Here is a 72089-nt window from a genome sequence, read left to right on the forward strand (position 1 = left end):
AACAATTATATATATTATTGTTTTATATATTTTATATATATATTTTTAAAAAATATATATATAGCTATTAAGAAGATGCTGGTGATGACAATGATTTGAAGGACAGAGTATCCTATAATTAGAGTATCATGGCAGAATACGAGTAGGGGCAAGTTAAAGGTCTTGATTGGTATTTGAATACCATTGTTTTAGAATTAGCCATCAAAGGGAGGCAGGCGTGGTTGTGAGTGCAGTTGTGGTATCATGGTGGCTGTGCTTCCAAACAAAAGCTGTCAGTGAGCCAAGCAGTATACTCTGGAATGAGGAGACCCGGAAGCAAGCCCCCAAGAAACAGCAGCAGCAGCCTGGACTACAGTGGTGGTAACAGAGGGGTAGGGGAAGATACCTGCAGAAAATACTGCCGTTGCAGGACTTACAGACTCTGTGCTCTGCATGTGGAAAGGAAAGAAGAGAAGGGCCCAAGATGACTCTGTGGTTTCAAGCCTGGGGGATTGAGAGAAATAAGGCACCATTCACAGAAATAAAATGTGAGGAGACAGTTTTGTGCCTGTATCATTAGCATTATTTGCATCTCACCTTCATCCAGAAGGCCTCTGCACACACACAAACACACACACCCCTGCATGCAGAAACACCCCAAATGCAATGCAATGCAATGAAATAATCCCTTGTCAGACCCAGTGATAGCCAGAAACAATCAATGAATCTACTTCCCTCTCTTTAAAAATAAATACGGTAATTGTCCATCTTTTAGCACTCATTTTTTAAATCAGTAACTCCCCCTTGCTTGGAGGGAAGCACTTGCTTGCAAGCATTCTGGAAAGCAACATAAACCAATATATTTTCAGCAGCCTACCAAATAACTTTCTATATACCCATCCAGAGGTTAGGTAGCTTCAAAGGTAATAAAAACCCAAAGTGGCTCCCAAACCCTACTCAATCTTTAAACCTCCTATAAACAAAAGGCTCCCAAAGTTACTAATTAGGAGCCAGTACTGGGAACACCATTAAGAGCTGAGACGCCCAGAAGAAGAGAAGGAACAATAAGGTTTAATGGAAGGAAAACTGAACTGGGACTTTTATTTCAAGCTCTCTAATTAACTTGCTAGGTGACCTTGGGCAAATATCTTAATCTCTCCTCACTTGTGTTCTTCCCGCTGTAAAAAGGAGTGACAATGGTATTTACCAACGATGTACCTCCTGTGGGTATTGCAAAGATTAACAAGATACAATTTATAAAGCACCATGAGCCCTACTCTGAAATGGGCTATAGAAATCCAACTTTACCCATGTTAAATCTATGCACACTCAAAATGCATTTCCTATTATATAGTTTACATAATGTTACCTATATCTGACTACGTGAACTGTCCATGCACATGCATGAGTAGTTTGTCCATTAATTCCCTTCTTGCCTCATTGTGATTTCCCTGCCCTGCTTAATTAGCTAAACCCTCATGAATGCTGCTCAGGCCCTTTTCTTTATTAACCATGTTAAAATAAATGGTTTCTCCACCAGTTTTTTAAAGACTTTAAATAAATTTTTAAAAACCATAAAGAATGGAATCAAAAGCTGCTTGAAGTAGAATGCTTTTCTTCCATTGCTCAATATTTCATGTATCTAAGACGCATATTTGACTTCATGTAATTGGCAAATGCTCGCTTCAATTCTTTTGGATTAGACAGAATCCCTAGCTTCCAGCTTCCCACAGCTGTTTTTTGTCTTTTTACTTTTAATACACTATGCTACAGACAAAGATTTGTATAGCAGAAAGGAGCCGCTTTTTCCTCAATTTTTCTCAACAACAAAAAATGTCACCTAATAGCAAGAATAGTAACTTACAAAAGACAGTGTGCAATTGAGATCCTCCACAGCTAAACTGTTCTTAATGAAAAGCAAATTCCAGTGAAAGATAAAGAGAGAAAAAAGCAGGCAGGCAGGCAAAAAAGAAGGAAGGAAGGAAGGAAGGAAAGTTTATCTGATTCACACACACATTCAGGCCTATGGTTTATCCCAGGTGTAAATGCCAGTTCAGATGTTAAACCTCAGCAGTTGGCACAAACTTCCCTTTGCCTATAGGGTACCTAGATGAGACCTCAAAATTGTTGCTATCAATTAAACTAGAATCCACTGGCCAGATCTTACTGAGCCAAGCTCATGTGGGCTTGAGAACTGTCCAGCTGCCACTGACTGTTCTCATTGAAGTGATTAGAACCACCTGCAAGTCTGTCATCATTGTCCTTTGTCCAGGCCACTGTGTGGAGTGGGCCATACATAAACACTCCCTGCTGAACCAGGAAATTGGGTCCACAGGATAGATTGTGACAAGGAGTTGAAAGAAGACTGATCAGGCCAATTTAAATGACCCCCCTTTCATCAGAAAATTAGATTACCATAGAAAATGAATGTCTTGAAGATGACTGTTTAATGAGTTCACTTCATTTGCAAAATGCCATTCATTTTATGTGCAGGCCTGTGGTCCCAAACCAATACACCTCTCCCTGTGGCTCAACATGAATACCTATCACTGGCTGAGAGGAAAAAGGCAAAGAAGGAAAAGAAAGAGAGAAAAAAAAGGTGTACCTTAGAATGCTCAGCTTTGTACATTTTCTAAGCACTTCAAGATGACTTGCTCATACGCCTCTCAATATATCTGTGTAAATTAGGATTAAAACTAAAGGAAAATGCACTTGCAGCTTCAATTTGGAGATCAAAGTTCAAATCAAGATTGGAGAAGAAAGTAAATTAAGGTTTCTTTTATCAAAAATCCCTGGTGATTATTTTTTCACAGCTGAAAGAAGCTAGGATTAGTATGTGCTGATGGATGTAAGAAATTCCTGTAGCTCATCAGCACATGAGTTCAACCCTTCCCTCAGCATGTACATTCTAGGATTCACGACATTCACAGGGCTCGAGGCAGCTAAACATAGAAGTGTCCCCTTTGTCAAGAAAAAAATGTTATATAGTTAATGACAGAATTAGAAGATGCCAGATAAAATGGACTGTAAAATTATTATATCATGTTTTTCTTTTCTATATAGTAATTTTTCACTGAACTTTTTCCTAACTATACTATTCTAACTAAAACACCCATACCAATATACTTTTTTAAAGATGGAGTGAAAGGATCAGAAAATCTTCTCCCCCAAAAAACAAATATTGAATGGAAAAAATATCAAAACACCTATTTTAAAGTCTCCAAAATGGAGAAATATTTATATATGAACAACCACTGAATTTTAGATAACAGCACTGGGAGTCCATAGTCTTCTTACCTGGGGCTGCTTTCATCTCCCCTGCCAGCTCAGTGAATGTGGCAGTGCTTCCAGGACAGCACAGGAAGGACACAGCAGAAAAAGACATCTAGCATACTTTAGAACTCCCTTAACAATGAATATGCTCAGATCCATCAGCAGAGTAGAAACTTCACTGGCATAGAGTTTGGGCATAAACTTTAAACAACTGCCAGCTAAAAAAACAAGTAATGCAGATTCCGGAGAAATCTTAAGGAAGCTAGACTCAAAAATGATCATTTAAACAAACACCAGCAAAGACATCATCAGCTCCACATTATAGAGGAAACAAATACTGGAGATTAAGTCCAGGTGAGTTACAATTAAAAACAAAAATAGCAATAGCAGTAGTAACCCTCAAGAAAAAAATTCACTAATATCTTGTCTAAAATGTCTAAAATGTCAAGATCTTCATAAAAATATTATGAGACTGGCAAAAATCAGGAAGTCTGACCCACATTTAGGGAAATAAAGTAGTCACTAGAAATTGACTGTGAGTTGGCCCAGATACAGAATTTAGCAAACAAATATTAACTGCAAAGCAACTAACATGATGCTTAAAAATTCCAGAAACTATGTATATTCAAAGAATTAAATTAAAATATGATTAAAATGACTCTACAAATAGGTATTCTCGATAAAGATATAGAAACTATTAAAAAAAAAGTATAAATCCTGGAGTTATAAAATACAATAACTGAAATGAAAACTTTACTGGATGAGTTTAATCACTGAATGTGGAATGGTAAAGGAAAGAATCAGTGAATGTAAAGAAAGATTAACAGAAATAATTCAGTGTAAACAAGAGAGCAAAAAAATTAAAGAAAATGAATAAAAATGGATTAAAGAAAGACAGCTGTAGAACAGCAACAAGCATATCAGCATATATGTGATAGGAGTTCCAGACACAGAGAAGAGTGAGAAAGGGGAAGAAAAATAATGGAAGAGTGGCCAGTAGCTTCCCAAATTTGATTTTTTTAAAAAAACCCACTAATAAACAGATCCAAGAGGTTCATAACTCACCACATATTATCACATATATAGAAGTATTGATACAATTAATGTCTAGTTATCCAACTGAAACAATGGAGGCCAGAATGCAATGGAATGAAATTTTCAAAGCACTAAAAAAAAATCAGACAAGAATTCTATATCCAGTGAAACTGTCCTTTAAAGACAAAAGTGAAATAAAGACATTCCCAGACAAAGATTGGGAGAACATGTTGATAGCAGATACGTCTTATGACAAAGACTAAAGGAAGGCCATTAAACTGAAAGGAGATGGCATCAGATGGTAACTTGGATCCATAGGAAGAAATGAAGAGAACTGCAAATGTTTAATAGGAACCTTCATATCAAAGACTTTATAAAGTCTTTCTCTTCTTAACTTTTTTAAAAAGATATGATCAACTAAAGTAATAATTATAACTGTGTATTAGGAGGTTTATAAAAAATATGTATATCACAGTCATAACAAAAAGGAAGGGGCAGGGAATGGGGATATATTAGAGCAAAAGTTTAAGGTGATATTAATCTGAAGTAAATTGTTCTACTACATGATGAATATTGTAATACATAGAGAAATAATTAGAAAAGTACCTAAAAATATAGCAAAAAATTAAAATGATATACTAAAAATATGTTGTTTAACACAAAGTAAGACAATGAAGATCAGAGGCAAAAAATAAGATATAAAACATACAGAATACAAGCAACATATGGCAGATGTAACTATAACTATATCATAGTTACATTAAATGTTAATGGATTAAATATCCTAACCAAGAGGCAGAGATTGGCATATTGGTTTAAAAGGCAAGATTCAACTATACGCTGTCTACAAGAGACAAATTTATGATTCAAATACAAAAACATATTGAAAATAAATGAATGGAAAAAGATATTCCATGTAAAACTTAACCATAAGACATGCATTGATTTAGACAAAATATAATTTAAAACAAGAAATATCTCTAGAAAAAGGAAGGGGATATCTTAATAAAAAGACTCAGTACTTCAAAATATTTTAAGATTACAAATATATGTCCCTAACAACAAAACCCCTAAATACATTAAACCAAAATAGACAATTGAATAAAAAACTAAGTGATTCAACATTTGTAGTTGGAGTCCATACCTACTTCTAAATAATTGATGAAACAGATATACAGAAAATCACCAAAGATATAGATAACTTACACTAGCAACCAACATGACCAAACTGACCATGATAGAACACTCTACCCATACAGAATACATACATATTTTTCAAGAACATAAAGATTATTCTCCAGAACAGGCCATATGATAATCTAATAAGAAGTTGCAAATTGAAAAGGATTTAAAAATTTAATCTGACTTATCAGATTATAGCAAAGTTAAATTAGAAGTCTATAATAGAAAGAAATTAGGGGCATCTCAAATACTTGAAAATTTTAAAAATGTATTTTTAAAAGGCTTTTAAAAATATTTTAAGCTGAATTAAAAAAGTATCAAAATTTATGATTCAAAAGCAATAAAGAGAAATTCATGCCTTTAAATGCTTATTTAGAAAATGAGGTCTCAAACCAGTAATCTAAGCTTTGACCTTGAGAAACTGGCAAAATAAGAGAAAATTAAACCCATATCAAAAATACAACAAATAAAAATATATCAGAGTGAAAAACACAATAGTAAAGAGAAAACAGCAAGTATAATTAATGGAAAGGAAAGTTAGTTATCAGAAAAAATCAAAACATTGATAAAACTTTAGCTAAACTAACCAAGAAGAAAAAAACAAAAAGACTGGATTCACACATTACTAAAGTCAATATAAAAGTGTGAACATTTTTAATAATGCTATAAAATTTAAAAGATTATAAGGGAATCTCATGAAAATTATACATTTTTATAGCGTCATCTAAAAATTACGCTACCTAGGTAAAACACAAATTTCCAGAAAGCCACAAATATCAAAATAGACTATAAAATAAAGTAAAAGTTTTGCATTGACCTATAACATGAAAAGAAATTAAACTAGTAATTAAAAAATCTTTCCAAATGAACACACAGGCCTAGATAGCTTCATGGGTAAATTCTGTAAGATGTCAAAGATGCACTAATACTAATTTTACTATAAACTTTTTGTGAAAATAAAGGAGAATGCCAAAGTCATTCTCTGAGATTATTATGTCCCCAAAAGCAAAATCAGATAAAAATATTACAAGAATATAAAACTGCCAAGAAAGTTATTCATAAACATAGTTGAAAAAATATTTAATAGAATATTAATAATGAAAACAATATTTCCAAAAGAATTACACACCATAACCAAGTGGTATTAGTCTCAGGAATTCAAGGTTAAGTTGGCATGGAAAAACAGTGTAATCACAATATTAATATTTAGGTTGGTGCAAAAGTAATTGCAGTTTTTGCCATTAATGGCAAAAGTAATTACTTTTGTAATGCCGTTAGCTTTGTAATGCCAGTAATGGCATTAATTTTAATGGCAAAAACCGCAATTACTTTTGCACCAACCTAATAGAACAAGGGAAAAAAATTCGTAATGATTTCAATAGATGCAGAAAGGCATTTTGATAAAATCCAATACCTATTCATAATAAAACCCCATTGGCTAAGTGGGAATAAAAAGGGAACTTTATTAAACCTTATAAAAAAAATCTGCAAAGAACCTACAGCTAACATATTACTTAATGATGAAAGACAGAATGCTTTAAGATCAGAAAGAAGATAAAAATCTCTGCTCTCACCACTGCCGTTCAACATTGTACTGGAGGTTCTAGACAGTGCAACAAGGCAACAAAATTTAAAGATCTGCAGATTGAAAAGGAAAAAGTAAAAGCTGTCCTTAGGTGCTGATGACATAATCTTATATGTAGAAAACTATAAGAAATCCTCAAAAAACCTACTAGAAAGAATAAACAATTTTACCAATATTGTAGAACACAAGATCAATATACAAATCCAATTTCTATACATCAACAATGAACATTCAGAGATAAAATTAAGGAAATCATTCCATTCATAAAAGCATAAAAATTAAATACTTCAGAATAAATTTAACAAATGAAGTACAAACCCTATACGATAAAAAACTATAAAATGTTGCTGAGGAAAATTAAAGACATTATAAACCAATGGAGACACATTCCATGTACACGAATTAGAAGATTCAAAATTGTTAAAATGACAATTCTGTCCTAAGTGAACTATATGTCCAGTAAAAAAAGAAAAAGAACAAAAGAAAACAAAGAAGAATCTTTTACATAAATTCGCGAGCTGGTCTTAAAATGGATAGGAAAATACAAGGAACCTAGATTTGCCAGAACAATTTTGAAAAATAAATTAGGAAGACTTACATTAATGTATTTAATAAATCACTATAAAGATATACTATATTCTATATTGGCATAAGAATAGACAAATAGATCAATGAAACTGAATGGTAAGTCCAATAACAAAACCCTTACACTTATGGTTAATAGATTTTCAACAAAAGTGCCAAAGCAATTCGATGAAAAAAGCATAGTCTTTTCAATAAGCAGTAATGGTGCTGGGATAATTGGATATCCAAATGTAAATATATAAAGATTTCTTAGCTATGACATCAAAAGTACAAGCCATAAAAATAATTGATAAATTGGATTTTACCAATATTTAAAACTTGGCTCTTCATAAGATGCAAATTTAAAAATTAAAAGGCATGCCACAGACTGAGACAATATTCTTATGTTGTATCTGATAAGGATTTGTATCTAGAGTATATCAAGAATGCTTATAACTTAATAAGAAAACCATGCAGTTTAGAAATGGGAAAAATATTTAAATAAACACTATACCCAAAAGGATTTTTTAAATGGCCAATAAGCACATAAAAAGATGATCAACATTATTTTTCAGTCAATAGGAAAATTAAAACCATAATAACCACTACATTCCTACTAAAATGGCTATAGTCAAAAAGATGGAATACAAAATGGTCCAGCGAATTTAGAAGACAGTTTACCAATTTCTTTGAAAAGTCAACATAAATGTATCATAAGACACAACAATTTCACTCCTAGGTATTTACCCAAGCAAAAGGAAACTGTCCACACAAATACATGTATACCGATGCTCATAGCAGCTGGACCATATAGCCAAATACTGGAATCAAACCAAATATCCATCAACTTATAAGTGATGAATAAATGTAGCGTGACAAGTATTCAGCAATTAAAAGCAATGAACAGCTACAATACAGATGAGCCTCAAAAATATAATGCTATGTGAAGGATACCAGACAGACATTAAATACTACATATTGTATGATTTCATTTACATGAATTTTTTTTGAAAAGCAAGTCTACAGACACAGAGAGAAGACGAAAGATTGCCTGGGGTGGGGCTTGGGATTGATCATGAGAGGGATTTACTAAAAATTACTGAATTGTACACATAGTGGGTAAAATTGTGGTATGTAAATTATACCTAAATAAAACTGTTAAAAATGAGTAAAAAATCATGTGGCACATATACACCATGGAATACTATGCAGCCATAAAAAATGATGAGTTCATGTCCTTTGTAGGGACATGGATGAAGCTGGAAACCATCATTCGCAGCAAACTATCGCAAGGTCAAAAATCAAACACCGCATGTTCTCACTCATAGGTGGGAATTGAACAATGAGAACACATGGACACGGGAAGGGGAACATCACACACTGAGGCCTGTTGTGGGGTTGGGGGAGGGGGGAGGGATAGCATTAGGAGATATACCAAATGTTAAATGATGAGTTAATGGGTGCAGCACATCAACATGGCACATGTATATATATGTAACAAACCTGCACATTGTGCACATGTACCCTAAAACTTAAAGTATAATAATAAAAAAAAAACATCATTACCAGAGAAATCATTCATGTGTGAATCTCACAGTGGCACCAGTCTATAATACACTTATTCAGAAAGCATTGAACAAGGAACTAGAAGGCTTTCCACCCCCTGGAATGTATCCTCAAGAAAGTAATTTGATATTTTAGAGCCTCATTTTCTCCACTTGTAAATCAAGTGCAACACCAACCACTGTGCCCTACTGGACTTTTTCATTCACTAAAGTCAGCCCTTCATTCATTCAGCAACTACCCATTGGCTGTCAATCACCCTGCAAGGAGTTAGAGGTGCAACCCTGGGAACATAGGGCATAATAGCTTCCTATAAAGGAAGCTTCCTTGGAAGAACACACAAGATATGTGAATAACCACAGGCAGCTGTAGAGTCTCATACAAATGGAAGTGAATATTATTATGAAAATGGCTCGCATTGGAAATGGAGCACTTTTATGACAATATGAAAATGATGTTTGCCCTCAAACCCAGAAATACCCAAACCATGCCTGAAAAGGACAATGTAAGAGCCCTCTACCTACGACCCCAAGGAAAGGAAATATCCCTGAGAGACAGTGCAAACTAGAGCATCATTACTGGGTGGGATTTTTGACAGAAAGTCCAGCGTAGACTTAGGTGAGCTGGAGCCCATGGAGTGATTGGGAGCCTGAGGGTGTCTTTAGTCTTGGGCCCAAGGTTGCATCTTACTGTAACTTTTGCTGGTATCCTAGTAGAAAGAGACCAAAAGTGGAAGAATGCCAGAAAACTTAGCAACTAAGCCACATATGGAAAATAACTGAATGCACCCTCAACTACATGACTTTTTAATGCATGCAGTCTACACCAAGTGCGGGGGTGGCTGGCACCTGCCTTCACACTGATGTGCTCTCTTCTCTGAGGAGAGGCCACATGGGTCAGAGTGGTTCCTCCATCCAAAGCTGAGAATGTGTGGTCCAGTTCTAGGTCCTAGGGTGAGCTCTGTCAGGAAAGTACACCTCGAAGAAGTTATTCACCCGCTCTGTGCTTTATGTTGGCATCTTCATCAAACTTCAAAATGTAAATAATTACACGTGGACTACTTCATTATCTCACAGAATGCATATGTGTATGGAACCCAATGTAAAGAAAGTCTTAAGTAGGTGAAAAACATTCTCTTCTTCTATAGATGAATGCATGCATGGATCCTCAATGTATTTATTCAACAAATATTTAGTGGGTATCTGCAGTTTTCTAAGCACTAAGCACAGTTATATTCACTCTCATGGAAGAAACAAAAAATGGTGGGGAACACAGTCATTCATCAAATAATCACAGTAGTGGAGACATAATTACAAAACAAGTTGAATATTCCAAAAGAAAGGGAACCCAGGTCTCCAGGAGTGCATAGGAGAGGAAGCAGGCTGAGGCCGGGAAGTAAATGAAGGTGTCCCAGAGAAGGGCACCCTTGAGCTGAGCTCTGATGGATGAGTAGGGTGACTGAATTGCGGTCCCTGAAGATGGAACAACCAGGGGTGCAGTGAGGGGAATGGAGGGCAGCCAGGCACAGGGAACAGAATGAGTGAATGCGTCCATCCAAGCTGGGGAGAGTAGGACTCTGCCAAGGAACTGGATAGGGGAATATGCACAACAGAGGAGAGAATGGGTAGAGAGTGGTAGGAATGGAAGATGGACAAGGAGGCAGAGACCTGGTTCGCCCTGGCTCAGGGCTTGGAAAGGGTTTTTGATCTTCATCTGGCAGCAACAGGGTGCAATGAGAGTACATGTCAAATGCACTCACTGCCTTTATACTTGCATTCAATGAGTACAAATCATCATTATTTATTCATATTGCTCAGAATCATATATAAGGAAAAGATGTAACAAAACATTCAGTGCAAATAACTCACTGCACAGATGAGGTAATTAAGCAATGAACCACATTATCTCAGCTGCTGGCGGAATCCAGGCTTTCTGGGTTCTGGTCAAATGCTCTGACTTGTAGGCACCTTTTCTCTTACAATTTCACATGACATTATGGGGATTAAACCTTATTTATATGACAAATCTCATTTTTAATTCAATTATTCATCTATTTAATAAATATTTATTGTGCATGTACGTGCCAGTCTCTGTGCTTAATAAATTATTAAATTTTAATTATGGTGTGCACGGACAAGTGCCATGGATATGAAAGAGCCTAATACTCCTACTTACTCTCTCATTTATGACTGGAGTTGATACTAGACCGTCAAAAAATTACTGATTATGGCCCAGTTCTTCCAATTATTGCAGGGCCATGGAATTATCGCTAAAGAAGGAATATATTTTATAAAATCCAGGCCTAAAGAATACTTAAACATCTTTTGAAAAGTAATTTCCCTTACCTCATTATAAAAATACTTGTTCATTATTAAAAATATTAATATAAAAATACAAAGAATAAAAAAACCCTCAATTCCACCATTGAAAAGGTAAGCATTAACTATATATTAGTATATTATTCCAGTTTTTGTCTCCTATGGGTCAGTTTCTTCAGATGATACCTTGAGGTTTCTCTGGCTTTTTAAATTTAATATTTTTACAATAGCATTTCCTAATATCATTAAAAATTCACGGTAAACATCAATTGATTTCCCAAATATAAATTAAATAAAATGATCAAATTTCTCTAGTTTTTTTTTTTTTACCTTTTTTGCCATTATAAATTGTACAGCAAAAAGTGCTTTGTTGATAAAACGTTTTGCCAAATGTGACAGCCACTCGCATTTATTTTGTGTTCACTACATGCTTTGCACACATAATCTTAATTCATCTCCACAGTGATCCTTTTAGTTAAAAGCTGTTATTATCTATATTCTATAAATAAGGAAACTAAAGCTAGGGGAGATGGCCAGGAGGATTATCTAACTTTTATTGAGAACCTGTTATATGCACGGCTGTGTGCTACAAGCTTTGTGTGCTCTCATCTGTTCCATCAGGTCACCTTTACTGTCATTCTCGTTTTACGGATGCAGTGACTAAGGCAAGAGCTCAGTAGGAAACTTTCCCAGGTTACACATGCCACATATGTTTGTACTGTGATTTGAATGGCAGGCTGGCTTTGCAGCCTGACTCTTTAGCAGTCCTAGGCGTGCACAGCTAGTAAATTGGAGGAATTTACAATTATCCCCTCAGGATGTATTCCCAGAAGTCAAATTACTGCTCTGGAAACATTCCTCTAAGCTGCTTTACAAGCGTTTACCAAGTTACACTCCTATAAGGAAAGTGAGAAAGTGCCTATTGATGCAGGGCCTGTCCGTTTGTTTTTAATCTTGCAATCATGAAAGAGGTATATTCTTAAAAGTTTAAAGCTGGGCAAAATAAGCCTTCTGGCAACATATAGCTCTTGATTCCTATGTTTTACATTTAACTATGGCATATTCTGTTTCTGTAACAGTCACTGTCACTAAGCCTCCGCTCCTCCCCATGACAAGGTTCCTGGTGACCTCACAGATGCGGCCCTCAGATATACAGGCACCTGTGTCAGGGCTCCCACTTGGCAAGGGAGGAAAATAAAAGGAGAATCAAGTGAAGGGAAAGGAGAAAGGAGGCAGAAGAGAACACAAGAAGTTCCCTTTAACAGGAGGAAAAGTAAGTAAACCTCAAGGCTGAATGTCTGAAATAGACACTAGGCATTTCTAATTGGAAATCATGAATTAGTGTGCTGTGGGAGTGCCTGCTGCTGAGCTGCTGAGCATAGCCTCATGCCTGCCGGGGCAGCCACATGTGTCACCTTCCCAGCTCCCAGGGAAGGGAGCTGGGAGAGGTGAGCTAAGTTACAGGCTAATCAGAAGGCACAGCTCCGTAGCTCCCTACAGATGCCCTGAGTCAGTGTGGAATTTATTTGCCTTTGGGAAAAGGTGACATGGAATATTTAAGTAAAGAAAAAGTGAGAAAAGAGGTTCACAAATAAGCTCACTTCACATTTTAAGGACATCAAATAGAACTCACCAAACAACACCTGAATGATTTCAGTGTGAGTGAATCAGAAGCAGATAGATCAAATTTCTCCTAAACTGCATATGCAGTTTAAAAAATCAAAGTGAAAACTGCTTTGGCCATAGTCATTTATTTTTATTGTGAATTTAAAAATCAATGTGTTCTTCATGGCAGCCTCTGGGTAAAGATACAACAACAAAAATATAATTAATGACCAATCAGCAGCAGAACCCCACTAGACTCAAACTTCATCTCCCTCATTGTTGCGATTTATTTTTCAAAATATCAACTTCCCATAAAGATGGAACAGCCTTAAACTCCAGCTCACTGGTTTAGAAATAGCACTAACCTGACAGGCATGTGGTGAAACCAGAGCTAATATTTGCAGAACACTTTGACCACCTAATATGCTATACTGGCAGCAAATATAATTGTGAACTTTCTCTCTCAGATCATTTAAACCAGTGTTTGCATAATACCAAGATCTAAAAATGCAATGAATAATTTTAAAAAATAAAATAAAAGTGAAAGACTTTAAGAGATTAAACTGATAATAATTCTGTCAACTGGGCATATGGCATTGTTTCTAGGCACTGTGTAGAAGTTTGCTGGAAATAACACTGACATAGTAACTGTATAAAGGTATCATACACTTCAGTTGCATCTTCCCATAGCTGAGGATGGTCAATGGTTGGAACACTTGTGAGGTGTGCGAGATTCCCCAAGTGCTCCAGGGCAGTGGATCTCACACTTGAGCAGGCACCAGCATCCACTGGAGGGCTGTTCAAACTCAGAGACCCATGTCCAGGGTTCTGGTTGAGTAGGTCTGGGGTAGAACTTGAGAATGTAAGTTTCTAGCCAATTTTAAGGTCATGCAGATGCTGTTGTCCTACATACTATACTTTGTTGTTATTGTTGTTGTTGTTTTTGAGACAGAGTCTCACTCTGTTGCCCAGGCCAGCATGCAGTGATGTGATCTTGGCTCACTGCAGCCTCCACCTCCCAGGTTCAAGTGATTCTCCTGCCTCAGCCTCCAGAGTAGCTGGGATTACAGCCACTCACCACTACGTCCCACTAATTTTTGTATTTTTAGTAGAGACAGAGTTTCACCATGCTGGTCAGGCTGGGTTTTTTTTTTTTTTTTTTGAGATGGAGTCTCGCTCTGTCACCCAGGCTGGAGTGCAGTGGCGCGTTCTCGGCTCACTGCAAGCTCCGCCTCCCAGGTTCACGCCATTCTCCTGCCTCAGCCTCCCAAGTAGCTGGGACTACAGGTGCCTGCCACCACGCCTGGTCCTAACCTCAGGTGATCCACTTGCCTCAGCCTCCCAGAGTGCTGGGATTACAGGCACAAGCCACCACACCCAGCCCCTAGGTACTATATTTGAAATTCACTCTTCTACGAAATGCACATTCTTAAAGATGTTGTCTAAGTCCATTAGGGCTACCATAACAAAATACCTTAGACCAGGTGACTTATAAACAACAGAGATTTTTTTCTTCTTGTTCTGGAGGCTGAGAAGTTCAGGATCAAGCCACCAGCAAAGTAAATGTCTGGTGAGGATCCAGTTTCTGGTTAACAGATGACACCCTCTCACTACGTCTTCTCATGGTAGGAGGACAAACAGGCTCCCCTGGGCCTCTTATGTAAGGGCACTAACCCCAGTCAGGAAGGCCCCAACCTAAAGGTTCTACTTCTTAATACTAATGCATTGGAAATTAGGTTTCAACATATGAGTCTAGGGAGACACAGACATTCATATCATAGCAGATACGAATAGATCCTATTTCCACTTCTCTTTATGATCAATCAATAAAATGTTGCTTCCTCTAACAGAAGCCATTTAGAGAAGCCCTAAGGCCAGAGAAAGGAAGCACACATGGCCAAAGGTGGGCATTAGGTATGGGGGCACATGACTTGGCCAACAGGTCCCTTCATCTGTCAGCTGATAGCACTCTCTACTTTGGGGCTTTTAACTTTAGAGTCAGAATTAATGCTTTTATTCCTTGTCTTAATTTTATATCGCTTATTCCTTGTTTCTCACACAAGCCCCACAAAGTTGAGATTATTAACCCATCTGACAGATATGGTGCCTGAGTTTTAAGCTGCTTAAGCAATTTAACTATGTTTACCCAGCTAGTATCAGACACTAAGTGTCAGAGCTGGGATTTAGACTTGCAACTGCATCAGTCTGACCCCAGTGAATCTGTCCATACCCTTGTACTTTATAGTACTATACATATAGTATTATATATACTATATATTATGTACATATAAATATAGTAGTACTATATATATGCAAAACTGTATATATGTATAGGTATACATATATTATTTAGATTTATATGTTTATTTGATGCCCCTACTACTGTAGGGAGCCTGAAGGTCATACCTCTATTCTGTATTGCTAGCTCCTTGCTCAATGCTAGGTACATAACAGGTGCTTCTTCATTCAGTATTTCTGAATTCCTTCTACGTGCCAGATACTGCCTTAATAAAACCAGAGAAGGAAAGAAACTCAGGTCACTACTTGGGGAAAGACTGACAATAGCCATAATAGCAAAGTCACACATCATGTTACCAGATGAAAAGTGCTGTGTGCAAAAATTAGAGCAGGGTCAGAGGGGCCTGAATGGACAAATTAATGGATGAATTATTATTAATTCCTAGAAAATTCACCTTCCAAATAGGAATATCCCTTTTATATTTCTACGGACATATGAAAGACACTCAGATTAGGTTACAAATTGAGTTTCCCTTCTCCCTATGAAAACACAGCTTGAGACTTTTTCTCAAGTCACTTTCAGTAATTACTTTCATATTTTCAATTCTGCTCTATCTCTATCTTATTTTTGTTATATGCCAAGTGTTATTTTTTAAATTTTTTTATACTTATACTAACTTCCTCTTTCATATGTCCAAGATTTCAGCAAACATTTCATTTTCCCCTACCTTGCCTTCCAACTCCTTTTATCCAAAACAATCTCACTGTTTCTTCTAGAATGCCTAAAGTCTCAATACAGGTTTACTAAATCAATCACTGTTTCCATTGTACCTCTGGGAATACGGCATGTTATTGCTAATGGTACATGTGACAATTTCTCTCATATGAACAGTGGCTTTTTAGGAAACAGCGATGATCTAAAGGACAAAGAAGTTGATTCTACAGAAAACCATGAGAACCTACAAATTCCATGGTTTAACCAGGTCAGCTTCACCTGTTATGATTAGAGTTAACAGAGAAACAGATATCAACAGGTAAGCAGTCTCTTCTCTTCTCTTCTCTTCCGTTTGACATTCTCCTCTGTGGTTTTCCAACATGTGAACTAGCTCCTTTCATTTATTCAAATTTTAATACACATTCTCTTTACATCTTTCCATCAGGTTTCCAGAAAATAAGTCTGATGATGCAATCACAAAAGATGATACCTCACTTTAAATCTGATGACTTCAAATTAGGCCTGAGATGACTACCCTCAAATAGGTTGATTTTGGCATCAGTAACACTACAGGTAAAAGCGTGCATTAAAACTGAAGGTACAGCCTGCACATTTGCTTCTGTAGTCCAGTGTTTAGCTTGTCTGGTGAAGAACGGTTTTAAAAATATCCCAGAGAAGATGACACCACTTATACTCTTTGACAAATGACTTTGGAGATGAACAGACATTGAAAAGAATATAGGAGATGTATCACATTGTTTAAAAATAAAGTCAAAAACATCCTTTAGAAGCTTCAGAAACAAAAGCAGTAGTGTATTTTTAAAAAAAAGTCCTCATTCTCATTCAGCAAATATGACCGAGCGCGCACTCTGCGCAATGAGATCTGTGAAGCATTCAGTCATCCGAGTTACCAGCGTGCGACGCCCAAGCAACATCTTCCACCTGTCCCCTGCTGCAGCATCCTCAGCCTCGGCCCTCTCCTCTGCCTGTGCGGTCCCTGTCATCAGCATCGTCTGCTCCATCGTCGCTCTCCTAGTTCACACCCTTCACTTCTAACCAGCACTCTGGCTGTAGCCTGTTCTAAATTCTGCCCACCTCTGACACGCTGGGTCATGCAAAAACATTCAGGAGTAGGTCATTTCTAGTCCAACTAATGTCCGACTAATTCATCGTCGTATGCAGGAACCTCCTCCGCTTTTGTGGGGTAAACAGTCCCGGTGCCTTTACTCAAACTCCTTTACAGTGTATTCTCAGCGTTTTCTTCTTTTGAATTTTTAGGAAGTGAACATAATTATGCGACCAGAATGGACAGCTAGATGTACACCTGGAGTTTTTATGTTAAATTTTGAATTGTTGCTCTCAAAATGGGCGGCCTTGATGTCACTGCTCCAGTGAGAACCGAAGCAGGGGCGGCAGCAGCAAAGTGTCTGTTCCCTGAAAAGCAGACCTCAGAACAGGAGGAACGCAGCCGGAGCGTGCAGGTGGGGATGTGGGTAAGGAAGCCACTGACGCCGCCGCAGCGCTCTGCAAAGGAAGAGCTTAACAGGCCAGTCGGGAGGGGTGTGTGCCAGGGGGTAGATGCTGCCGGGAGGGAGAGCAGGAAACTCAGGGTAGGCTGAGTGCCCTAACTAACAGGAATAAGTTCAGAGTTCAGAGAAACTTTCTTACCGAGTTTGGGCCCAGGCATGACATTCCATTCTCCTCTATCACCATCTCAAAACAAGAGATCACCTCTCCCTCTCCCTCCACGGGGATTTCAGATGTATCTGAGAGAGAGGCTACACTCAGATAAATGAAGTACAATAAAATAAAGCCTCCCACTGTAGCTCTGAGAATGTGGCATGTTGTTATTAATGGTATATGTGACCATTTCTCATATGAACAGCAACATTTTAGGAAACAGTGATAATCTAAAGGACAAAGAAGTTGATTCTACAGAAAACCACGAGAATCTACAAATTCCATCGTTTAAGCAGGTCAGCTTCACCTGTTATGATTAGAGTTAACAGAGACACGGATATCAACAGGTGAGCAAGCTCAAAGCCCAACAGGGAAGTCACTGTTGTGACTCATTATGGTTGGCCACGTCAAATCAGTGTGTCACTTCCCACCCTTGAGGGTGTTTTTCCTAATCAGGAAGCTCCTTTCCGGAGGTGGGGGAGCTCTTGAATATAAAATCTTTCTCCTTTCCACATGTCATGTATTTTTCTAATACACTGGGTGCAGCTCAGATGACATGTGTGGGATCCTGGGCTGTGAAAACTGGTTTTCAGAGGCCCATGAACTCCAAAGGCTCTGAGTTAAGGGTAAAATCCAACTACAGAGGAGTGACATTTTCTTGACAAGAAAGGAGTTGGATGGGCCAGTCTCTGCCTCTTGTCAGCCACAGATCACATGGGGCTGAGTGGGAAGAACCGGCTTCCCAAGCCCAAACCCAAAATGCCAATTAAGGAAGCACCTCTGCACAAGAGACTCTTTTTACCAACGGAAGCAAATCCAGACTAGCAACTTAGACCTCAGTGGGGAGCAGCAGGGAAGATGATCTGAAAGACCAAGGCACAGAGAAACCCTTATTTATTTTATTTATTTATTTTTGTTTTAGAAAAACACCCAGGAGAGAGGTGAATACTCTTTGACAACAGCTGCCAAGAATTACAAGACTCAGAAGAAATTAGGAGGCAGCAGCTATAAATGTACAGCATAAGAGGAAATGCATCCCACAATTTTAAGGGGAAATGGGGCCTACTGCACTCAAAGACCAACAGTAAAATTCATTTAAAGGCATGGGGCATCCCATTGGAGGACTGAGGGGAGCTGGGAGCTTCACAGGCTTATCTTTCACGTCAATCAGAGAAAAATATATACTTGATAAAATATTTTCCTCAAGTTAGTTAAAAAGTGACTGTCATTAGTATCAACTTTGGGGGCACCAAAAATTGCTTTATGACTCATGCATTAATTTAATAAATTATCAGTAAGAGTATACTATGTAATGTGCCAGTTGCTAGACATTGAACAGCCAATAAGAAATGGCTTTCATTCTTGTACTGTAAGAGCTCACAGCCTCATAAAGATCAAAGTATTTAAATTATTCCATCATGTATCTCTTGAGTTTCCCAACTAATCAGTTAAAACAGTGAGACCAAGTTTCTTGGTCAGTGATAATGAGCCTTTTTGGAGAGAGACATTATATAGTAGTAATTCCATGGATTTGAATTCCCTCTGTGCCGTGCAGTGGTTGAATGACCTTTAACAGAGTTTCTCGACCTCAGTACTGTTGACATTTGGGGCTAGATAGGGAGACACGGGACTTCCCTGTCAAAGGGGCCGTCCTGTGCACTATAGGGTTCAGCAGCATCCCTGGTCTCCACCTCCCAGTTGCCTGGAGTACCTCCCACTTTTGACAACAAAAAATGTCCCCCGTTAACTGCACTAGTGCACAAAATTTTTTTAAAAATCAAGAAACTAACGTTGCTTCCTTTTACTTTCCGTGGCCCTCTGTAAAAAGAGGAGTTGAACTGAATTATTACAGTATTCCACGATTTTGAACCCTTTAATGTAGTGTGTTGTAGGAGAAAAATCATGGCTTTAGATTCCATTCCAATTCCATCAATTTCTGGTTGTTAGCTTTGGGTGAATTCCTTCATCTTATTGAGGCCTGGACTCCCGTGCAAACGTAGGAATAGCAGGGGGACTTAAAGGGTGTGTGCTAGAGTGCCCAGCATACAGGAGGTGCTCCACAATTCAGGGCTAAGCTATTGCAGCAACTCTCAAAAGCTAGTCTTTCTGATCTAATCTGATGATTGCATATTCCTATTGTTGAATGTATCCATGAGAAAGATAAAACAGCTGCTCTAACAGTCTGAAAATGTCAAAATGAACAACAAAATTAAAGTTTTCTCTTGCTATATGAAGTCTGGTATAGATGTTCCTCACAGGCTCTGCTCCAAAAAGTGTGAGGAATCCAGGCTCCCTCCATTGCCAATATGGCCATTCATGGTCTCTAAGCCACCACATGTGGGCCAGATGCACAGATATCCCACTGTGGCCTGAAGGGGACACATTCTGTGCTCTCATGTCCCAGCATCCGGGAGAGCCACATGATGCCACCTGCACACAGGAAACTTGTGGGGGGCAAATAGTCCTCTCTGCGAATTAGGCACTAAAAATAAAAATAAAATTATAATTCTGGCTTTGTTACAAACAGTTGATAGTATAAGGATAAGGGGAAACATAAGGAGAAAAAACATAAGATATAAATATTAAGTGATGTATAAGCTTCCACTTAGGTTGTCAAATAAGATTGAATTATAAGCCCCTTAAGAGATAATTGAAAATGCACTACCAGCAACTCTAGAGCAGGCAGGCGAGTGCTCTGAGCGTTTTCCAAGAAAGCCGAAGATAACATCTAAGGAAGCTTCCTCTGCCCTCCAGTAAAGCTTCTCAAGACAGCTAACCTCATCTTCAATCACTCTAGAAATTCACAATGGGGTAATCTTTAATAAGAAACTGATCTGAATACAAAATTAGAAATAATAAAAATACATAAGTGATAAATTGCTTTAGGGATATGTATAAATGATTAGATCTATTATATGCCATTTTTAGAAATGAAGGTTATAAAATGCCACTGATAAAATAATTTTGGTGACTGTATCAGTTTTCTATCACTGCCATAACCAAATGCCACAAAATTAGTAGCTTCAAACAATACAAATGTATTATCTTACAGTTTGGGAGATCAGAAGTCTGAGGTGGGTTTCCTACACTAAAAGTAAAGTATCAGCACAGCTGCATTCTTTCCAGAGGCTCCAGGAGGGAATCCACTTCTGTGCCTTTTCCAGCTTCCAGAGGCTGCCCTCACTGCCTCGCTCATGGTCTCTTCCTCCATTGCCAAAGCCAGAAGGAGTACCTTTTCTTTCTGACTCAGCCTCTCTCTGCTTCTGCTGTCACCTAGCCTTCTCCTCACACTGACCTTCTGCGTCCTCTTAGAGGGACCCTCGGACTACGTTGGTCCCCTACAGAAAGTGCAGCAGCATCCCTTATCTTAACATCCTAAACTGAGTCCCATCTGGAAAGGCTCTTTTACCATGTAAGATAACATATTCACGGGTTCTAGGACTTAGATGTGGGCATCTTTGCAGGCCCACTACACAGCCTGCATCAGTGAGTGATGTACAGAATATTATTATTGCTGCAGCTCATCTGTATATTAAACAGACACATTGCACAATTTCCTCAAGTTTAATTAAACAGTAAATGATGGCAATGTTTATGATGATGCTGACCTTTGTACCTTTAGAATAGTGGAATATGAAGAACTTAATCTTCACAATCTTTCAGAAGGGCCCAGCTGCAAGTAGTCAAGATGAGTGGGTTGGTGGCAGAGACAATCATCAAACCTAGACAAAATATTTAAAAGGCAGGCAGGCAATAACTGGAGGATTTTTTCAAGACATCCAAAGATGGCATGTAAAAGATACTAACCCACGCCTGAAACATGGGAAAGCAATGGAAAGGTTTATGAATTTGCAGCCTTTTGCTAAAGGGCATTCTGCCATCCACATGTGACTCTGGACAGAGCATCAAGAAAGTTAGGGTAAAATCCTGAAAGAGAGGGAGCCACCGAAGAGGAAGCACTAAAACACGCACATAAATTCTGCCCAACTCATTGGTGGACTGCTAAATACACAGGTGCAGTGGGAGATGCCCCATGGAGCCCAACAAAATGAAGAGCAAGAAAGTGAAGAACGGAGGGTTAATTTCAGCTGCTGCCAACTGCAGAAGAGCCAGAGGGTGGAGTCTGAGTTCAGAGGAGCTCACTGCCTCCTAAAACAAGCTCAGCACACTTCAAGGGGACAAAAACCCAGAGTCTCCACAATGTGTCACATGTGTTCAAATTACAACCCCAAATCACTAGGCATAGGAAGAAACAAGAAAATAGGACCAAAAATCAAGCAAAATAAGTCAATAGAAATTAAACCCAGAAGGATGCAGATGTTGAGCAAAATCTCTAGAGCAGGTGTTATAAATATGTTTAAGGAGTTATAGGAAAATATTTGAGAATGAATGAACGAGGAAACCAAATGGAAACTCTAAAATGAAAAGCACAATATCTGATAGGAGATTTTTAGTCAGGTGGCTTAACAACAGACTGAGTGACAGAAAAAATAAGTGAACTTGAAGATTGAACAACAGTAATAACACATTCTGAAGAACAGAGAGAATCAGGGCTATATTAACAATGACAAAAAATAAGCATAGTCTTAGTAAACTGTGGGAAAATGTCAAGCACCCTAACATATGTGCTGTTGCCACCCGAGAAAGAGAAGAAAGATACAATGGGTAAGAAAATAAAATATTCAAAGAAACAATGGCTAAAAAAACTCCCAATATAGTGATAAGCATAATCCGATAAGTCAAAAAACTCATTGAAACCTAAGCAAGTAAGAAGAAAAACACAACTGTCCCCATCATAATTATTGCTGAACTATAAATTTGCTAAAGCCAAAGTTAAAAAGAAAATCTTGTGTTTACCTACAGAGAAACAACACTTTTCACTTAGAGAAAAGAATGAGAGGAGTATCAGATGACTTCTCATCATAAATGATGTAGGGCAGAAGACAATGGAACACAGTTTTAAGGACTAAAATGAATCTATAGCTAATGGAAAATATCCCGGAAAATGAGGTTGAAAACAACACATCAGATTTTTTAAAAATGAGATTATTCACCAATAAACCTGAACTTAGAAATTGCTAAAAGGAAGTTCTTCGGGCCTAAAATAAATGACATCAGGAAGATGGTAACATGGATCTACATAAAGGAATAAAGAGCACCAGAATTGGAAAATATTTCAGCAAATATAAAAGATTGCAAATAGGCTTTCTTTTTTCCATAATTTATTTAGAAGACATATTACTACTTAAAGCAATACTTATAACAGTGTATATGGGGTTAATAATGTTTGTACAGATTATATGTAGATACACAATACCAACACAAAAGCTGCATTGGAGATGCCTGACCAGTGCAATTCAAGAAAAGGAAGTAGCATATGGAAAGAGAAAAGTCCAACAGTCTTTATTTACTGCTATTGTAATTGTCTATATAGAAAAACTTTAACATTTTTTTTCTACTCAGTATGGTATTTAAAAGGAATTAATGTTCAAAATTTCAGAAACCACTCCATATCACTAAAGATATTCTACATTTTTCTGGCCCTAGTCCATGGAGATGAAGCTTTATTGTCAGGCCATGTCTTTCCCAGATGACTTTATAAAATCTGCTCACAAGGAGAAGAGGTTGCAGCAATTAGCCATTTGCTCTGCTTAATCTAAAGCAAAGCTCCTCTCAACTACCGGAAGACAGGGTTGCTGTTACCATAATCTGCTAGTAACTATTTGACATGACAGCTTGCAACATGTAGGTTAATGGGCTCAGTAAAGAAAGAAAATGTAATGAACCTTTCTTACAGTTCTGGCTGATTAAAGAGATGTCAGAAGACATGAAGGAGTAAAAGTTCCCCTCTCTCAGCAAAGCTGTTTGTGTACATCATTCATTCAGATAGGCTCTAGGCCATCTGATGACCCAGGCCATCACTGAGGAGTGCTCACAACAAAAGTCATCCTTCAAGAGAGACATAGATAGTGGCCTCAGATTTCCAGCTCACGTACTTATGCCATCACTAAAAAAATCCATAAGGACCATGGATTGGAATTCTGGTAAAACCAGAAGCCACTGTCAGGTCACATTCAGGCGATGGCTGTGTGACCTTAACAATGACCACTAAGGTTTGGCCCGATCTATTCAGTCTGAAGAACTATAGTCTTCATTAGAAAATACATTGAGTCGCTAAGCTGGCTTATTTTTCTTTATTTACTGCTATTGTAATTGTCCATGTAGAAAAACTTAAAGTATCTTCAAATATGAGGTCATACACAAAATGAAATTGTATTTCTTATTCCAGCAAAATAAAGAAAATAAAATTGTTTAATATTAATGTACAGTAGACTCAAAATAATAAACTATTTAGATATAAATTTAACAAAAATGGACAAGTTTTTTTATTTAAAGTAGCTTAATATCAAATCTAAGTAGACAGTAATAAAGATGTATAGTGTAATACATGAAACAAACACTTTAAAAAGTACAAAAAGAAAATAAAATATGTTTAAACAGAATGAAAAACATATTTGATTCATCCAAAAGCTTGTGAGGAAAAAACAATTTGGAAAACAAAAATTAGATGAGACCCTCCATAGAAAAATGTAAGTAGCAATATGATAGACCTTAATGAAATCATATCAATGATCGCATTAGATGAAAACTGATAACACACCAAATAGAATAAAGGAGGATGAAATGGATACAGCTAAGTGTGCAATTCATTCAGGGCTCAACATTAACCCGTTCTGTAAAAATGCATCAACACAGAGTTGCATGCGTTGAGATTGTTTTATGTAGCATCAACTCTGTTTAAAGGATTTCATTAAATAATGTAACATTCAGAAGTTTTTAGTCTTTATTGTGGGTTCAGTCTATTATTTAATAGACAGCACAATATTAGAAAAGAGTAGAAGTTCTCCCACTTCTATTCGCAATTTTAAATCCAAAGTGTGAGCGGAACAAGAGCAAAAAGAAGCCTCCAGAAAGCACCGAACTGATGTAACCGCAGTAGAGAAGAGCCAGCTGCACCGCTCCCTCACAGAGTCACTGGCCTCTCATTAAAGTCGAAAGTTTATTATCCATCTTTGGAAATGAACACTAGAGCCAGAAAATGGCATAAGTGCCATTATACAACATGTGGATAACAGAAATGTTTAAAATGATAAATGTGGAGAAGACGACAAACTTTTGGGTCCTGATAATATGCATCAGAATGTTAGAGAAGGGAAAAAGTTAACCACTGGCTCCCTCAATGACATTTTGAAAAGTTCAGTAGATTCATGAGGGATTAAAGGGAGGAAAACATGACTCCATTATTTTTAAAAGGGCAAAACTATAAAGCAAAGGTCTCTAGGCCAGCAAGTGTAACAACAGCCACCAAATGAACTTGGCAAAGTCTGTGAAAGACACAGTTAGAAGAACCCCAGGCAAAACAAAGTTGAAGATGACTGGGCAGGAGATGCCATGCTGAGATAACCTGGAGGAACTTTTGAAGTCATTATCACTGCAAAGAATAATAACACTGCATTTTCAAAGTAGCATTTGACAATGTTCAACTTCACGGATTCCAAGGTGAGCAAAGGAAAGCATCAGGTACAGGATCAGACAGCTGATTTGTAAAGTCTAAAGGGTAACTGCATAGCAGCACACTTCAACTCCCCATAACTTGAATTCTGGGACACTTAGGACATTTTTAAGCTTCCCGTGATGCCAGAAACACAAGTTGAGAACCAGAAACATTTCCTGGTAACCTAATATTACTTGTTCAAAATAAGCAACACTTAATGAGGAGAGAAGGCAACTATCACAACCAAGCGCTACTTGTGAATTCAAAATAAAACTCTACTTAACCACAGAAGGTAATTGAAACACTGTTAATCCATGGAAGGCTGCCAGGAGTCTCTTAAGCTGATAGGCAAAGAGACTGGGATAAAGACCAATACCCCATCACCACCACAACCATACACAGCATTTCATTATCCACATGAGAGCCCTGCAATTTCTATCACACCCCACACTGATAAACTCTCCTTTTCTCCAATTCAGCAATACAGCAAGATTTAAGGGCACAGGCTAGTAGACTATACATCATTTGAGACCTTTTTCACATCAGTCTAATTTTTAATTGCATCTAAGGAAAAAATAATATCTGCATGCTAAACAATGTTACTACCCTTAGGAACTTCTGGACACCCCTCCTTAAGTTGCAGAACTTATTGCCATAGCTCAGTTCTCCACTTTGCATTATAATGATTGCAGCATTCACTGAGCATTTACTATGTATCAGGACACAGTCATTCACTTACCAGTTTATGCAGTCCTGCAGAGATGGTGTTATTACTGCCTTATACAATGAGAAAACTAAGCCACTCAGCAATTAAAACCTTCACACAAAATATTACCATATTTTGTTCTAATTTATTCCGCAGTACTCCCCAACTGCGGTCTGTATTGAACAGTGTGTTCAATTTTGAATCTACCAAAACAAAAAACCTAAATAAGGTAGTTGAGCTCCCAAAACTTGTAATCTAGAAAAGCTTATAAAAGGCAAACAAACACTAGCTATATGGCCAAGGACAACTTTTAAGATATTGACAAATATTATAATTGTGTATATTCATGGAGTACATAGTGATATTTCGATACATATAATATATGGTGATCAGATGAGGATAATTAGCATATCTATCATCATCATTGAGCATGTTGGGAATGGTCAATATCCTCCTTCTAGCTTTTGAAACTGTATATTATTAACTGTAGTCATCATGCAGTGCTATAGAACACTAAGACTTGTCCTCCTATCTGGCTGTAATTGTGTATCCTTCAACAAATCTCTCCCTTTTCCACCTTTCCAACTTCCCTTCCCAGTCTACGGTTTCCTCTGTTCTTCTTTTTACTTTTATGAGATCACCTTTTTTTTTTTTTTTTTTTTAACCTCTGGGACAACTTTTTAACTTTTCTGAGCCTCCTTTCTTCATCTTTAAAAATAACATAATGACAATAACATTATCTGTGCCTTCTTTATTCATTTCTAAAAAGAAGATAATAACTACCTCATCAACTTGAAAAGAAGATTAAATAAGCTAATGTATAAACACTAAAATATCACCTGTTTTTTAGTGCTCAATAAATATTAGATGGTAGTAATAATAGTAATAGCAGCAAGATTACAGTAGCAACAAAAGCATCAATAGTAGTAGAAGCTGTAGCATCAGCTATAATAGTAGTAGTAGCAGTAATAATAAAAGTACTACTAGTAGTAGAAGCTGCTAGCAGCAGCAGTAACAGTAGTACTAGTAATAGTAGTAATAGCTGTAGTAGTAGAAGTACAAGCTTCAGCAGCAGTAGTAACTGTAGTAATAGTAACAGAAGCTGCAGCATAAGGATAAGCATCAAATGCAATGAAAATCCATAAGGAAAACACCTCAAGCCCAGAGTTAGGAAGGTTAGAGAAGACGTCTCAGACCAAGTGAAATGTAAGGTGATGGCTGAAAGGTGAGTAGGATTTGCCAGGAGATGAAGGGGCATCGATGGGAGGGGAGGGGAAGTGCACACCACATAGAGAAGCTGGCAAATGTCCAGAGTGGCCCCCAAGTGAAGGGTGCAAAGGAGAGTCAGAGGCCAGGCCAGAAAGGTCTTGGTGTCCAAGTCAGAGGTGGTCCTCTTTCAAGGGTAGCTGCTGTCATAATGAGAATTACCAAAGTGAAGCAGAAAGGGTTCTTATTATTTTAAAGCTCCTAGAGGACACCAAATAACACACTTTGCGTTGCATTATTTCATTTAAGCAGCTTGCCTAGTTTTACCTACTCTGTCATATAATCCCCTAACTGCGAAAGTGAAAACCAGGGTAGCAGGCAGTCCCTAAGATGTCCCCCATGATCTACACCTCCTGATACCTGCAACTTTGTAAAATCCCCCTGGGGTTACTACTTCTCACCAACAAAATGTGACAAACTTGAGGGAACCTCTGTTCCTTAATTTGGTTACAAAAGATTGTGACTTCCATCTTGCTGGCTGATGTGCTGTCTTTTGAGCTTTGATGAGGCAGCTTCCCACTTTGAAGAATCCTGCATGACAATGAACTGAGGGTGCCTTCTGGTCAACAGCCAGGGACAAACTAAGGCCCGTGGTCCAACAGCTCTAGGGGAACCAAGGCCTTGGAACTGAGCATGGAAGCAGCTCTTTCCCTAATCGAGCATTCAGATGAAACCACAGCCCTGCCTAACAGCTCACTGCAGCATCGTGGAAGAGCATGAAGCAGAGGCCTTGTTATGCCACTTCCAGACTTTTGAGACACAGATCATGAGATTGTCAATGCGTGCTGTTTTAGGCCACTGTGTTTTGGAGTAATTTATTACACAGCAATAGAGAACCAACATAAGTGACCTACCTAAGTCACATACCTTAAAATCTTATCTGAACTGAGATTAAATGAAGATAATGAAAGGATTAAAAATGACTGAATCTACCAATCTAATCTAAGACATACCCTCAGCAAATTTAAACATAATTACATGCAACAAATGACAAAAGGTGTCCAGTAGGCTTTTGATATTGACTTTCAATTCCATCCCAAACAAAGAATTTTTAAAAATTATTTGCATATAAGAGTCTTTGTTCTGGTCCTCTCTGAATTCCTCCTTTCCATGTTGCTCAGATTCTGCGTGGCTACCACCACCACGACAGGGTTTTCTTAAACCTGTTTCCTGTGTCTGAACCTATTTCTATTTTGGAAAGAAAAAAGTCTCATTTTACGTACTAACTCTTTGCTAATAGAATTCCTAAGAAGGATTTGCTTTTCTCTCATAATGCTTGCAAAATGCCTGCCACTATTCATTGGTCCTCTGGGACTGCTCCGCCCTGTGTTTGCTACTATGGTCCTACTCACTAATGGAAACACTCAGACCTCCATGCCATCAGTCTTCATCCTTTCACGTTCTGAGCTGCCTGGCAAATTCTAGCAAAGGCTGATGAATGGGTTGGACTTTTTCCTGCTCACTCCTCACAAGACTGACAGAGTTCTGAAGTTTTAAAGATGTCCCTTTCTCTATCTATATCCTAACTATTCCCCAGCACTCCCTCATCCATTTCTCTTCCACACACACACACACACACATATCCACACAGACACACACGCACACAGGAGAAAGACATGGATGTTCCTGTGAACTGCCATTAACTATTCTCAGTGGGTATAATAGTTCAAGACTGGTACTGCTTAACCCAATACTACGTTGGCTAACTATTATTATGCTAGAACCTTGCAAACAGGTTGCTAAGACCAGAGGTTTTACTGAAAACATTGGAAAACAACCAAAAATTACATGCGTGCAGGTTAAATTGGGTGATGTAGCTCATAAGATCATTTTATTTGGGGGAAAAGAATCAGATATTATTGCCCTTGGTATTTCTTAACTTTCTTTACATTAATTTTACAAATAAAAGCATAATTGTTATTAAATAAAACATGGTTCAAGTTTAAGTCAGCAAAACAAAAGCAATATCAAGGGCTTTATTGTTGTCACTAAAAGTCTATCCCTGGTCCATCTTATTGCCAGGAATGTACAATAGTTTGATAGTCACTTTGTGCTTCTGAATAATATCAAAACTATGGATGTCCAGACTTAAATTTCAAATACTTATTAGATTTCCAGTCAATACAGATTGATACATTTCTAATTTGAAGCAAATAAAAAGAGCCAAGTGAATTTTCTGCAGTTTTCAAACTTACAATGAACACCTGCAAGCTGTTTTTGCTCTGAAGGATCAAGAAATGTTATCCAGTAAGCTTCATAATGTAGTGAATGACACTTTACTGGAATATTTTGTAAAATTGGTAATAAAAATAGCAAGCATCCTGCTAGCACTTACTATGTGTTATGTAGTGCTCTAAGGGCTTTAGATATTTTAATTTGCTTAATCTTAGCAATAACACTATAAGAGTAAGGGCTATCCTTAACATCTCCACTTTGCAGGTGAAGAAATGGAAGCAGGGAGAGGTTAAGTAACCTGCCCAAGGTTAATAATCGGTAGGGCTTGGCTTTGAACTCAGGCAAGCTGGTTTAAAAATTGATGTGTTTAACAATGCTACTATAGTTTTTCTCAAGAGCTTACTAAGTCTTTTAACTATATTATTCATTTTAGAGAAAGAGAAATGGAGGGAGGGAGGGAGGAAGAATGAGAGGAAGGGAGGGAGGGAATTCCTAGGAATTATAATTTAAGAGATGCCAATTCCATCTGCTGGCTCAATTGCTAGATTCTGTGAGGACATTCTTGTAGAAGGACCAAAGGCAGTAAATAAACCTACACCTAAGGATAAAGTCAGTAAAATTTCAGGAGGCAGGAGGATAATATATTACTTGAGATAAACTGGGACCTAAAGGGAAAAAGAAAAGGAATCAAAATTTACAAAAGGAACCACATTGGCTTCAGTTATAGCCAATGGCCCAGGGTTCTATTGACATGACACTCATGGCTGAAAATGAGTGTCCCAAATCCCCAGTCACATGGAGGTAGTTCAAGATCTCCACATGCCCCAGATACCATCAACCAAGTTTCCAAATAGGCTAACCTAAAAACCAAGGGCCATCCTCTAAGGATGCTTCTTTTTGAGATGATGCAACTGCAACAAGCTGTAAGAATAAACTAAAAAAGATTTTGGCACAGTGAAATACCTGGTAGCCAAAGGCCATGCTAAAGTGGTATTCTTACACCATGTTCTGGAATAAATCAATATTATAACTCTACACCACAATCAGCAAAACAGTTACTATGTTCTCAAAGTAGAAGGCTTAATACAATAGCCATTTAGTGGGAACTTTACCAAAGTCAACATAGGAAAAACAAAACAAAACAAAAGCAAGCAAGAAAATAACAGTCTATGGCTCTGACAGAAAGACAAAAAAAGCTGTGTCAGTAAAGGAAAAATAAAGTAAACTAAAATCACTCAGTAAATAATATGGTTTATGTACACCAGTAAAATGTTTACAAGAATCGATATCTGCTTGGCTTTGGCTCAAGTCAGAAGAAGGAACTTAAAGAAACGTGTAATTATAACCAGAAGATTTCATCAGAAAAAGGTATTTTAATTGACTTGGCCAAAAGAAACAACTTTTATTTTAAAATTAACAATTATTTCTCATGAGATGTAAAATAATTACTCTTCAGCCATTCGTAAAGAGCCTTTTTCTTGGTATCTCTTGGTATGTTTTCACTTACTTTATCTTACTTTTTACTTAACCACTTCACAGAAAAAAAGGAAGATGAGATTCAGCTTTATCATCAATAAAATGTAAATAATTTTCTGTTTTATAAAACCATTGTAGAAAGGAAACAGAACAATGTTAATGAAAACCTTGGGCATTTATTTATGTGATACTCAGCAGCTATTCATGCCCTCGGCTGTTCATCCATTCATTCCTAGATTACAAATGAAGCAACTAAAGACGAAAGAGATTGAATAACTTATTGAAGTTCTCATATGTATTTTTAAATTCATCTTTCTCTTTATGTGCATGGTGACTCTTTGACCTGAAATTCCTATTTCACATTTGAGTAAAAAAAAATGTATACTCTCTAACATGATCTGCAGCAAATATTATGTGAATTACATGTTTACAAAACACAAACTATCTTCCAGAATAGAATAGTTACACAAAAGTTTGTTTCATTAGATGTATTTTGGAAGTTTTAAAATGCACCTTTAATCAAAAAGTTGTTAGACAATAATTTAAACCAATCTCTTTGGTTATTTAAGGAAAATTAGAATGGGTGATATTGTTTAATTCTGTAAAACAGCATTCAATTTCTATTGCAGTGTATAACAAAGGCTCTATAGGCTTTTGTGTTTTGTAGCTAGTAGTATTCTACAAAGTTCTATCTTGCACAGATGGCATGATATAAAACTGCTAGCTCATTATTTATTTCAAAATATTTCAGTAGAAATAACAGAAAACACATCTCCATTTTAAGAACGTCCTAGGGCAGAAAGAGAAAAACCACATCTTAATTTCAAATACAACTTTTGATAGGGGACATTTTAGAAATAATCATAAACACATCACATATTCAGACAAGAAGATTTCAAAGTGTTTACAATAAATGGCCCTCCTTAGGAATTCTGCTGGCAAAGACATAGTACATAAAATTAGGCTTTTTTCTTTCCAAATAGAAATAGGTTCAGACACAGGAAACAGGTTTAAGAAAACCCTGTCGTGGTGGTGGTAGCCACACAGAATCTGAGAAACATGGAAAGGAGGAATTCAGAGAGGACCAGAACAAAGACTCTTATATGCAAATAATTTTTAAAAATTCTTTGTTTGGGATGGAATTGAAAGTCAATACCAAAAGCCTACTGGACATTTTTTGTCATTTGTTGCATGTAATTATGTTTAAATTTGCTGAGGGTATTTCTTAGATTAGATTGGTAGATTCAGTCATTTTTAATCCTTTCATTATCTTCATTTAATCTCAGTTTAGATAAGATTTTAAAGTATGTGCCTTAGGTAGGTCACTTGTGTTAGTTCTCTATTGCTGTGTAATAAATTACTCCAAAACACAGTGGCCTAAAACAGCACGCATTGACAATCTCATGGTTTCTGTGTCTCAGAGTCTGGAAGTGGCATAACAAGGCCTCTGCTTCATGCTTTTCCACAATGCTGCAGTGAGGTGTTGAGCAGGGCTGTGGTTTCATCTGAATGCTCGATTAGCGAAAGAGCTGCTTCCTTGCTCAGTTCCAAGGCCTTGGTTCCTGTAGGGCTGTTGGACCAAGGACCTCAGTTTGTCCCTGGCTGTTGACCAGAATCCACCCTCAGTTTGTCATGAAGCCACACTGGAATGAAACTAGAAATTATCAGCAGAAAGAACTGAAAACTTCACAAATATATAAAAGTTAAACAACCCAGTTTTGAACAAACAGATGGGTTAGAGAATAAATTAAAAGAAAAATTAGAAAATATCTTGAGACAAATGAAAATGAAAATAAAACATACCAAAATTTATGGGACACAGCAAAAACAGTACTAAGAGGGAAGTTTGTGGCAACAAATGCCTACATTTAAAAGAAGAATGATCTTAAATAAACACCTAACTATATATCGCAAGGAACTAGAAAAGAACCAAACTAAGGCAGTTACTATTCATTATGTATAAGGAATTCCTACCAATCAATAGTAAGACATCTAATAACCTGGTTAAAAGGAGGCTAGGAACTTGCATAGACATTTCTCCAAGGAAGACAAACCATTGCCCAAAAGCCATATGAAGGTATGGTCAATGTCGCTAATAATCAGAGAAATGCAATGAAAACCACAATGTGATATCACCTTATACTTGTTAGGATAACTATTGTCAACAAAACGAAAGACAAGTGTTCATGAAGACTGGAGACACTGGAACTCTTTCATACTGTTGGTGGCAACACAAAATGGTGCAGCAGCAATGAAAAACTGTATGGAGGTTCCTTAAAATTTTAAAAATAAGACTGCCATGTGATGCCACAAACCCATTTCTGGGTATTTATCCAAAAGAATTGAAATCAAGATCTCAGAGATATTAGCATTCCCATGTTGATTGCAGCATTATTTACAACTGCCAAGATGTGAAAATAATGTAAAATGTTCATTGCCAGATGAATGGATACAGACAATGTGATATATATTCAATAGAATAGTATTCATCTTTTTAAAAAATCCTACAATATGTGACAACATAGATGTTCCTTGAGGACATTATGCTAAGTGAAATAAAACAGTCATAGAAAGAAACATAGTGTATTATTCCACTTACATGAAGTATCTAAAACAGTCTAACTCATAGAAAACAAACTAAAGGAAGATGGCCGAATAGGAACAGATCTGGTCTGCAGCTCCCAGTGAGATCAACACAGAAGAACCTGATGGAGCTGAAAAACACAGCAAGAGAACTTTGTGAAGCATACATAAGTATCAATAGCCAAATCAATAGAGAGGAAGAAAGGATATCAGAGATTAAATATCAACTTAATGAAATAAAACGTGAAGACAAGAGTAGAGAAAAAAGAATGAAAAGGAATGAACAAAGCCTACAAGAAATATGGGACTATGTGAAAAGACCAAACCTATGTTTGATTGGTGTACCTGAAAGTGGTGGGGAGAATGGAACCAAGTTGGAAAACACATTTCAGGATAATATCCAGAAGAACTTCCCCAAGCTAGCAAGACAGGCCAACATTCAAATTCAGGAAATACAGAGAACACCACAAAGAAACTCCTCAAGAAGAGCAACCCCAAGACACTTAATCATCAGGTTCACCAAGGTGGAAATAAAGGAAAAAATATTAATGGCAGCCAAAGAGAAAGGTCCGGTTACCCACAAAGGGAAGCCCACCAGACTAACAGCAGATCTCTGTGCAGAAACCCTACAAGCAGAAGAGAGTGGGGGCCAACATTCAACATTTTTAAAGAAAAGAATTTTCAACCCAGAGTTTCATATCCAGTCAAACTAAGCTTCATAAGTGAAGGAGAAATACAATCCTTTATAGACAAGCAAATGCTGAGGGATTTTGTTACCACCAGGCCTGCCTTACAAGAGCTCCTGAAGGAAGCACTAAATATGAAAAGGAAAATCCAGTACCAGCCACTGCAAAAACATACCAAAATGTAAAGACCATCGACACTGTGAAGAAACTGCATCAACTAATGGGCAAAATAACCAGCTAGCATCATAATGACAGGATTGAATTCACTCAAAGCAATATTAACCTTAAATGTAAATGGGCTAAATGCCCCAATTAAAAGACAAAGACTGGCAGATTGAATAAAGAGTCAAGACCCATCAGTGTGCTGTATTCAGGAGACCCATCTCATGTGCAAAGAAACACAAAGACTCAAAATAAAGGGATAGAGGAAGATTTACCAAGCAAATGGAAAGCAAAAAACAGCAGGGTTTGCAACCCCAGTCTCTGAGAAAACAGACTTTAAACCAACAAAGATAAAAAAAGACAAAGAAGGGCATTACATAATGGTAAAGGGATCAATGCAACAAGAAGAGCTAACTATCATATATATATATATGATATATGATATATGATATATATATGATATATGATATATGATATATATGATATATGATATATGATATATATATGATATATGATATATGATATATATATGATATATGATATATATATGATATATGATATATATATGATATATGATATATATATATATATCATATATATTTGCACCCAATACAGGAGCACCCAGATTTATAAAGCATGTTCTTAGAGACCTACAAAAAGCACCACATAGCACTTATTCTAAAATTGACCACATAATTGGAAGTAAAGTACTCCTCAGCAAATGGAAAAGAACAGAAATCATAACAGTCTCTCAGACCACAGTGCAATCAAATTAGAACTCAGGATTAAACTCACTCAAAACCACACAACTACATGGAAACTGAATAACATGCTCCTGAATGACTACTGGGTAAATAATGAAATTAAGGCAAAAAATAAGTTCTTTGAAACCAATGAGAACAAAGACACAACATATCAGAATCTCCGGGACACAGCTAAAGCAGTGTTTAGAGGGAAATTTATACCACTAAATATCCACAGGAGAAAGCAGGAAAGATCCAAAATCAACACCCTAACATCACAATTAAAAGAACTAGAGAAGCAAGAGCAAGCAAATTGAAAAGCTAGCAGAAGGCAAGAAATAACTAAGATCAGAGCAGAACTGAAGGAGATAGAGAGACATGAAAAACTCTTCAAAAAAATCAATGAATCCAGGAGCTGGTTTTTTGAAAAGATTAACAAAATAGACTGCTAGCCAGACTAATAATAAAGAAAAGAGAGAAGAATCAAATAGACACAATAAAAAAATGATAAAGGGAATATCACCACTGGTCCCACAGAAATACAAACTGCCATCAAAGAATACTGTAAACACCTCTGTGCAAATAAACTAGAAAGTCTAGAAGAAATGGATAAATACCTGGACACATACACCCTCCAAGACTAAACCAGGAAGAAGTCGAATCCCTGAATAGACCAATAACAAGTTCTGAAATTGAGGCAGTAATTAATAGCCTACCAACCAAAAAAAGCCCAGGGCCAAACAGATTCACAGCCGAATTCTACCAGAGGCACAAAGTGGAGCTAATAACATTCCTTCTGAAACTATTTCAAACAGTAGAAAAAGATGGACTCCTCCCTGACTCATTTTATGAGGCCAGCATCATCCTGACACCAAAACCTGGCAGAAAAACAACAAAAAAAGAAAATTTCAGGCCAATATCCCTGATGAACATTGATGCAAAAATCCTCAATAAAATACTGGCAAATCAAATCCAGCAGCACATCAAAAAGCTTATCCACCACAATCAAGTCGGCTTCATCCCTAGGATGCAAGGCTGGTTCAATATACACAAATCAATAAATGTAATCCATCACATAAACAGAACCAATGACAAAAACCACATGATTATCTCAATAGGTGCAGAAAAGGCCTTTGATAAAATTCAACACTGCTTCATGCTAAAAACACTCAATAAACTAGATATCAATGGAACATACTCAAAATAACAAGATTCTGGCCAGGGCAATCAGGAAAGAAAAAGAAATAAAGATTATTCAAATAGGAAGAGAGGAAGTCCAATTATCTCTATTTGCAGATGACATGATTGTGTATTTAGAAAACGCCATCGTCTCAGCCCCAAAACTCCTTAAGCTGATAAGCAATTTCAGCAAAGTCTCAGGATACAAAGTCAATGTGCAAAAATCACAAGCTTTCCTATACACCAATCATAGACAAATGGACAGCCAAATCATGAGTGAACTACCATTCACAATTGCTTCAAAGAGAATAAAGCACCTAGGAATACAACTTACAAGGGATGTGAAGGACATCTTCAAGCAGAACTGCAAACCACTGCTCAGTGAGATAAGAGAGGACAAAAACAAATGGAAAAACATTCCATGCTCATGGATAAGAAGAACCAATATCGTGAAAATGGCCATACTGCCCAAAGTAATTTACAGATTCAATGCTATTCCCATCAAGCTACCATTGACTTTCTTCAAGAATTATAAAAAACTACTTTAAATTTCATATGGAACCAAAAAAGAGCCCGTATAGCCAAGACAATCCTAAGCAAAAAGAATAAAGCTGGAGGCATCATGCTACCTGATTTCAAACTATACTACGAGGCTACAGTGACCAAATCAGCAAGGTACTGGTAATAAACAGATAAATAAATCAATGGAACAGAACAGAGGCCTCAGAAATAACACCACACATCTACAACCATCTGATATTTGACAGAATTGACAAAAACAAGTAATGGGGAAAGGATTCCCTATTTAATAAATGGTATTAGTGAAATTGGCTAGCCATATTCAGAAAACTGAAACTGGACCCCTTCCTTACACCTTATACAAAAATTAACTCAAGATGGTTTAAAGATTTAAACATAAGACCTAAAATCACAAAAATCCTAGAAGAAACCCTAGGCAATACCATTCAGGACATAAGCATGGGCAAAGACTTCATGACTAAAACACCAAAAGCAATTGTAACAAAAGCCAAAATTGACAAATGGGATCTAACTAAACTAAAGAGCTTCTGCACAGCAAAAGAAACTATCATCAGAGTGAACAGGCAACCTACAGAATGAGAGACAATTTTGCAATGTATCCATTTTACAAAGGGCTAATATCCAGAATCTACAAAGAACTTAAACTAACTTACAAGAAAAAAAACAACCCCATCAAAAAGTGGGCAAAGGATATGAACAGACACTTTTCAAAAGATGGCATTTATGCAGCCAACAAACATATGAAAAAAAAAAAAGCTCATCATCACTGGTCATTAGAGAAATGCAAATCAAAACCGCAATGAGATACCATCTCACGCCAGTTAGAATGGTGATCATTAAAAAGTCAGGAAACAACAGATGCTGGAGAGCATGTAGAGAAATAGGAACGCTTTTACACTGTTGATGGGAGTATAAATTAGCTCAACCATTGTGGAAGACAGTGCAGCTATTCCTCAAGGATCAAAAACTAGAAATACCATTTGACCCAGCAATCCCATTACTGGGTATATACCCAAAGGATTATAAATCCTGCTACTATAAAGACACATGCACACATATGTTTACTGCAGCACTATTCACAATAGCAAAGACTTGGAACAAACCCAAACGCCCATCAATGATAGACTGGAAAAGGAAAATGTGGCATATATACACTATGGATTACTAAGCAGCCAGAAAAAAGAATGAGTTCATGTCCTTTGCAGGGACATGGATGAAGCTGGAAACCATCATTCTCAGCAAACTAACACAGGAACAGAAAACTAAACAACACATGTTTTCACTCATTAAGTGGGAGCTGAACAATGAGAACACGTGGGCACAGGGAGGGGAACAACACACACTGGGGCCTGTCGGGGGTTGGGGAGCAAGGAGAGAAATAGCAAATAGCATTAGGAGAAATACCTAATGTAGATGACAGGTTGATGGATGCAGCAAGCCACCATGGCATATGTATACCTACCTATGCAGCAAACCTACACTTTATGCACATGTATCCCAGACCTTAAAGCATAATAAAATAAATAAATTTTAAAAATAAATTAATTAAAGAAAATAAATAATCTGAGTCAGTGCTGTTGCCTTTGCCAATAATACTGGGACATCTTTTGTAATAAAACAGAGGTGGGCTCTGAAATGAAAGTGGCATTTATTTATTTATTTATTTATTTTATTTTTTTGAGACAGAGTTTCGCCCTTGTTGCCTAGGCTGGAGTGCAATGGTGCAATCTCGGCTCACCACAACCTCCGCCTCTCAGGTTCAAGCGATTCTCCTGCCTCAGCCTCTCAAGTATGCCTGGCTAATTTTGCATATTTAGTAGAGACGGGGTTTCTCCATGTTGGTCAGGCTGTTCTCGAACTCCCAACCTCAGGTGATCCGCCCGTCTCGGCCTCCCAAAGTGCTGGTATTACAGGCATTGAGCCACTGTGCCCAGCCGAAAGTGGCATTTATGAAAGTGAATTGCCCTGTACACTAAGAGGTAACTCTGGATCAGTAATGACGCCACACAGACAGTGGATGAATACTAGTATTTTTAAGTAATGTCTCCCTAATTGTTCAGGTTGCCAGTCAAGGGTAGAAATGCATCCCATAAGTCCACATTGCTAGGCCAAGCCAGATTCTTACTAAGTTAATAATTACACATTTTTTACATGTACATTTACATACCTTCTTCTGCAACTATAAATCTTCAGAAATTATTTAGATGTCATTTCAATAGAACTTTGTTTATATGGTTCATTTTGGTAGAACTGTAAAATAACCAAATATTTGGCAACACAAAGTGCTATTGAAGGGAATTTCTTTTTAGTTCAGTATTTTTTTTTCCTCATTCCTTCCTATATGCCTTGTCATTCTGCAGCCAGCAAAACCTTTCAAAATACGCCACTGTTATGACATGCTTTACTCACCAGATTAAGATCACGCGAGGTACACAGCAGGTGCACATGTATGTGCACACACTCTCGCGCACCTCTGCGATGTTTACAAGCAGTAGTGATCTTATTGCTGTGACCCCGAGAAGTAAATAATAACTGCTTATGGAAGATAAAATGGTGGGACAGAGAAGCCAGGAAATACACCTACGGTGTAGCGCTGAAATGTGCTCTGAATCCTGATCCCTCCACTCCAAGTCCAGTATGTCTTCCGGGTCATGGTGGTGCTCTGCAGACTTCAGCTCAGGAACTCACGTGGACGCCAACATTCTGGAGTGCTGTCCTATCCACCAGCTGTTTCAGTCCTCTGCTACAGCCTATATAGCAATAAGGATGTCTCACAATTCCCCCACACGGCTTTTCATTCATCTAGATCAAGTCGCTCTGTTTCACACCAAACCCTTTTGCACATACACAATTAGCTGTATTATTCTCCCACCAAATCTCAGCCCTACAGACATCAGTCAGTAAACATTTTCAGAGTACCTCCTGCAGGCTAAGCATTTCAGAGGAGATGCAAAGAGGGCTAGGTGGAGCTCCCTGCCTGCAATGAGCTTGCGATTGTGCAGTGCTGTCTTGGAATCGTTTCCACCTGTCCCAGCCCACGTGAGGTCCTCTGCTTCGGTTGTCCTGTTATTCCTGATAGTCGTGGCAGAGCTAGTGCTTTAATTGCTCTTTAATGGTATGCTTTGTAGTTTGTATCTATTCCCTAAACTCAGTTGGGAAACTCCTTAACGGATCATATACCATTTAGGGAAGGATTTAACTAGGTTTTGGGGAATTAGATATATTCCCCGTCAGTGAAATGCCCAAATTTGGCAAGCTTACCTCTTTAAAAACCAAGGCCTTAAGAAAAATTAACTATGTGGGATGGAAATCTTTCTAAAACATTTTACACATGGAATGGCCTTAGGAAAGAGAACATTTGAAATATGTATTATCCTGTTTCTCCTGACTCAGGTCTTCATGAGCCTCAGCTGTTACATTCACACATATGGTGATTTTCTTCCATACTGATGAGAAGGGAGGCGCGGTGAAAGCAGATAGCTCGTGGCCTCAGAATGTGTGATTTCTTTGCTCTCGTGATTCAGGAGAATCAGCACCTCCCTCTCCACCTGGGTATCAATGGGTCCTTAGCTGCTGGTCACCAAGGTCACCAGACATCTCTGCCCACTTCCTCCTCACTCCCAATCTGCTTCCAGTTGTTGTAGCCTAGGAAAGCAAGGGGTCAAGCTCATTGGAAATTTTAAAGACTTTAAACGAGAACAAATGAGCCAAAAGCAGCTTTCCACAAGTTAAGCGCATACAGTTTAGCACATGGATTTGGCACTGATTTTGCATGCTCACTGGCCCCTTTTTGCTTTTATTTAGAAAACATTGCAATTGTGCATCTATGCAATGTTTACAAGCAGTGACAATCTTATTGTTGTGACCCCTGAGAAATAAATAATAACCTTTTATGGAATATAAAACAGTGGGACAGAGTACCCAAGCACTACACCCAAAGCTTAGCTCTGGAGTGAACCCCAGTCCCTAGGCCACAAGTCCTATATACCTTCTGGGTTATGGTGGTGCTCTGCAGTCTCTGAACACCCACTATAGACCAGGTCCTGGAATAAAGAAATAAAAAAGACACATAAAAATTCCTGCCTTTATGAAGTTCACGTTCTAGTGAGGGGAGAAACAAAGACAAATTCATAAGGTATATGTTACTTTAGCAAATGGTGAGGGCAGTGAGGAAACAGGATGCTAAGAGCCATAGAAACTGTGACAGATGTATCTGACCTGAATGAAGCAAGGTAGCACACCCGCAGGTATCTGCAGGAAGAAAGTCACGGCAGGAGGGAGAGGGAAGGGCAAAGGCTGGAGGGAGTTCAGGAAACGATGGAGGCCACCGGCGTCCCCTGGACCTGAAGCAGGTCAGCCAAGATGGAAGGAAGGACCCTTGCAGGGTCTTGTAGGTGACTCTCATAAGGTCAGCTTGGACTTAGAGTGAGATGGAAAGCTATCAGAGTTATGAGCAGAAAAGTGATGTGAAAATTTGTTTTGAAAGGATCCCTTCTGGGCACGGTGCTTCACGCCTGTAATCCCAGCACCTTAGGAGGATAAGGCGGGCATATCACTTGAGGTCAGGAGTTTGTGACAAGCCTGGCCAACATGGTGAAACCTATCTCTACTAAAAAAAGAAAAGAAAATTAGCCAGTCATGGTGGTGCATGCCTGTAATCCCAGCTACCTGGAAGGCCGAGGCAGGAGAATCATTTGAAACTGAGAGGCTAAGGTTGCAGTGAGCCGAGATCACACCACTCCACTCCATCCTGGGTGACAAAGTGAAATTCTATCTCAAAAAATAAACAAATAAATAAAAAGATCCCCCTGCCTGCCAAGTTGAAAATAAAGTGTAAGGAAAGAAAAAATGAGAAAATCCAAGGAAAACAACTTTGAGGCCGCTACTGCCATCCAGGAAATTGGACCTCAATGGTGGCAATTAAGGTGCGGAGTAGGCTGTCTGAGTCTGTGTCTGTGTGGAAGATAGACCCACTAGGGTTTGCTGCCATGTTGAATATGGGGTAAAAGAAAAAGAGGTGGAAAAAAAAGATGACTACAGGATTTTTTTTTCATGAGCAGCTGGAAGAATTAAGCCATTTACTGAGATGCAGGTGGAGCTGATTTGAGATGCCCTCAGGTAGCCAAGCAGAGAGATCAGCAAGCAGTTTCTGTGTGATTTGGGATCTCAGAGGACATATCTGGGCTGGGGAAATACACTTGGGAGTTGTCGGGGGCAATAATATAGAAAGCTGTGATACTGAGGTTCAAAAGACAGAGATTCCCTAGGGTAGAGTCCTGGGTCACTCAACATTCAGAGTCCAAGGAAATGAGAAGCAGCTGAGAAGTCTGAGAAGGAACAGGGAGTGAGGCTGAGACAGAAGTGAGGAAGCTGGAGCCAGGGTCACCTGAAAAGACCAAGAAGTAGGAAACAGGAAGGTCATCAGGAACCAAGACTTACACAGCTCAGACGTCCAAGAAGGAGTTCAGGGAGAGGATGCAGAACGTGCATGTGGATAACTGCCCACAAGCACTGCTACGAAGACAAGGACAGACACATGGGAGTGGTAGGAGGGAAAACGGAGTCAGAGAAGGGATATGTCTGTGTGCTGAGGGGAAGCTCTTATAAAGAGGGAAGCATTGATGCTGAAGAAAAATACAGGAAAGAAAGAGAGAGAAGGAGAGGGAGAGGAAGGAAACAAGGGAGGGAGGGAGGGAGGGGGGAGGAAGGAAGGAGAGAGAAATAAAGGAAAGAAAGAGAAAAGGAGAAAGAAAGAAAGAAAAAGAAAGAGGGAAAAAAAGAAAGAATGAAAAAAGGGAGGGAGGAAGGGAGAGGAAGAAAGGAAGGAAGGAAGAAGAGAAGAAGGGAAGGAGGGAAGGTGGGAAGGAGGGAGGGAGGGAGGGAAAGAAAAAAGATGGCGGAAGCAACGTCCTTCAAAGGGCAGGTAGAGCTTGGGTGCTTGCCCCACAAGGAGGGTGGTCTTCACTGCCAGCACAGCCCACCCCCTGTCACAGAAGGAGGGCAGGGAATGGGGCATAGGCTCAATGCCAGCAGGTACATTGTGCTAGGGTTAGGGTAAGAGATTGAGAAAGTTCTCTATTTTCCACTAGTTTCTCACTAAAATAGAAAGCATGGTCATCAGCTGAAAAGACAGTTTGAGAGAGAGAATGATATTTTAAAAATCACATAGAAGGAAAGCAAATGTACTAAGGAAATTCAGAATATCTGACCAAGCAGTGCAGTGGCCCCACCACAGATCAGTGGCCACCGTGCTACAGGCAAAGGGGCAGCAGGCGACTGGCTTTTCCAGAGGCACATTCCATTGTGTGGTGAAGGTATGAGTATGCATGGAGGTAGGTATTATTCCAAGTAGGCAAGAGAGGAGTGTGGAAGAGAAAACAGCCAATTCTTGAGAAAAATGGAGGGAAGCAGATCAAAAAGGAAGCTGCCTGTGGGCAGGGGGAAGAGGCAGAGAAGCATTCAGAGGACAGCTGACGGCAGAGGAGACTTTGCAAACGGTTATGTGCAAAGAGTTATGGTTAATGCAATGGCATGCTTGATATCATTAATGTAACATAATATAATGTAACGAGAAATATATGATATAACATAAAACATAAGAAACAGTGTTCAAGGAACATAAGTGAAAGCACTGCTGATGTTAGGTTAACAGAAGGATTGAGCTGGTAAAACATGAGCTGGCCTCACAGTAGACACAAATGCCATGAAGGCATTGCTGTTATTGGCAATGGCAGAGTCAGGGGTGTGACCTTGTGAACAAGCACTTGAGATGGGTTGTAGGACAAATAGGATGCAAAGAAGTCAAGAAGGTAAAAGGCCAGAAATTGCAAGAAGTTCTGGGAAAGATTTTGAAATCAGCAACAATTCAAACAAGCACTGTTGAAGAGAGTAACAGAGTACTGGAGCCTAAGGAATGGGGATAGCGGTGGTAAGCCCAGCATCTGGAGATGACCGTGAGCACAGGCTTGATGATGTGAGATTCATACCTGGGAGTTTTAGAAAGGAAGAATAGAGAATGGTCCGCAAGTGCAGTGGGTAGCCAGGATGACGTGAACCCCATTAACATCCAGGCCAATGGCGAAAGAGCATGGAGAGAAAACAGCCAATCCTTAGGGAGGTTGCAGGGAAGCAAAGCCCTTCAGGACAAGGCTGCTGTACAGAAAGAAGCAGGAGAGTTGAAGGGGTAAGAGAGTTTGCAAATGACACATTCCGGGGGGCACCCAGTGTGAGTTTTAGGAATTGAGAAGTCAGAGTTGAGGGTCAGAAAAGAACTAGCTACAAACGAAAATCCCTTGTTAAAGATTATTAAGAAGTTCAAGATGGCAACCTCAGCACATTAAACCAGACCTTGGTCTGAGTGCAGGGCTCTGAGTTAAAACTGCACATTACACATGCCCTTGAAGGATGCCCATGGAACCAGCCTGCATCCTGCGTCAGAAAGGGGGATTACAGTTCACAGGGAGAGAGATGCCCTGGAAAGCTACAACAGCTATCTGAGGTGACTCATAACGCAGGACAAGGGACAGGAGAAGTGATTCTGATGGTTCCCAAATAGATAATGGTGGCATTTGCCAGGGGAAAGGAGGAGGCAGGGGTCATGCCAGGAACAAGCAGAAGCCTGGGACATGTGTTCTGCTCTCCCTGATGCAGCCTTGAAAGCCAGAAGAGGGTCCCTGATGGAGCCCTGAAAGCAAGAAGACGGTCCCTGATGGAGCCTTGAAAGCCAGAAGAGGGTCTCTGATGGAGACTTGAGAGCCGGAAGAGGGTCCCTGATGCAGCCTTGAAAGCAAGAAGAAGGTCCCTGATGGAGCCTTGAGAGCCGGAAGAGGGTCCCTGATGGAGCCTTGAGAGCCGGAAGAGGGTCCCTGATGGAGCCTTGAGAGCCGGAATAGGGTCCCTGATGGAGCCTTGAAAGCAAGAAGAGGGTCCCTGATGGATCCTTGAAAGCCAGAAGAGGGTCCCTGATGGAGACTTGAGAGCCGGAAGAGGGTCCCTGATGCAGCCTTGAAAGCAAGAAGAAGGTCCCTGATGGAGCCTTGAGAGCCGGAAGAGGGTCCCTGATGGAGCCTTGAGAGCCGGAAGAGGGTCCCTGATGGAGCCTTGAGAGCCGGAATAGGGTCCCTGATGGAGCCTTGAAAGCAAGAAGAGGGTCCCTGATGGATCCTTGAAAGCCAGAAGAGGGTCCCTGATGCAGCCTTGAGAGCCAGAAGAGGGTCCCTGATGGAGCCTTGAAAGCAAGAAGACGGTCCCTGATGGAGCCTTGAAAGCTGGAAGAGGGTGACTTCACTCTGGACCCAAATGCTGCCCTGATGAAGCAAGGGTTTCCCTGCCTTTTCAATTGTGTTCCCACAGAGGAAGCTGCAAGTCCTGCAGGCGACCTGGAAGGGACAACATTCTTCTTCCCTGGTCCCCAGGACACACAGGCCATCCTTAGGTCCTTGGAAGAGTTTGAATAATAAATACTCTTAATACACTGGAGATTTTCAAACATTTCCCTTCCTTGTATTGTTAAATCATGGGAAGTAGTGGTACAAATCATCAGAGAGGTCATCTAAGTAACAGAGTAGAGGGCTCTGCAGTTACAGGGATCATCTTCTAAATCTCAGAGCTGCTCAGGATGAAAATCTCAGTAATAAACCCTTTCTCTTGGTTTCCCACATAAACACTGAGAGCACTGGGTATTGGCTTTGGAATCAGACAGATCTGGATTTGATTCTAGGCTCTGCCAGGTACTACCTGGGTTTCTTACGTTACCAGGTGACTGACTCAGTTCACTTCATGGTTGAATCCAATAGATTAAATGAAAATGGGAGAATGTATATAAAGTTCCTTACTTCTTGAAGATGGGTAAAATGGTAACTATTAGTACCACTGCATTTATCAGGGACAGAGATGATGAATGTCTTACAGTAGGAAATCTTCTCCTCTCTTGGAAGGAATAGGAGGGTCCCTATGCCCCTCCCGGGCATTCCCCAGTTGTGTGCCCTGGGGAGTGACTGGGGATGATATTAGGAGCCTAACCCTGAGCCCCGGGCTGCCTCTTTTCTTACTGACTTCCCTAGCTGCAGCATGATTTGTATTTATTACATATTAATGTCACTCACCCATTTAGAGCCACTAATGAAAACAATTTATGTAAGTAATGAAAACAATTATATAACAAATGGCTAATTATGTGACACTTGGAGAAGAATTAAACATTCAGAACATGAAATTCAATAATATGTACATTTGATATCCAATTTACCACAAAATGTGGCAACCAGGGACAGATTTTAAATCAAGTTGATTTTGTTGGCTACTGGCAGAATGAGCTGGGAGCTCTTTCCTTTTCCGCAAACCAGTCCCACATCTCCCCAGGGGGTGGCAACCTTGGAGGCCGGAAAGAGCATGGGCCCAGCATGACAGGGAGCTGGGTTCTAACTCTGACTCTACCACTTTCCCACTTTGCACCCTTGGGGAAGGCACTTAAGTTTTCTGAGTCCCAGTGGGCTCATACATCTGCTTTATAAGGTGATTGTGAGGATTGGTACTTTACCATGGCAGTAAAGTACCGAGCGCCTGGTCCATAGCAGGAAGGTGATAAATGTGAGTGCTGTTCTCTCCAGGGTGTGGGCTTCAGAGCAGACGACACTTAATTTTCTGCACAGCACACTCATCCCCTACACACACATGCACGCACGCACACACACACACGCATGCGCGCACACACACACACACACACACACACACACAGAGAGATAAGGGAAAGGCAGCAACCATATCAAGTCCCATGAAGAAGATACCTCAAAGTCAGCCCTGAAAGGCAAAGGCGGCACACGAAAGGATGGTGTCCAGAGGACTCCCTGAGGAAGGGAAGTTTAGCAGACAGGCTGGGGGCTCTGCCCTCTTCCCCAGGTGTTCCTGGGTGTCAGCTAGAGACAGTTCCGATGGTGCCATGAGTCCCTGCTTTTCTCTTACTGGACTCTGAGTGACAGGTAAGAAGCTGCAGGGTGTGTGGCACTGTGTCCCAAAGCAGCCCTCAGCTAAGGAGAGGAGAGAGTCATCCGATGAAGCCCCCAGCCCTTGCCCTCAGCGCTTGGCTCTAAGCATATCCCATGTATGCTTTCAGAGGACCCCGAGACAACCCAGGCCCCATCTCCTACATCAATCACCTGCTCCATAAAGTGCCTCTTGTTGACTTTGCTCCCTGTCTTACTTCCCCAGCCCCTAGAATGCTTCCTAGAATCCTTTCCAAAATCAACTAATAGAGCCCTAACCCTGGACTAAGGTCAGCCTTGGGTCGGGGGATGTCCCAAAGAAGCCATGGTCAAGCCTACATTACGTACACAATCTGCTGAGAAATCTCCATAGAGACCTAAACAATCCCATTATCCAAAACTAATCCTAGAGGAGCTCAAATCCTGTATCCTGTCTAAAAGGATGGCTCCTGTAGAAAGGAATGCGTTCACGAAGGGTCCATCCCAGAGGCCTTCCTGAGAATGGGCACTTCAGATGTGCCTCCCAAAGCACCCACTGGCCAAACAATGGGACCTGTTAAAAAGAGACAAAATACAGACAAATGCTGCTGAGGAGGAGGAAGATGAAGAAGTTCAGAGCACTGTCCTGGCTCTCGCCTAGAATGTACTGGGCTGAGCAGAGTATCGGTGGGTGTGCAGGGCCATCCATGGTGGCAGGTGCCTGGCAATGGAGAAGTCACAGGACCCCACCCCTCAACACACACACAGGGCAACAGTGGGCTCAGCCATACCAAGGTTCTAACACTTTCACCAACCCTTGACTGATCTCATTTGCCACTTTCTGTACCTAACAATGCCCCCAGGAACCAGCCAGGTCATATTGCTGTTTGCATTATAGACTTAGCCAGACATCAGTGACAGGCCAGCCGAGTCCCTCCCTGTTGTGACTAAACCTCTCTGAACGGAATTAAAGGGCCCAAAGTCCTAAATGGAATAAACAGTACAGATAAATTTAGCACAGTTGGCACTCGAAACATGCCCCAGGGAGACAAACCCTGATACCGTTTCTGCCTATGTGCTGAAGAGCTCACCCTGTCACTCCAACCCCTCAGGAACACAACCCATTGCCAATGATGACAATAATATCCCAATTACCCCTGTACCCTTTACAAATGAACATGGTGCTCTATGTGTGTATACCGTACAATTAATAAGTATTTCAAAGCTAAATGGAAACTAAATTGTAGAGGATCAAATCAGACACTGGAGTCCCCTCCACAGCTGGCTCTGCAGCCTCTGGAAGGGTTAGCGTGGGGCCCAAGCACCCCAGTCCTGCAGCGAGTCCATCTGAAATAGAAATAAGCACCTGCTCTGGGTTTGTGTGAGCCACACTTTCATACGATTGGGTGGTGGGGAGGAAGCCCAGCTCCACTGGATGCACAGCTTCTGTAGTCAGTCAGGTTGCACCAAATTGGCAACCGTGACCACAGAAGGCAGCTTTTGCCTCTCACTAGTGTGCCAGGGCACTCCAGGCTGAGATGAAGTGCTCCATCCAATATGTTCATCACCAACATCTTCCCTAAGGTGGGTCACCATGCCCTGCAGGATGTGGCGCTGAGGACAGGACTGTGCCCCGCTGATGGAGTGGCCACAGTGTGAGGTTGGAGCCCTTGCTGGGAGAATTATCCCAGATGAGTCTGACTAGTAACAGGCCCGGGGGGAGGAAGGGTGTTTGGTCTTATGGTTTCTTCTCTCCCTTATTTTTCTTTTGGAGGTGACACTCGGCCAGAAAACTGCACAGTTGCTAAGCTGGGTTCTGTTTCCAAATGAATGGCTAAGGCCTCCAATGTGCTTCTACCTGGAGAAGTGTTTTGATTCACGAATAAAGCTCTTATAAAATTAGAAGAAAGGGGAACAGCTGTAAACCTACAGGGACGGCTTCTGTGGCTGCTGTGGTCTTCATGTGGCCGCGTCCCTTGTCCACACCCAGAAAGGGGCAGAGCTTCTCTGGCCACTTCAAAAAAGCACATTAACAGACCCCACTCTTGAGAATCAGGACCAGGAACCTACACATCTTAAGGCGTCACATTCTCACTGTCAGGTTCCGGGTCTAGTGGGTAAAATTGAAATGCCCTTGCCCAGCGTCTGAGGACTCCCTCGTGTGGCATCAGCTCCTGTTCTCACCTCTTCTTCCTCCTTCTTCTTGACATTTTGTCCCCCAGATTCTCTATTTGCATGGAGCACTTCCACTTTTCCCCCTGTTACAGGTTGGGTTGTGTCCACCATATATCTTGAAGTCCTAATCCCCAGCACCTGAGAATATGACCTTATTTGGAAGTAGGGTGGGCCCTAATCGATGTTTGGTGTCTGATAAGAAGGAAGAGGACAGCATGAAAACACAAAAACACAGGAGATGGCACATGACCACAGAGACTAAGATGGGAGAGAGGCGTCCACAAGCCAAGGAACACAAGGATCAGAGCAACACCAGAAGCTGGCACACAGCGCAGCTCTGCCAATCCCTGGTCCCCTGTGCCTGTGAGACCAGGCATCCTTGCTGTTTGAAGGCACCCAGCTTGTGGTATTTTGCTACTGCAGCCCCAGGACACAAATCCACTCTCCTTTTAGAGAATTCACCTCAACTCCCTACCACATTCCCACTCACATCAAAGTCAAGCTCCACGTGCTCTGTCTCCAAAGCTGTGTCTCTGTCTGCTCTGTCCCCACTTCCTCAGCAGCACCCACTGTCTAGACCCCTCTGGCCCGATCATGAGCCACATCCTCCTACACCTGCCCGTTCTCCAACATTTCTTATGCACAGATCCCATCTCTCTAGCCCCACTCCTCCAGGCAGGGACCACAAGTTTCATTCATCATTCTCCCTCATCTTGCCTGGAACTTACGCATCCAGTAAATAAGGAACACTTGTTTAACATCTTATTTCGAATAAAGAAGTGGAATTAATTGACAAAGCTGCTTCTCTGGTGGAGAAGTTTGTCTACTTTTGTCTTCCTTTTCCTCTCCATTCACCGAGACAAGGCAATAAAAAGGCCCCAGCCACTGATCATGCAGAATGCAGCACAAATAGGCTGTCACTAAGCATGGACCATTAAATACTATGTAACGTGTGGTGAAAATTATAGCCTCCCCTTCCATTCCTGATCATGGAATAGTCTATTTATTTATAAAATGGTTGACATAATGAATAGTTATTTTGCCTTTTATTAAGGTGTGGTTAATATTTATCACTTAATTTTCCTGTCCTAAGCAAAAGAGAAAATCGACATTTGTGTGACTTCAAAAATTACAAGGGCAATTCACATTCAATAACAATCTGAAATAGTCGTTTATAACAAATGTTGCAAAATCCACACAGCACCAGCCCTAAGTCCAATCTCAGTTATAAATAATTGTGGAAGACTTCTGCGGTCTTAATAAATGGCTTAAATTTCCCAAATTTGTTGCAAAACATCCACCTAGGTGTGAACTAACTGAAGTTCACAAAATATTCCAAATTGGGGGTATCATTATTCCTGGGGAACATGTTGCTCTGTCTCTCCTCAAACACAATTGTCACCAAACCATGTTTTATGATAATATTATAAAGCTACCTATGATCAAAAAACAACACAAAAAAACAAGAGCCAAAATAGGAATAATTCATTTATAACAGTTAATAGAAGAACAGGATTGCATTTTAAATAATAAAATGTTTGTTTCCATAAGAAAATAGTGACTATTTTGAGAAATGACTATAATTCTTTTTTCTTACACATATTTATAAAACCTTAACGTAACCCTAACAACACAATACCATAATAGTGAAAGATTCACTTGTTTTGTTTTGTTTAAACTTTCCAATGGTTGGCTTAAATTGTGAAGACTACACAATTTTGTAAGGCTTCAAATAATTAAGAATCTCTTGTATAATCTATAAAATACTAATATGAGGTTAACTAGAGCAGAGATATCTGTACTCTTAGACTTCTTAAGAAATGCCTGCTTCCAGTTACAATTTTACAATATGCAATGCAAGAATACTCTGCATTCATGTAACATTTTCAAGTTTTCAAAGGTAGCTGCTACATGTGCAGTGAGCCTAGATGTGTTTAGAGCATCAAAATTATTAATATATTTAAATATAAATACCTGCTCCCTCCTCAAATGCAGGCCCAGCGTCAATCATTTTGGTGTCCATCATTCTTACCCCACGTCCAGAAATCTGAAAGCAGACCTTAGGTGGTCTGGAAGTAGGGATATCCTGTGAGTCTGGGTCAGTAGGGGTGTCCTGTGACCCTCTGGGTCAGTAGGGGTGTCCTGTGACTCTCTGGGCCAGTAGGGGTGTCCTGTGACCCTCTGGGTCAGAAGAGATGTCCTGTGACCCTCTGGGTCTGACCACATGAGTTGAGACTTAAGGGAAGAGATTTCTGAGAATAGCACCTAAGACAGTACCATGTAGAGAATGCAGGTCCCAATCTGTGGCATAAACAGCTGCATAAACCCCAAAGAGAAACTAGATCCCCCAAGCATCTGGAGATGCCCTGGTTTAACCAGTACTTCATCCTGAGCCTTTAGTGCAGCTTTACTTATTCTGAAGATTCCATTCTTGGCTTACTTATGCCACTAAAATTTAATGGAAGGAAGAAGATTTTCACCATACCAAAATTAGAGGCTTAGTAGTTTTTCTTAAGTAATGAAGAGAGATCACCAAAAGAAAAGAGAACTGAAAATCTCTCAAGCCAGGAATAAGGCTGGGCATTCCTGTGGTGTGTAACCCGTAGCGTGCTCCCACACACTGACACACATACACTTTATTTCCACATGGGGGAAGCTTACATGGTGGTTTAGGTTTCTGATTAAACCCCACTAGTGCAGATCATTTCATCAATAAAACAAACAAACAAACAAAATATATTAAGCACTGTACTAGCTCCTAGGGACCATAAAAAGGCATAATTTTTCTAAGTACCTATTGTATCTGGATAATTACAAAGAACTGTCATGGCCAATAGCAGCATTTTTTACATACACAACTCTGTAACGTAACTACTTGAATTATAGGAAATGTGACAAAATTCTCTAGAGTATTTGTGTTACTATAACAAATCTGGCAAAATTTGAAACCAGTCTAGAATAATAATTTTTAAAAGAAACAGAATAGGATTTCTGTTTCTGGGTATGAAGGAGAACAGAAATGTAAGATTATGCAATTGGCCAAAATAGAAGCAGCAACAGCTTTCCGTGTCTGGGCAGCAGAAAGTGCAGGACTGCAAAACTTGGAAGGAGAGCAGGGGGTCCACACGCTCCCCAGGTTCCCTCAGCCACACAGGGCAGATAGCCCATCTCGCTGTGCTGAGGAGGTCCATCCACACCATAGCCTCAGTTACGATGGCCCAAAACCAAACAGTCTAATAGACATGGAATTCAGTCCCCATGTGATAGAAAAAAAAAATGAAACAGACAAAATATATGAAGATAAATGGCTTAAATTTCCCAAATTTGTTGCAAAACATCCACCTAGGTATCTAAGAAGCTCAGCAAAGCCCAACCACAATAAATACAAATACAACCACACCTCACTCAGCAAACTCTTCAAAACCAAAGAGATAAAAAACTAAAAAGTCACAAGAGAAAAAAGATACTTATAATACACAGGAAAACAATGATGTGAATTAGAGCTGACTTCTCACTAACACAATGGAGGCCAGAAGAAATGGGATGAAATAATTAAAGGAATAAAAGAAAAAATATGGTGAACACAGAATTCTCTAACCAGCAAAAAGTATCCCCCAAAAATTAAGGTAAGAGAAATATCTTTTAGATAAATGCAAATTAAGAAAATTTGTCACCAACATATCTGCATTAAAAGAAAGAGTAAAATAATTTCTTCAGGATGAAGGAAAATGACACCAGTTAGAAAAATTACGAGAGAGAATGAAGAGCACCAAACACAGACATAGAAATAGAACACAGACCTAAAAATCTGTGATAAAGAGTATGTATTTACCCTTCTCAATTATTTTAAAAGACTTTTTTCTTAATGACTTTTGGCAGTTTAAAGCAAAAGCAAAAATTTCACTGTGGAGTTTATTAGGAATGTTGTGTAAAATATGTATACATTGTACCACAAAGAAACTGTGAGGTAAATGGATTACACAGTTACAAGATTCTTAAACTTTGCATTAAATGATACAGTATAGATGCTAGATAGACTATAAAAAATTAAGGATGAATATTAAAATTCTAACAATGGCACTAAAAATACAACACAAGGAGTTATAGTTTAAAAGCGGTAGAGGAATTGTAATAGAATACAATAAATAAGTAAATAACAACAGAAGGGAGTGAAAAAGAACAGAACAACAAAATGTAACAAACAAAAAGCAGCTGGGATAAGTAAAACAAATAGCAAAATGGTAGACTTAAACAAACAACATCAATAATTACCTAAAATATCAATAGACTAAATGCCAATTAACAGGCATAAATGTCAGGATAAAAAAAAGCTGTTTGTGAATATAAGCAATATACATTAAACATGAAGACAAGTTAAAATATGATAAGAAAGACCTACAAGGTGAATTGTTTGCATAAATAAGCTCACAGAGGCTGGGCCTGGTGGCTCACACCTGTAATCCCAGCACGTTGGGAGGCCAAGGCAGGTGGGTCACTTGAGGTCAGGAGTTCAATACCAGTCTGGCCAACATGGCAAAACCCTGTCTCTACTGATAATACAAAAATTAGCCAGGCGTGGTGGCACATGCCTGTAATCCCAGCTACTCAGGAGGCCGAGGCAGGAAAATCACTTGAACCTGGGAGGTGAAGATTGCAGTGAGCCGAGATCAAGCCACTGCACTCCAGCCTGGGCAACATACTGAGACTCTGTCAAAAAAAAAAAAAAAATTCTCACAGGCTTGTTCACATGACACAGAGCCGAAGTCAAGGCAAAGAGACAGAGACAAGCAGAGAAAATGCATAATGAAAAGGGGTTAATGTTGCCAAATGTGAGTGTTTCTACTAACAGAATTTCAAGATGTCTGAAGCAAAATGTACTTCAATTAAGAGAAAAATAGAAAGCTCAACATGATAGTGATTTTTACCTAGTTCTCTGTTACATGAAGTTCAAAAAGTGACAAAGCTAATCTATCATCATAGAAGCCAGGACACATTGTCTATGGGGGTGGGAATGGACTGGAAGGAGCATGAGGGAACCTTAGAGGTTAAACTATATTGATCACATAAATGTGTATAAATGTGATACATAAATGTGTATGCCCGTTTATGTGATCAGTACAGTTTAACCTGTAAAGTTTAGAGGTAAAGTTTAACCTTGGTATAGTTTAACCTTTATCAGTAGAGTTTAACCTCTATATGTGTGTGTATGTGTGCGTATGTCAAAATTAATCAAGTATGCATTTGTTTTTTTATAAAAGGAAAAGAATAGAAGATATTAGATAAGAAGGGGTGGCAGAGTGGATGAGTTAAGGGTCCCAGACTGAACAACTTAAACAACAAAAACCTGCTGTCTCACAGTTCTGGAAGATGGAAGTCAAGATCAAGGTGTCAACAGGTTTGGTTTTCTGCGAGGGAGGATCTGTTCTGGATGTTGCTCTTCGGCTTGAGGATGAAATTGTCGCCCTGCGTCTTCACATGTGCTTCCTTCTGTGCCAATCTGTGTCCTAATTTCTTCTTCTTAAAGGACACTGGTGACCCTAATGACCTCATTTCAATTTAATTGCCCATTTAAAGGCTCTATCTCCAAATATGGACATATTCTGAGATCCAGGGAGATCTCATAAATTTTGGGGGAGATACAATTCAGCCCACACTACCAAGTAGAGAAGCCACAATCCAGTAAGACGTCTGAAAAGAAGAACTTCAGGATAATCCAACTACAGTCATCAAAATCAGTATTATTTATGGCTTAAATAAAAGCAACCTAAGTTAAACAGAAATTGGAAATACTCCCTAAAATAATTCAAATGTATATCTGTACTTTTTTTTCTTTTATTTAGGTTTTAGGGTTTGTTTTCCTTGCTGATAATTTTGGAATCCAAAGAATTTTTCAAAAATCGTATTACTGGTTCTGATCCCGGTAATGAGTTTTTCAGATGGGGATGTAAGGGATGTGGAAGGGAGGTTTGTGGGAAGATGTTAACACCGACAGAGACTTGCTTGAGAAAATTCAAGAATGCAAGCCTGGGCCAATGGGGACCAGGAGAACAGGAGTCATCCTGAATGGCAAAGTGGCTGTTGGTATCCTCCTGGGATAGTGACCTTCCCCTTAATTTCAGTGGCAGATCAAGGTCTTTTTCCTCATCTTCCCTGGCGTAGAAGAGCCATTGTGCACGCTCAGGTGGAGCCCATGCACCACGTGGGGTGAGAGCACAGTTTCCAGCCCGAATAACATCTTCCAGAGATTGCCTGGGAGATCGATGAATAAGCCTTTTCTCTGTTAACAGAATTAAAATCACGTGGAGCCTTCAGAAGGCGATATCCAATGTAGAGTCAGATGCCAGGGAGGGTTTTGTTGTTTTCTTTTTTAACCATCCATAAACCTGCACGGCACAGATGTTCCACAGCAGGGGTCCTGGGTTGTAAAACATGCAAGACTAATATGGAAACCTTGAATACTGTGGCCAAATGCAGGCAGCCAAACCCTGCTGTAACGAATGCAGACTCGTTTCACTGCCATAATTCTAAGTCAGTCATCTGGTTTGCATGAAAGTACCTAATTTGGGGTACAATGTACATTATTTGGGTGATGGTTCCATTAAAAGCCCAGACTTCACCACTACACAATATCTCCATGTAACAAGACAGCCCTTGTACCCCTTACGTTTATACAAATTTTTAAAATAAAAAAGTAAATAATGTATTTAAATCAAGAGGTGTGTTAGCTTTAAAAATACATCCCTGATATAATTGTTCAATTGATAGCATTTCACAAAACTGTGCCACCCCAAATTCTGCTCTCTCCACCGCAACCATTAAAACTAGTTTCTCATCCCAATAGATAGAGCATTCTGAACAGCAGGGATTTTACTTGCTAAAAGGGTTGGGGGTCGAAAAAGCCACACAATGATACGTGAGGTGTGCTCCATTTAGGAAATCTGATGAAACGGGGGGCTCAGCCATTAACCTTCAAGGAATAAAAGCTGAGCCTGGTGCTTTCAAAATTAGCGAGGCCAATATTTCACCATGACAAGCATTAGTAATGAATAATTAAGTGTTTAATATAATGTTGCTTCGGTGAAAAATGATAATTTTACAATTGATGGGCCTTAAACCTATTCTATCCTATTACGTGGCATTAAAATGAAAGGGAGGGAGGGCTAATGAAATAAATGGTTTTCTGATGGCTGAGCTGTAGAAATCCTAAGGTTAAAAATCTTTTCAGAACCCAACAGTGACCCTGCTGAGAGAATTTCATAAAAAATTTAAGAGGAAAATTTCAACCTGGAACAAGCTCATGTCTCACGCCAGCTCGCCTGAGGTCAAACAGTGTTTTTTTCCTATAATGCTTAGTTTATGTCACAGATATAAATCATTCAACAGATGCAGATGTTGCCATATCTTAAAAATGAAACTTTAGCTGTCCTTCAAATCCTATTTTTATTAGGTGCTGGAGTTATTTAAAACAATTTAACAAATGCATTCATGCTTAGCTTCCTATAAAAAATGTTTATTGCAAGATTTTTTTTTCTTTTCTCAGTAAATAGAGCTACTACTCCGAGCGGCCCGTCTGTCACTCGGACTGTTGCAGAGTACGCTGGCTGGTGGGCATGGCTGTCAGCAGCAGCACTGTCCTTGCTAAGAATTATCACCACTATCTGAAAAGAAAAATTGCATTTCAAAGATCATCTATTTCTTCCCACTAACACTTCTTTAAGTAAGGGGAAGAGTAATTCTTTTAATATGCAGGAAGCGCTAATTAGAATCTGCATTTTTATTCATTCATTCTAATTTCGTTGAAAAGTACAAAAGTTCTGGAGAAAGGTTTAATTAGGGCAACATTTAGAAGGGAGAAATTAAGAGTTAGCCACAAGGAATCACACCAGAGATTTCTATTGGAGGTAAATAAAAACATGCTAATTGTTTTCTTTGCGTTTGTTGAACTGTAACTTAAACAGAAGAACCAAGCTCTGTGTCTTCCATCTGAGACATGAACAACTTAATTTGTCAAGAATCTGACCTTCAGAGAATCAGCCCTCAATGCAGAAAGAGTGGAGATACTTGGATCAACATTATAGTGACCACCTGTGTTGGTACAGCTCTTCAGGCAAAGCTGGTTCAATGCCCAGGATGGGGACAGGGACACCCAGATGTGAGAGGTTTTAGTGCAAAACAGATTTCTGCTTCTTTCTGTCATGACTCCCATTGACCTGAGGCTCCACACTACAGCAGCTGGATACCTCCAGCACTGGCTGCCACAGGGTTGCTGGCTTGGCACACACACTCCACTTCTCTCTCATGGTCACCGGGGCTGCTCCCCAAGGCCCTGCAGCTGCCTGGACTCCCCAAGGCCAGTCTCCCTTCCCTCTGCTGTGCTCCACTCACCCCTCAATGCAGTGGCCTTGGCCTGATAGGATTTGCTATTTTCACTCATCCATATCCTCGCCTTCCCCAGAGGATGCGCTCCCTTCCTCTTCTAACTATGATGCCTAAATGAATCCAATGCTTCGAGATTACAAACCAGGGATCCACGCTCATGCACATTCAGGTAACAACAATTCCCTGAGTCCCCCGCAGGCAGCAGGTCTTCACAGGGTCACATTAACATGAATCACTCAGTTTACAGTGGCTTGTGCACCCACCTGCAAAATACAAATCCTCTGAACAATTCTTACCCTTTCCGCCAGCCCCCAAAATTCTCACCAACTATGTGGGTTCTTCCAGGGACTGGTGTTTCAAAGTTATCACAAACAGCCTTCTCAGATTCTGCACTCCAGCCCTCCACAAAGCCACTTGTAAGAAGCTCACCTCCACCCCAGATTTCTCCTCCAGGGACATCCAGGGGAACCCAGATATCCGTGCTGAGGGGTCTTTCTCACTGTTCCCGACGCTATAGGCTCAGGGCCAAAGATCAGTGGCAAACAGTTTATCCCACATTGCATAAAAACAGAAAAAGTTTCTGCCCAGAAGTGAGGCAAGGGTCCCTCTAGCCTAGCTTGTTATGCCCTTTGCCACAGGCCCCAATGCTACATGGCTCACATCCTCCCGTTTCTAGACTTCCTTAGAGAGCTAGCATCTCCCCTTCTTATGATGAAACTTCTCTCCACAGTTAAACATTAATGGGCCAAGCCCTCGACAGCCTCTGCCGTCCTTTCCTTCCTTGACTCTTCCCCTAGGTGCCCACAGGCCTTTCCTCTACTGTGAACAAATAACTCATACAGGTGCCTGGTGGCACTTGCCCTGTGAACAGACCAGATACTCTCAGGAAGGCCAGAGTCCAAGGTTCAGGCTCAAAGACACATTTGACTACACAATGAGCATTTACTCTGTCCCAAGCACAGGGCTGAGTACCCACCACAACCCTAGGAAGGAGGTGTAAGTAGTCACGCCTTACGGATTATGAAATGAGTCTCAAAGAAGGTAGGACATTTCTCCAAAATAGAATCACAGAACCACATTGCACTAGGATTTCAACCTGGTCTATCCAACTCCAAATTCTACGTTTCTCACACTGATGCAATACACTCCTTGATACAAATACTGCCTATAAGACAAGCAAAATTCTACTGACACCAATAGAAAGTAGACCGAAACTTGCTATTTTCATTTATATTTGGAGCAGCGTAATACAGCAGCAAAGATGGTGAAGGGGCTGGGAAGCAGAACTCTGGAATTCTGGTTCTGGATCCGCCATGTATTAACCTACATTACCGTGGGCAAATCTGTGTAAACTTTCTGAGCTCCAGCCCCTTGGTCACTAAAACAATGATAAATTTACTCATTCTATCACCTCTTAAAATAGTGAAATTCAAGTGACATCATGTTTGGGAAAAGTCTTTGAAAACTGTAAAGCCAGTGCTACCATGAGAAAATGAGAATAATGATGATTACTTTGCCTGGAGAGAATGAATCTCCTTCCAGTGTTTTCGCTACGATGAGAAGAAGCATAACGTCCCACAGGAACCCAGACACAATCAAATGCGTGCAGAGAAGAAAACAAAACAATGTGAAATAGACCCTCTTCAGGTAATGAGAATCTATTTTGTGCATCCCACACGGACCTTCAGATTCCTCTCTCCGAGGCTTCTTCCGACATACTCCTCAGACCCTTTCCTTACGCACTCTGACAGAATGCACATCTGCCCCATTCGTGCTGTGCACGGTTCATGGCGAGACATTCTGATCTGGACATTTTATGTGTCTGCTTGCCATGTGAAGTTTAAAGAAGTGTGTAGCTACTCATAAGTGTAGGGGCAGAATTAAAAAAAAAAAAAAAACAGAAACCAAATATAAAATATTTACCTCCAGGAAGTAGACTGTTGGATCTACTGTAGAAAACATTCTGCTTTTAGGAACCAGACTGTGTTAGCCACCTGGCTTCAAAGAGTGATTTTTATTTATGCTCATGAATAAAAATAAAGAATAGCTGTCTGCATTTTGCTCATCAACTAGCAATTCTTTGGCCACAACAGCTACATTAATATTACAGGCTCCATTTACATTTATTTAAAAGGGAGTACATACTAAAGTATTGCATTTTCCTCTGTGGAGCACATAGCCTCAGTGATGCCAATAATGCCCATTTCCAGGAAGCTCTGCAACTGCCGGAATTCCATTTGCCAACAGCTGCCAGTGAACACCAACGATCCTCAGCCACAGGGTAATTTATTTGCATTTATTATTTCGCCTAGTTGACCTGGACCACAGAGAAGTACACACGGCCTCTTATTCACTTCCACTTATGTGTCTACTGGGGTGACATGAAATGGACAGTATTGAATGCAGTATTGAATTAAGAATTGTGTGGTTCCTTATATCTGCAGGAATTTGTGCAATAATCGTGAAATAATGTGAACTCAAATTTAACACACTGGAATGCCAGTGAGCAGGCAAAATAACACAAAAGCAGAAGCTCTCCTAGACACCAGTTTGTAACCTGCCCTGAAGCCTAAGAGGAGAGCTACATCTTCTGGCTTCGAGGTGACCCCACTCAAACTTCCTCCCGGAAGCTGCAAGTAGAATAGTGACTGGGGAGAAATGTCTGAAGCGGGTGGTCTGAGAGGAGAAGTTGCTAATTACAGAATAATCTATGATTGGGTTCTCATTACTTAGTGATAACAAATATCTACAACAAGTTTCAGGTCTGAAACATCCACAGAATTGCAGTCAATTTAAAAGAGCAAGGTGGAAATACAAAACTGTGATCATCAGGTAGGTACACCGAGTTTTATTCTAGGGTATTAGACGAGTCCTCTCTCCATCATCCTGTCCCGTCCCTGAAAGCCCCACGGGGCAGCCAGCCCAGAGCATGTTGAGATGTAAAAGGGCATTTTCCTGCACCAGCATATCTTCTTTTAAAATAATTGATATCAGCCACGTAGTCATCCATACAAACTACATAATTTTCTGTGACTTCTAATATTACATGAACTCAAAGAAGTATCTTTAAGGCTGTCTAAAATGCTTGAGATAAGAGTTACAGATGTTAGAAAACCTGAGGAAAGATACTTTTGAGAGCAATGGCCCCACTTCTGAAGCCATGCCATTTTGACAACTACTTGCCAGTAGTGAAGTCAGCACCACCATCGTCTTCTAAGAAAAATAACTATGAAGCAAGCCCTTGACTTTCCTTTCTTCTGGGCTCTTCTATTCTCATTCTTTGTGACACGCAAACACACACACACACACACACACACACGATGCACACTCAGATGAACGTATGCATGCTCAAATCTTTTTGAATTTAAGTGCCTTAAAATATTTTTGAAAATATGAACAATTGAGGGCTTTTCAGACACTCTTACTTATTACAGTGTCCAAAACAAGGAAATAAAGTACTTATTTCAAAATAATTCGTCAAAAAATAGCCATTTAATTGCTATTTTTAAAATGCATTCTTCTAAGTGTATTGACCAGCTCTAACCAGAAGAAAACTAGAGTCTACCTTTTGATTGTAAACCAAAGACCAGATCTGTTTTCTTTTCTACTGTTTTGTAGTTATAAAGGGTTGGGCCCATTTTGTTTTGTCTGTGTGTGGCATTCTTTGAGTTTAAAAATGGAAATCATCATAAAAAATAATTTAATGGTATCAATAGGAAAACAAGAAAAGATTACACTCCATCTTGTACAAAACTAGAAAGCAAAGATAAGCCTGAACAAAATACTTTTGAGAATATCCTAAGGCCAGGAAGGCATGCTCAGAGCATAGACCTCAGATACAACCAGCAGAATGCATCTCAAATTTTCTATGCACCAGGCAGAAATCCTGGGCTTTATATATTTGCTCATGTCTCATTTTTCAATTACATGAAAAAATGCTCACCATCACTAGTAATCATGGAAATGCAAGTCAATAACAGAATGCAATATTATCTCACCCCCATTAGAATAGTTATTATCAAAAAGACAAAAAATAACAAATGCTTATGAGGGTGTGCAGAAAAAAAATGCTTATACCCCATTGGTGGGAATGTAAACTAATACAGTTATTATAGAAAACAGTATGAAGGTTTCTCTAAAAACTAAAAATAGAACTACCGTATGATCCAGCAATCCTGCTATTGAAAATTTACTCAAAGGAAAGAAAATCAGTATGTTGAAGAGATATCTGCAACCTCATGTTTACTGCAGCACTATTCACAGTAGCCAAGATATGGAATCAACCTAGATGTCCATCAACAGATGAATGGATACAGAAAATACGGTACATACACACAATGGAATACTATTCAGCCATAAAAAAGAATGAAATCCTGTCATTCTTGGCAACATGGATGAACATGGAGAATATTATGTGAAATGAAATAAATCAGATTCAGAGAGATAAACACTGCATGTTCTCACTCATATGAAGGAGCTGGAAAAAAAGTTGATCTGATAGAAATAAAGAGTGAAATTAAGGTTATTAGATGTGGGGAAGGGAAGGGGAGAGGAGGATAGGGAGAAGTTGCTTGTTGGATACAAAATTACAGCTAAATAGGAGGAATAAGTCCTAGTGTTCTATATAACACTGTAGTGTGACTATAGTTAACAAAGATTTATTGTATATATTCAAAAACCTAGGAGAGAAGAGTCTGAATGTTCCCAATATGAAGAAATGTTAAATATTTGAGGTGACAGATATGCTAATTACCGATTTGATCATGATACATTGTGTACATGTATTGAAATATCACTCTGTACCCCATAGATATATACAATTGGTACATGAAAACTAAAAATAAAAGAAAAAAATGAAAAAAATCTCTGTGAAAATCTTTTCCTTTTGTTGGATGATCTGCTGTGAGCTGATGGCTACAAGCTGAGAATGAGACACAGCAGCTGCCCGTCATCCTCCTAAGTCATTGTGACTGTGACTACGCTCCTGTATTTACCTCTCATCTCTCACTGAGTCTTTTCGGGAGCCATCCCCAAGCTGTATCCTGCACCTTGACTTGACAGGACCCAGGCTGTCACAGGATCCCCTTGATCTGACAGCAGAAACGGCACTTGCCCCAGGTCGTCCACTGGACCATCTGAGGGACAGCTCAAATAATATTAGCCTGGGGATGCTGTGTGCACAGAGAACGTATTCCATGCTCAGAGTCGGCCACGTCCTGGGGTCTGTTTAATTTCTGCTGAACAAACTATTCCTACCTTTACCAAGTCCCCTTCCAAGTTTGGAATCGCTCTGGATGAATCGATAGCTTAACGTGTCGCCATGGCAACAGGAGAACCCCCACAAGCCTAAGCACAAATTGTATTGATTTCTTTTTTATTCGGTTCAAGATAACACAGAGCTTGAGTATCAGAATAACTCCCTTCTTTACAGCATGGGCTACTACTTCTCTTAAGTGAGCTCCGCTTTTGTGAAGATATAATTACATTAATGTATCTGGAAAAAAAATACAGACTCCTCTAAATAAAATGTACTGATGCTGGCTAGACTCACGGCTTTAATAATCCCTGGGTACAGAGCAGCAAATGCTCTCATAAATCCCAAGCATCCTGGCTCCCTGCGCTCCCATCATTTCCTCTGACCAGCCACCCTTCAGCGCCTGGCCTGCTTGGGTCTTGCTGGACCCTGAACAAGCAACAGAATCCCTGGAGACCACCTGCGGCTCTCAGGGCAGGTCTAAAACAACAAGTTTTATTTACATGTAACTAAGACTTGAAAGGGTTTAAGAATGCAAAGGAAGACTTCTCCCAGCCCACCACCTCTAACATCCTTGAAATCAATCTCAAGTCCTTATGCACCCTCCAGCTGTTCCAGAGCTGGCAACAAGTGGTAACCTGGAGATCAGAGATTTCCACAGCCAGCCCTGTGCTGCGCCCATCACAACTGACAATGGATAGAATAACACTACCTTCCCCTCCCCCGAGGAAAACAAGTCACATACACAGCCCTGATGACAAGCCACTTTCCCCCAGGTCTGGTAAAGGTATTTTAGCTGTTAGTTGTTATGTCGTTGCAGTTTTAGTTCAACATATCCTAAATCCCCAGTGGCAGTGAATGCTTCTCAAGGAGGAGACAATGCCTCGTGTGACTTCCTGGGTATCCTTAGATCCCCGATTCAGACTCCAGTGCATAGAAAGCACTCAGTAAACATGTTCACTGTTTTTAAGAGCAGCATACCAAAACATATGAATATAAAAGACACCATGAGACTTTGAGACATGTCTTTTTTAACCCTAGAGATGCAAATGTCTAAGTTGGAGAAAATAAAAAGAAAAGCTAATATTGACAGACGGCTTGCCATTTACTCACGTTGGATGCAATGTTTCACTTAGTTCACACCACAGCCCATTTTGCTGAATAGGAAACGGCCCAGGGAAAAGACTGCATAATCAGCCCAGAGTCCGCCAACTTGTAAATTGTAAAACAGGATGCAAGAGGAGAAGGAAAAGTTCTCAGGCTCTGACTTTAAGCCTGGCTCTGAGTTGTTACGCTTTGGAAGAGGGAAGGGAGGGACACCCAGAGCCACCATGGCCTCACATATCAGCATTAACATTGGGTAAAATCGGGGGCCATGGCCACAGATGGGAGCCCAGGGAGAAGCCTGGGTGGGTGGAGGCCGGAAGCAAGCCTCACAGCCCCAGGGCAGCTCTGGGGGAAGCACCAGCACCCTAGAGGGTGAGGGGACCGCCGAGGGAAGGAGAGTACCTGCATGAGGTGAGGGCAGCAGTGAGACATTCACAGGAAAGGGCGTTTGGAAATGGAGGTTTGTATTCCTAGGGCTTCCACTCCACTCTTGCTTTGATGATCTCCACATCTGTCTCCTGTCTATTCCTTCTGTTCCATGCACATCCAACTGCCAATGACATCTCTGTGTGAACATCCCACACATACCTCAAACTCAACACATACCGGGAAAAACCACCTGGCCACACACTCCCAAATGCCCCCTCTTCATCCCCCTCTCTCCAGTGGGTTCGTGTTCCACTATCCCTCAACCTAAAACATCTCACGGTGCTCGGTCACTCCTCAGCTGCCTCATCCATCCAAGCCATCAAGAACCCCATGCACTGTATCTTCAGAAATGTCTCACAGTTCTCCCAACTTTACATGCATCACACGTTGTGGCTTCAGCCCTTTTCTTCCCATTTAAATTGCTGACAAAGTTTATTCTCTTAATCTGTCTTCAAACCAATGCCCAAAATGTCTTTCAAAACACACTTTTTCATGTTGCATCTCCACACTTTAGAAATGTCTAGATTCCCTGATACATGCAGAACAAAGCCCACACCCTTAGCCCTGAAGGAGACAAAGACCCCACAGAAATGGGACCCATGGGTCTTATCTCCTCACACTCCTTCCCAAGAACACCCACATTCCAGCCCCAGGGACTACCTGACCCTGCCAAGCAGAGAAAGACCACAGGTTCATGCCTGGACTCCCGCTCTTTCCTCATCTGCAAGCCCCTCCCCTGCTCTCTGGCATACCCATTTCTATCCCTTAGAACCCAACTCAAAAGCAATTCTCCTGGCGAGGGCTGGGTCCCATGGCAGCACCAGTTGCTCCATTTTCTGAGATCTTTTAGGACTTTCATATTGTCTAGTGAGGCACTTGTCAGGTACATAGCAGCCATTCTCTCTCTTCCTCTGAGAGTCTAAGGGGAGGCTTCTGAGTATCACTACTCACCCTTCAGTTGGGCACGAGATGTTGTGTGTGGCTGATCTTTCTAATGAGGGAAGCTCTGAAAACTACATTGGTCTGTAAACTTCTAGGGAGGGACGTGCCTACCGAGGCTACTGTGTAGGTACAATGCATGCTTATTGAATGAATGAGATTGTCCAGAAATGCTGGGAAATCAGGCTGGACAGGAAGGCTGAGACCATAAGACTCAGGGCCTTGAAAACCAGTAAGAGGAGTCTGGCCTTAACGTGCTAGGTTGGATTTCTTTGGAACTGAGGATCTATTTGGGCTTCTTCCATAGTCATCAGAAGCTAGAGTTACTGTAGCAGCTCTTTGAATAAGTAATTTCAAAGCTCAATAGTGTTTTGGAATATATTTTCCATTCCCTTGTTGTGGTTCATGTGGATATGGAAGTGAGGCCCAAGCACTTCAGTGTTGAGTGGAAAAGCCAGGTCTTTGAGCACTTTCCGTCCAGTCAAGGCTGAACTCAGGTCATATAATGCCAGGGCAAAGAGAAGAGGGGTGTAACACACACCTGGAGGGAAGGGGCAGTTGGCAATGACAATGGGCTTATCCCCTCTCTCCTGACAATGCTGCCCACATGCCCTTGCTATGCATATAGCCCATCAGGTAGCAATGACAGATAGATGATAGATAAACGTAAATCAACCAATCGATCGATTGATAGGTAGATGATATATGAGTAGATGCATGGATGGAAGGATGAATGAACACATGCTTACATACATACATAGATTTGGATATAGATATAAAATAAATAAACCAGGAATTTTGGTGCTGTGTTGAAATGAAACTAAAATGAGAAGATTGCCTACACATATGTTATGTGTTATGTATTATCCTACTGAGTACACCTACTATTATACAGCACCCTACTGAGAAAAACTGTTTCTTATGAAATATACTGGTCAAAAATCTGTACTTAAGCAGTCTTAAGATGGTTTAGTTCCCCACTCCTGGCTAGCCCCTAGTCGTGAAAATCGCTGCATTTCTGCAGAAACAACCAGCTACATCAGCCTCTGACTGTTTAATGTAGCTCCAGACCATCCAAGAGTGAGACCTCCAAGGCAGAGTGTAGCTGCAGGTAAGAGGCAGAGGCAACAGGGCATCTTCGCAGGTTCAGGAGCCAGGAAAGATGGTGTGGCACAGTGAGAACAACGCTGAGTTCAGACAAGCTTGGATTTGGATCCCAGCTTCTTTTATTATCCTGACTGTGTGATCTTAGTCAAACCGCCTAACTCTATTGAGCCTCAATTTACTCAGCTGTAAAGTGGGTATAATTTTCCCTACAAGGCAGCTTAGTTGCCCCACCTATAGAGGAAATTCTTTCGTGTGTATGTGTGCGTGTGTGTGTGTGTGTGTGTGTGTGTGACTCCAGCTCTTCTATTTTCTTTTTAATAAACATCTTCAAGCAGGAGGCCAATTTCTTTTCTGATTAAATTTATGTAGTATTTGTCATGATTTTACTAGCAACTTAATGATGAACCTATGCTATGTTTATGGGAATAATCAGAAAACATGACTGATAACTACATCATCCATTGATTCATCAAGAACTAGAAAATGCCTTGAAAGTTCATGGAGTTCTTCTCTCTTTTTTTTTTTCATACCACTTTCTTTCTTTTTCTTTTTTTTTTTTTTTTTTTTGAGACAGAGTCTCACTTTGCCCAGGCTGGTGCAATCTCAGCTCTCTGCAACCTCCGCCTCCCAGGTTCAAGCAATTATCCTGCCTCAGCCTCTCGAGTAGCTGGGATTACAGGTGCCCACCAACACGACTGGCTAATTTTTTGTATTTTTAGTAGAGATGGGGTTTCACCATGTTGGCCAGGCTGGGCTTGAACTCCTGACCTCAGGTGATCCACCCGCCTCGGCCTCCCAAAGTGCTGTGATTACAGGTGTGAGCCACTGTGCCCGGCCTTTAATACCACTTTCAATGATAACTGTGTCATTTACAGAGCTCTTCAGGGCAGACAATATTGGAATCTCTTTTGCACAATAGTGCAGTTTAGACTTCTGGATGTGAAAACAGTGAGGCCAGCAGTACCACACTTCTCAGCAGCCGCCTCCACACCGTGGGCTGAGTGTGTTCCCAAATCCATGTGTCAAAATCCTCACCTCCAAGGTGATGATGTCAGGAGGTGGGGCCTTGGGGTGGCAATGAGGCCATGAGGGTGGGGCCCTCATAATGGGATTAGTGCTCTTGAAAAAGGGGCCCAAGGAAGCTTATTCACACGTCCACCATGTGTGGACACAAGTGGTTGGAGCCGTCTGCGACCTGGAAGAAGGCCCTCCGCAGAAGCTGACCATGCTGGCACCCCAATCTTGGATTTCCAACTTCCAGAACTGTGAGAAATGAATTTCTGTTCTTTATAAGTCACTTAGTTTACAGTAGTTTGTTACAGCAGCCCACACAGACTAAGACACACAATCTCCTCACTTTACTTCTTTTAGCCTCAAACTCTCCAATGGAGACCTGCCTTGCCTATCTCAGAAGATTCATGTAAACGTTGAATAAAAACATGCACACACTTGACCAGCATGTGGGCACTGTTATCATCTACACAAAATGTTCTTAAGGAAGCATTGTTTTGTGTGTTTGCTTCCACCTGAAGTGGAAGAGGGTGGGCCACTTTTTCTGTAATGACCCTTTATGTTTTTGAAGGTTTAGTAAAATAAATGGATTATGGGAATTTGTAATTCTCCAGGGACTTCATCTGCATCTGTTTTGTTCCTTTAGCAGAAATTAAAACCAAAATAATTACCCAGTTAACTCTCACCTTCAGCAGCAATGACTCATGTTTTCTTAAAACTAACTCTAGAAAATAAACGGATGATTTCTAGGCAGGCCCATAATTTATGATCACACCTAATAGAAATAATTGTGTATAAATATAATTTACTGAGATAAACCCAGTTGCTGATGTCACAAAGGGACAGGGGAGCTCTGTCAATCTGTGACCCCCAGTAATCCCAGCCACAGTGTGGCATCCCAGACACTGGGCCCCTCCTCAAACTCCAGGGCAACACGCTACAAATGAAGGTGCCAACCAGAGCTTCTGAGTGGTGGTTGGTGGAGCCTGGGGCCCCACAAATGGGCAGCAGCTTCTCCTTGCTCTCTGGGCAGCCAGGACCCTCAGATACAACAGACCTTCCAGGAACTCTGATGTGTCTTAAAAATCAATGCCAACATTTCCCTATGCTCCCCATGACAAGAAAAAAACACTGCTATGAAACAGACAGCTTTTAAAACATGATGTGTCTAAAAGACAAAGGAAATGTGCTTTTACACAGTTGTCAACTTCAGTCACAGCAACACACATTTCCTTGTCATCAAAAATATCTCCCAAGAACTTGATGTGATAACACATACGTAAAATGCAATAAAGACAGTTGTTCCTTTAGAAGGCTTAGGCAAAAACTCGAATATGCAGAAAAGCCTAGTAGGCAGACAGGGAGAACTCACTCAATGCCATACATTATATCTACTGTTTGCATTCCACCCGGAAATGGGATGAGAGCGCTCACTAAGGTGATAAGGAAAATAGCAAGAGGGCATGGAGATGGAGCTCACACACTGACTGGTGGTGTGCAGAAAGAAAGGGTATATGTTAAGGTTCACTGAAAATGTTCACTGCCTTTGGACAAAATTTCCTAACATGTATTTTTTATATGCTTTATGTCAGTACATCGTAAATTACAAAGTGGCAAGAAGAGAGACAAATAGCTTTGAGAACTCACTACATGCAAGGGACTGTGCTAAGCACGTTAAAAACATGGCAACTGATTTTAAGATTTCTAAGAGACAACCGATTTTTAAACTGCTTTAGTTTTTACAAAAGTGAGTATCTTCTCCTTTTGTTAGGAAAGTAAATAAAAATGCTTTGAGGAGATTTGCTCTTCACAACATCAGTGAAGGATTTAACTAATTTTTTTTTTTTTTGTCTTTATGGTCTAGGCCCCAAAAACAGTGGATTTCACAGCAAACATAGTATCAATCCCAAAACAGTGAAAAAAAGTCATGGGCTTAAGCAAACTTGGGTTAAATCTCAAATTCATCTCCTAGCCACTACTCAACCTTAGCCAGAGCCTCTGTTTCCTCATCTTCTAAAACAGACTTGTAATCTTCACACATTGAGTTACTTCTAACAATAATAAACACAGGTAGCTAATGCTCACAGAATGCTTACTGTTTACCAGACAGTTTTGTAAGCATTGCATTATTTGGCTCATTTATTCTCCATAACAAACCCATAGCATGGTTAGAGATGTCTAGTTGTTCAACAGGACTGCACGATCTTTTTATTCTGGGTATATGGGTAGAATCCATCCCCAGACTCCCTGCATGCTAGAAGAGCCACATGACTGATTGAGAGCCAGCAGAGTGTGAATGGCAGTGGCGTGTATCTTGCAGACCTGGCCTGTAAGAATAGCCCACCAATCTCCTCCATCACACTCAAGCACCCTCCTCCATCACACTCAAGCAACCTCCTCCATCACACTCAAGCAACCTCTTCCATCACATTCAAGCATCCTCCTCCATCACACTCAAGCATCCTCCTCCATCATACTCAAGCAACCTCCTCCATCATACTCAAGCATCCTCCTAGAAACGTGGAAGGAAAATGATGCCAGAGCAAACCAGAAAGCCACATGCTGACATGGGCAGAACTTTCATCAGCTTAGGCTCCTGGATGACTGACAGATGGGTGAGCAAGAAAGACACTTCTATTGGGTTTGAGCCATTACACATTTTGAGTCTCCTGTTAGCCCACCTTAATCCAAGCCCATACTGAAGGACAGGCTTATTAACTTCCCTAGGGGCATACTATTAGCAATGGCAGAAAAGAGATTTGAATCTAGTCTAAATGAGACCAGATTTGCAAGACTCCTGGCAAATAGAATGTGTCCAATGTATACCACCCATTACTGTACGCTGTGTTCACATGAGAATGAGATCCTAGCCAACAAAATCAGAAAGATGGGTGCCTCGAGGAGGACAAAGCACTGACAGCTTAAGGGTCCAGCCTTTCCGAGCAGGACACGCAGCTCCTGTCCTGGCACTGGGAACGTGGCATTGCCTAAGTAGGGCTCTCTGTGCAGGGAGCGAGGTGGCTTTAGAGTTGCAGACTTAAACGGGGTCAGCAAAAGGATGCCCTAAGCATTGGAAACATGATGCAGCTGGGAGACAGGTTTGCTTAAAAGCCAAACCAAGACAAAGACAGGAAAGGATGAGTTCACTGGAGCTGACTTCTGGGAAGAACCAGGTCATCCAAAATGCTCATCAGAACCAACTTGTGCCCAGTTTTAGAGAACAAAGACAAGACTATAAAACTGCAATGCGTCGGCTCTGTGTCCATCTTTCGAGACCATCTGACACTGTGACCTGGCATTAAGATACACGACCATGGTTTTCCTCCTCTATTGCTACACAGCATTTAAACTAAAACAAGTGGCCAACTTGGGCTGGAAACTCAATCACATTGATGCTGCCCTTCTCGTCTGCTCATTTGCGCTCCTTCTTGCTGTTGATTTCCTCCCATTTTGTATTTTATAACACAGCAATGTGTAATCTAAAAGGGTCCTTTTGCCCTTGTGGATGGAGACTGTGATTTGCTAAAGTGAGTTTATTTTTGCTCAATTTGGGGACTGTAGATCCCAGTCTGCGTGTCATGTTGGGACCCTGCAGAAAGTGACAGAAGCCTCCAGCAGGGTGGCTTGTTTTCACACCGTCCAGGTTGTGTTTTTGTCATCATGCATTTAGAATATGTGCAGATGCCCATCAGAAAGCACATGGCGGTGTGGGCTGGGCCCCTGTGAGAGCCCACAGTTTTTGATAAAAACGTTTATAAAATCCCAGGAAACATAGAGCTGAAAATTCATTGTTGGGGCATCACTAACAGTCACTCTCTCTCTTCCTCTCAAGTGACACGGGAAAGTTTACACTGCCAAACTAACTCCCTCCTGGCTCTCCCATCTGGTACTTCCCACCATCACCAGCAATGAACCTTGCTAAGGCAAGAATCCTGCATGCCCAGGCGGTCTCATAAGACGGCCAAATCCTGTAGGTCTGTGAAGAGTCACTTCCAGGGGCACAAATGTGTCTCCTCTAACTCCTTTCTCCATGCCAGATTTCCTGACATCTGCAAAAATATTTAGAATATAGACCTATAATGAACTTTTATTTATACCATTGTATTTCAAGATGAAAAACTCAGTGCATATCATGATAGCTTTTACAGTGGACTTATTTTGAAATAAATCACAGTCAATATAAACAAGAATATATGTTTATACAAAAATTACAAAATATTTTGTTTTTTGTTTTGTTACTGTTCTTTGAAACCAATGAGAACAAAGACACAACGTACCAGAATCTCTGGGACACATTTAAAGCAGTGTGTAGAGGGAAATTTATAGCACTAAATGCCCACAAAAGAAAGCAGGAAAGATCTAAAATCGACACCCTAACATCATAATTAACAGAACTAGAGAAGCAAGAGCAAACACATTCAAAAGCTAGCAAAAGATGAGAAATAATTAAGATCAGAGCAGAACTGAAGGAGATAGAGACACAAAAAAAACCCTTCAAAAAATCAATGAATCCAGGAGCTGGTTTTTTGAAAAGATCAACAAAATTGAAAGACTGCTAGCAAGACTAATAAAGAAGAAAAGAGAGAAGAATCAAATAGATGCAATAAAAAAATGATAAAGGGGATATCACCACCGATCCCACAGAAATACAAACTACCATGAGAGAACACTATAAACACCTCTATGCAAATAAACTAGAAAATCTAGAAGAAATGGATAAGTTCCTGGACACATACACCCTCCCAAGACTAAACCAGGAAGAAGTTGAATCCCTGAATAGACCAATAACAGGCTCTGAAATTGAGGCAATAATTAATAGCTTACCAACCAAAAAAAGTCCAGGACCAGACGGATTCACAGCCAAATTCCACCAGAAGTACAAGGAGGAGCTGGTACCATTCCTTCTGAAACTATTCCAATC

This window comes from Pongo pygmaeus, chromosome 12, assembly GCF_028885625.2.
Source record: "Pongo pygmaeus isolate AG05252 chromosome 12, NHGRI_mPonPyg2-v2.0_pri, whole genome shotgun sequence".
Lineage (NCBI taxonomy): Eukaryota > Metazoa > Chordata > Mammalia > Primates > Hominidae > Pongo > Pongo pygmaeus.